Consider the following 72,089-nt stretch of genomic DNA (forward strand, 5'->3'; position numbering starts at 1 on the left):
TGAAAGGTGGAATAAGATGACCACTCCTTTGCATCTTCTTGCCTATTCCTTGACACCAAAGTATTACAACAATCAATTTCGTTATAAATTAGGAAGTATTCCACCATGGAGAGATCTATAAGTATCTGATGGGTACAAGGTAGTATTTCTTAGACTATATCTCAATGATGATTTGCAAGATACTATTACAAATGAGTTCATAGAATTTGCAAATGGGAATGGTCTAAGTGTTGATGCTCTTCGCCATAGATCCAAGAAGGATGCTCATAGTTGGTGGTACTTCCATGGCACATGCTTCCAACACCTACAACCCCTTGCTATCAAATTTTTATCACAAGTAAGTTTAATTAATTAAAATTTATCACTAGTTTATTTATAGTTTACTATCTTCATAGGCTGCTAGTAATTTTTAATTTAAATTTTATAAATGTATAACTTTAATTGTTTACTTTGTCTTCATAGGTTGCTAGTTCATCTGCTTCAGAAAAAAATTAGAGCACATACTCTTTCATCCACTTAGTAAAGCGCAATAGGTTTCTATTAAAAACAATGGAGAATTTAGTGTATGTGCATTCCAACCTATGGATTCTTTCACACAAACAATGTGACTACACCCAAGGGGAAACAAATATGTGGGATATAGAGACAGAGAATACTGATTTGGATGCTCCCGCTTATTAGCTTCTTGTATTAACACTTGATGACTCAAATACCGAGAAAACTTATAGTGCAACTGCAAGTGGCATTGGCTCATCTAATGTCAATGTCAATGACGAGGAGGAGGATGATGATGAATTAGAAATTTAGAGAATCCATTTCATGATTAAACTTTAAATTGTTGAAAATTGAAAAAATGATACTTGAATATTTTGTCATTTTGATATTAAACTTGATGTATATGATGCTATTATGGTATGATCATGATGCTATTATTATAAGTTTATGTGTGTTTTGTTGTTTATATGATGCTATGTGACATCCTAATCTTAATTCATGCTTATAGGCCGCTCAAATATATATATATATATATATATATATATATATATATATATATATATATATATATATATATATATATATATATATATATATATATATATATATATATATATATATATATATATATATATATATATATATATATATATATATATATATATATATATAATTTACATGTTTTTGTAATAATGAACCCAAATCGCTTTTCAAAATTTTGTCGTACCGGTGTACTGGTTCTTCGAACCCGAACCGGTGCCCAAACCCGAAACGGAAACCTAGTAAAAAATAGAATGTTTTCATTGAGGATAGAGACATACTTCTCTTCTTAGTTTGTGGTTGCACCTCTCAAGCAAGGAAAATTTACAACAGTGCAACAAATAGCCTGCAAGGTAGTCATTCAAGACTCCTCCAAGCTATGACATCTAAGGTATGGACCCTTAAGCTTTGTTGGTTTACTTTTATTGTCCAAGAAAGGAATTGTTTCAAATGTGATGTTGATGCTTGTCATTAATGGTTGTCGTTGATATCAATATATTGGAGTTGATCTGGAAGATGTGCTCCCAAATTTTTTGATGCTCCACAAGATTTATCTCAATTGATATTCTATTTGCTCATGTTGATGGTAATCCAAATTTCTTTGTTTACCGAATATGGTATTGGTTGATTGTATTCATGAGTATCTAGGTTTCATTCGTATTTTCGCTATGTTTGGTAGGGCTTTTTGGGTCCAAATTAGGTCCAAAATTCAAGGATGAGTAACAGTATGTGTAGAGTGTGAGTCATGATTTGAGTTCAAAATTTGTGATTGATGTAACGTGTTGATCTGATCGATGATGAGTGATGTGGTATGGTCTACATCTCATTCCTTCCCACCACCAGAATGTTTAGTGTTGACCTATAAAACTCTGTCTTGGCTAAATTAGAAGATTATGTTTCCCAGAGATAGTATAAATAAGAGGATGATCTGAATGTATGATTTATTGAATATTGATAAGGAATGGTTCGATCAAGATGGTATGTGAATTGTGTTGTTGTTGAGAAAGAATTGTAAATAGTTCATGTATTAAAGATTGTGCTACAGTGGTGGATTCTCTTTTTATTTCTTCTTCCTTTGACAATGAGCCTCTATTGGGCAGTGAGCCCACCTGCAGTGAGCATTCTAGTAGTGAGCAACCCTTTGTAAAAATCAGCTTAACCGATGTTACCTTAATTGGTGTTATATTGAGAACTAACATTCTACGTGGTTTTTTTCTTCTTGGGTTTTTCCACGTCATATTTAGTGTTCATTGTGTGATTTGTTTTATATATGTTATTTGATGTTAGTTGCATTAATTAAATTTGATGGCAATTCTGGCTGTGTAAAAAAATTGAGGAAAAAGTTTAAGTTGACAACTGATTCACCCCCCCTCTCAGTTGCCTAGATATTTAACAGGAATGATAGATGGTTTGTCCTAATAGCAAGTGTGAGACTTGCATTTTTGGAAAGAAACATATGCAACCCTTTCAATCAAGCAAATCACGAAGGGAAAGACAACCATTGGAGCTGGTGTACACTAATCTGGTTGACCCTATGCAAACCATATCTATTGGCAAGAGCTAATATTTTATGACCTTCATTGATGATTTCAGCCATAGGTCATGGGTTTACTTTTACCAGCATAACTCTAAAGCTTTTGATAAGTTTTTTTTTTATGGCCCAAACTGAAAAAGGAAAGTGGGCATGTTATCAAGGTCTTAAGCTCAAATCGTGAGGGAGAGTATACCTCCAATCATTTTGTAAATTTTTGCAAGCAAAATGACATAAAGAAGGAGCTTACTCCACAACAAAATAGAGTGGCTGAGAGAAAGAATAGAACCATCATGGAGATGACAAGGATAATGCTAAGGAAAATGGGCCCCCAAATGAGTATTGGGGAGACATTGTAGCAACAACTGTTTATTTGATAAATTGAAGTCCAACCAAGGTGATTCATGAAAATATCCCTCAAGAAGTGTCGTCAAAATATAAGTGGAATGTTGAGCACTTAAGAGTGTTTGGGTGTATGACATATGATCATATGCCAAAGGAGAAGAGGCAAAATTTGTATGACAAGGGTGAGAATTGCATTTTAATGGACTATAATATTGAGTCTAAGGCATATAGTTGTATAACCCCATCACTATGAAGGTCATCATTAATGGAGATGTGGAGTTTATTGAGAATGAGTCATGGGTGGCTTAGTGGATACCTCTTCATCCACCTCACATGGAGTGCCCAATGATGATGAAGATGATGAGTATGATGACCAACAAGATACTGCAACAATAGATATGGAGAGCTCTGAGCGACTCCATGAAGCTCTTGGTGATCACAAATAGATTTAGAGAGCTTATGACACAAAAAGGTAGTTAATTAGGCCATCTCATAATTCAATCAGAGATAACTCCATGCAACTCCAAGTAGCTCCAAGAAAAAATATATAGCTCCGGACAACTCCTGACACAAGCAAACAAAAAGGCAACTAGTAGTAGACAACCATTAAATTGGCTCCAGAGAGCTCTAGAGAGCTCCAAGTGGTTCTGAACAACTCCAATTAGAGTGTGCATAGCACGTTAGTAGTAGTAGTGAGAGTTCAGACCCCACTCTCACCTCCCTAATGCCAAGAAGACCAAGAGTCTAAGGGAGATCTACCAAAATGAAAGGTATAATGATGAGTTTAATGAAAATGTGAATTTTATATTATTTTCTCATATTGATCCAATTTATTTTGAGGACGCTATCAAAGAGGAGAAATGGTGTGTGTCCATGGATGGGAAAATAGATGCAATAGAGAGGGATAAAACATGGGAGCTAACTGATTTGCCTCCCAACAAGCAATTTATTGGGGTGAAATGGGTCTATAAGACCAAGAGTAATACTGAAGGAAGAATTAAGCATCATAAGGCAAAATTGATTGTCAAAGGGTACAAATAATAGTTTGGGAGAGATTATGATGAGATTTATGCCCCCTGTTGTAAGGATGGAAATCATGTGAGAAGTCATAGAAATTGCAGCCCACCACAAATGGAAGGTGTTTCAAATGGATGTGAAGTCTACCTTCTTGAATAGAGTATTGAAAGAAGAAGTTTATGTGGAGCATCCACTTGGTTATGAAGTTTTGAGTTATGAAGACAAGGTATGTGGGTTGAAGAAGACTCTTTATGGGCTAATGAAAGCTCCATGGGCATGGTACAATAGAATTAACTCAAATTTTATGAGCAACAACTTTAGTAAAAGTGATGGTGAGCCCACTCTTTACATAAAAGGAGCTAATGGTAAGATTTTAATTGTTGTCTTGTATGCAAATGATTTAGTTTTCACAGGGGATGATGATTTACTCATTGTTGATTTTAAAGGGGCCATGGAAAGATAGTTTGAGATAACAGATTTAGGTCTCTTGTGGCATTTTCTAGGCATAGAAATAAAACAAATGCATGATGGAATTTTTTTCTCTCAAGAAAAGTATGCAAATGAGATCTTGAATAGATTTAGAATACCAAATAGTAAACCTACACCAACACCAACATCCATAGGTCTTAAGATGAGCAAGGAAGATTGCAACAAAAATGTGGATCTGACCATATACAAGAGTTTGGTTGGAAGTTTGATGTATTTGACAACGTCTAGGCATGATATAATGCATGTAATGAGTCTGATTTCCAGATTTACAAAGACTCCAAAGGACTTCAATTGACAAGTGGATAAAAGAATCCTCAGGTATGTGAATGACACCAAAGGATATGGAATTTTGTCTAATGAAGCAAATGATTTTAGATTGGTTGGTTACACAGATAGTAATTGGGTAGGAAGTGTAGATGATAGGAAGAGCACTTTGGGCTATGTGTTTCATTTGGGTTCAAGTGTAATTTCATGGGCTTCTAAGAACCAACCCATTGTTGCCCTATCTATAGTTGAGGCTAAATATATAGCAGAAAATGCAATAGCATGTCAAGCTATTTAGTTGAGAAGAATCTTGGCTTATTTGAAGGAAGAACAAAAGGATGAAACTAAAATTTATTATGGCAATATTTTATCAATAACTTTGACAAAAAATCTCATGTTTTATGAAAGAAGCAAGCACATTGAAATCAAGTATCATTTTATTAGAGAATTGGTTGAGAAAGGTGAAATTAAAATGGATTTTTGTAGACCTCTGGGTAGCAGCTAGTAGACATTTTTACCAAGTCATTGAGCAGAGATAGTTTTGAGCACCTAAGAATAAATTTGGGCATAGTTGATTTGGATCAACAATGATCTTGTTTGTCGGCGTAGGACAATGGTGAAGTGTTGGAAAATTGAATTCTCCTTAGCCTTCACGCACTTCCCTATGGTCCCATTTCTTGCCTACCTTGTCAGGAGCAACCACGAGCAAATGCAACTTGGAGTTTGCTAGTAGTTCATTGGGATCTCAAATTCCCACTTGCTCTTGATGTTGTTGCAATTAAATTATTTGTTTGCAAAGAGCTTAAGTTGTTAGGTGATTTCAAAATTTGAATGAATGAGGGAAATTTGTGTAGCCTAGACAAATAAAATGTCAATGGGCATTTCCTAGCTAGAGAAGTTGAAGCCAGTTTGGTGCAAGAACAACAAAAGATTTTTTTTCATCTCTGAGTGATTTAGAGAATGTTCTTAGATTTGTAGCAGCAACTATTGTATGTGTTTGTGCAGAGAGCAGCGATTGCTCCAATCACTTTGTAGCTCCAAGTGAGCAGCCTGTGAATTAGAGATCTCAATATAGCTCCATATTTGTTTAGTGTTTAGGAGCAACTCCAAAATGTTGTAAATAGATTTGTAATCAACAATTTGTTTTTAGTTTCCAAGTTTGTATTTTCTTTATTTTGCAAAAGTAGTCTTCAAATTTAATAGAAGAAAATATTGCCAGTCTTCATTTTGTATTTGAGATCTTATTTGAGTTGTACATTTCTAGCTGACTGGGAAAACAATATTGTAATAATCGTGTATTTGCATTTTAAAAATATTGCCAGTCTTCATTTTGTATTTGAGATTTTATTTGAGTTGTACATTTCTAGCTGACTGGGAGAACAATATTGTAATCATTGTGTATTTGCATTTTATATTTTTGAGTACTGCGTGGCAAAGAAAAGAAAGGAGAGGATAGTAGAGTGTGGTGTGAGGATATGTTTGCTCACCTAAGCATCTAATTTGAGTCATAGTGTATCCATGTGTGAGATTGATTCCTTTAGAAAATGACCACAATTTGTTGTGTGTGGCTTTTCCTTATCAACTCTGGTGTTTAAAAGTCACATTACATCTGTCGGAGGAATAACCGGTGTCATTTCAATCATAATTTTCACCTTAAGGGACATGAGTTCCTACCTTTGCTAGACTGTTTATCATTAGCAGAAACAGTCATTCACCAGATGTGCGCTAGGATTGGCAAAACATACTTCAGATTTGGTGCTCCTGTCTGATGCATGTGGCAACACTCTTTATGGTGTATGGGTTTGGAAAGAGGTGTTAGCTGCCAGTACTTAGATGTGGGGAAAAGTGAAAAATTTGTGTTAAAACTAGTAGGGGATATTACAACGAGTGAATGTAGTTTGTATGGAATAAGTTATGTATAATTTTATTTGGGCAATTTAGTTGATTACTTTTTGTTTTCCCGTGTTTTAGCGCGATTGAGTTTACCTTATATTGACATTTTTTAAAGCATTTAATTTGAGAATGCCTATCCAACATATAGAATGCATCAAACATCTATTATAATATATTTATAATGTATAAAGATAATGATGCCTTGATGCATTGTAGGGGTTGGATAGCTATGCTTCGGTATAATTGATTTTATTAATGTTAGTAATCAGTGGTATGTGATGGGATGAAAATGAAAGTTGACCCTAAATCGAAAGTAATAATTGACGATATAAAAGTGTTCAAAATCTAGAAGTCAAAATCTATCTAATATAATTATTGTGGAACCTTGATTTATTTTTTATGATATTGAGATACTAAGTGACCTTAAGCCTTGACATGCATTTACAAGTACAACCTTTCTCTAGATCTAGATAAAATTATATACGAGCATTAATAGTATGATGAACTTACTTTTTTATCAAAATAGCAAATTAGGATGAATGCAAATAGCCTAGAATTGGAATATTTTCAAGCTTCTTTACCAATACTATTATAAGGCTATCAAGAATAACATTGGGAAACTAAACAAGGTACATTTCATTCATTTGAGGAACATGCAAAGTTTAAATGGAAAATAAATTATTTCGATATTGTTTTTCTTCATGGAATCATGGTAAGAGCTCCCATAATTAGTAGAATTATTGAAAAACCATACTATCACATCTATTGATATTTTCTATATATGCTTCCTAGAATGCCAGGTTCTTTTTGATGTCGTATTTCCTTATCTTACTTGTTCCATAGTTACATGATACTAGATTTAGCATACAATCACCTAGCAATATAGGTGATAGGGACTTTATTACTAGAGCTAAAAGTATATTTTATTCATATTTTAACATTATATAGATGACACTTTTTGGTAATTTACTTCCAATTTGGGAGGATAAGCTTTATATAGTTGCATAATGACTGTAGACCTCTTATCTAGAAGAATCCTAAAATTTGAACAAATATGTGGACTAAGGGAAGGTAAAAAACTTGTACCAAATTATTATATAATTATATAAAAAGGAAACCATCATGTAATTCAACGCGATGGAGTTAAGAACCATTTGTAATAATTTTGCATGACATTTCCTACTAACATATTGTTGACCATTAAGGTCATAATTAGTTATAAAAGATGAGTGTGAATATTATATAAACAATGAACTAGACTAATATAAGAGCATTGGATTACACCATATAGGGTAGAAGAGATTAGAGGGTTAAGAATTATGTTATTAATCATATTATTGAGCCTACATCTTCATACAATGATATAAATGATATAGTGTTGCTGTGACTTGAGTATGACTTGGGCACTAATCATGCTTAATTAAAGTAGTAAGGGACCCCGACTCTATAACATTGTTCCTAAAGGGTGTTTCTATTTTTATTGAGTGAGCCAGATACAACTTTAAATGGATTTACTTTAGGATATAACTTTGGATGTGACAATTATGAATAGAATAATGTGATTTTATGTTTGCATCAGCACTCTGGCATAGCATGTCTTTGGATAATAGTAAGTATGGTTTGTATAAACCAAGAGAATAAAGAGATAAACCTAATGTCTATATTGAGGAGATGAATTTATAAGAGCTTTTGGGATCACGTCCAAGTGAAATTATAAAATTTAACCACTGTTAGTTATAATGGGATGTGTTGCCATTCTTAAGTAGAAGTGACATAGTATAGGGTTACTAAAGTGGGAATGTTTGTGCAGGCCCTTTGAGAGACTTTGTAAGGAGAACTATGTGTGACTTTGATCCATTTGGAAACAAGTTCATAGGTGGTCCTTGGTTGAAGGATGCCCTTGTTAACTCAAGTCTATAAGAGGAGGATCTAGGGGAGATAACTCCAAGGTTTGTGGTTGTTCCTAACTTATTGACCCTTCATCTTGAATAGGCTTCAAAGGAGGCCAAAGTGGATAATAGATCGCCATGAAAGAGTTATGAAAAATTGATAATCTATATTTAATACGTAATGTGCTTTTGAATAGCAAGATAAAGGAAGTGAATGGGTTGACTACCTTATAGTTAGTATCTACTTAAGGGCATATGTTAAGTTGAGGACATCTTGTGTTGGTTCTATGTAAATTTTGTCATGTGTTTGTGAAATTTAATCAAAGACCTATAGGCTCCTAAAGTGCTTGATTATGATATATTTATCCATTTGACTAAAAATATGAAACCTATTATGTATGACCCCTAGAAAAATATGAACAACTGGGATATTTATACAACGATAGGTACTCATTGGACCATGCCAATGATCAATGTTTGAGTTGTACTACAAGGGATTAGTCAGTATTCACCTGGTTCATGGAGTTGAAGTTGCCAATGGCTACCCTGGATATGATATGGAAGTAATTTATTATTAGATTGTGCCAATGGTGGATGCCTAGAGCTACTATTGTATATTTTGGATTAGCCAACATTCACCTGGTTCACAAAGGTGAAGGCTTGCTAGAGGCCATCCATAATTTGATATGATAACAATTACATGGTTAGTTGTATTACCACACAAGTAACAATAACTAGAGTCAACCATTGTATCAGGAGGATTCACTGGCAACCACCTATATCATGGAGGTAAATGATGCCAAGTTTTACTTAGGATTGTGAAGAAGGTAAATGCTAATATCACCAAGGTCAATAGGTGGTATATGTCAAAATCTTCTTCTTCCTAGTTGGACAAAATTGTCACGAGTGGCATACTGGAAATTGAAGTTCAAATCCACTAGGATAGGTTGGTTCACTAATTTTGAAAATCCTTGGGATTGAAAAAAGACCCATGAAGTAATATAGGATGCACTGAATCCTCTTCCTGATTGTTTGATGGTTTACTTGACCATGTTGGGTTGAGGATGAAGCCTTGGTGTTGTATTGGATGCACTAAATCCTCTTTCCAATTACCCACTAGTGTAGAAGACCAGGGAAAGGAGTGGGACCCACAATATAGTGTACAATGCATCAACATTCATTTTTAATTTGGGATGAAACATGGACAGGAGATAGTTAGCCATTGTGGATGAGACAATCATTATTGTTTTTGTGATGCCTATTGAGCCAATCGTTATTATTTTTTTGACGCCTGTATGAGCCAAGACCATTATTATATTTGTGATGCCTATATGAGCTAGTTGCTATTGCCTATTGATGTATGTTGGATCTACTCATTATGTATGTGATGTAGGCTGAAGATACTCACTATGTATTTGATATGGATGGAGCTAGTTAGCTTGTGTACCTTGTGTACTAGTGACGTGTATGGGCTATAGGCGACCTATGATCACTTGGCAATCACTATGTGTGTGATATGTGATATGACCCTTGTGCATATGCGCATGTTTTTCCACTAATGATTAGTATTGATGGGTACAAAACAAACACCTGATGGCAAGTGGTTATCTTTTTATTGTAATAGGACCTATATTGATAGATTTACTTAATTAATAATCAAGGTTTGAAGAGAAAAAAAATTGTAGTGTCCAAGGGGTGGATTTTGCAATATTATATTCATGCATCTTGCTCTCTAGTTCCTTTTTGTCTAGTACAAGTATAATTATGTACCGATGTTGGTCATTTGATTGGTACTTAAAATTCTTTCGCTCCTCTTTCTTCTCATTTTCTTATCCCTTCATTCCGTTTTCCATTCTTCTTTTTCCTTCTCTTTTATTTTTGTAGCTCCTTCTTTTGTTGTTTTACTCATTCAAATTATAATAAATTGTTAATATCATAAATAATTATTGAACAAAAAAAATCTCAAAAATTGTGTCACATATGCTCATGTGTCATAAATTTCACAAAATATGTACATGTCGCATCTATTCATTTGTCCTTTATTTATTTACAAATACTTTTTGAATGCAAATTTTTGTGCTCATATTGAAATCAGCTATAATGCCAACTTTGTTTTATTTTTTCTTAAAAATTTAATGATTCCATTTTAGAAGATCCATTTTTTTTCCAAAAAATAGTAGTCCATTAATTGTATATTCAATTTCCCACAAGTTTTGCTACCACACATATTGTAGCCCGTGTAGATAACCAATTAAATTTTTTACTTGTAGTTGCTTAAGTTTATTTTTTTTATCATTTTATTGTTACTTAGGACTATTGTTTTTCCATCATAAAGTAGACCTACCCAAGTATTGGATCAATGCAGAGCTAGTTGATTGGAAAGAATATGTGGATGAAGTATAACCTTAGTGTTGGATGTGTATGGAACCAAATATAATGTATTTCTGCAAGTGTATGATTTTCACATGTGTTGATCTTGCATAGAGTAAAGATGTTTGTGCAAGAGTTGATAATGTCATAGTTGAAAGAAGTACAAACTCCTAAAGTAATACAATGCGACCAAAGAGTGCACATGCATGATTTTACTATGATTTATTTTACAAATGTAAGAATTATGACTACATAGATGTGTTTTAAGCCATTAGAAATCTTAAATCTTTTCTAATGAATCTTGGTAATGTACAAGAATATTTTAGCATCATATGTGTTGATGTTGAACGGATGTGTAAAAATTTAAGTTACAGAAAATTATGTACATACAATTCATCCTTTCTTGTATAGAAATGGCCTTCATTGTACATCTATTTCTTAGATCAAGAACTTGGCTAAATATGATTTGGAAAAATACTAGATGTATTGAACTATCGTGTAATTGTATCAAGATCTTATACCTTTTCTTTTAAAATGGTGTCCTCATTATGTTGTGTTGAATATTGTTGAGAAGTTTACTTGAATGTGTTGTTGTCATTGATGTCAACATATTTCTCTGTGTCCCAGTGTTCTAGTCCGATTAAGTAAGTTGGTTTGGCTAGTGTGTTGCAAATGAGTTGCTTCAGATTAAGGGTTTTGAGATAAGTATCTCTAGTTGATTCAGCTAAAGTTTCAAAGGTTTGCATGGAGATTTGATTGAGTTATGAGATCTGGTATTGCGGTTGGTTTTTTTGTTGATTGATGTTCTGAATTTTTCTCTACATTGATCCGTGTTGCAATATCTTGGTTTGAATATTTGGCAGAGTGTTTGGGGCATTCTAGTGTGTCCTTAATTCAAATGGTTAATGATTTGGAGGTCTGCAAGTGTATCTTTCAATTTTACAGTCAGTTTAGTTAGTGTTCTTGAAGTTCGATATAGTGATGATGAAGATTCTAGTAAGTGGTGATGTTGTGGTTCTTTTTGTGGTAATTCATTTTGTTTGTGTATGTTTCTAGATCATTTCCTATTTGTGTTGATGGTCTGCATCGATCGTTGTGCGCATTATTGATGATTTTCCTTGATTCGGTGGTGTTCTTCATGTTCTTGGCCAACATGATGATTGTAGCGTGTTGTGGATGTTCAAAGTGTAATTCTTGGATGTCTTTCATGTTCAAGATGGTGATTTAAGTCCATACCATGTCATAGCTGACATTGTTTCAATCTGCATATAATATTGTAGCGTGTGTGGTTATATTTTGTAATTTGTGTTGTGGGTTGATCCGACCTTGAAAGATAGGTTGATGATATGTATAAATTAATGTAATATCATGTTATAGATGTATCTACAATATCTGTGAATGTGTGTGATGTTCTAATAATGCTTTGATCTTTTGGTAGCTGAGAAGAAGTGTGAAGAAGTGTGAAAAAGAAGTATATGTGTTGAACCGGAACTAGAACTAGCCATGAGGAGATTCTATTCTATCAATTCATGATCTTCTGGATGTAATCGAATGTTTTTGTAAGACACTCAGTCTTCCCCAAGGTTGTAGCCCTTGTTGTTATTGTGTTTGAGCAGTGAGCTCTAGGTAGTGTGCCTGAATGCATGTGCATTCCCCATTGTAATAATTCATGTACTTCTAACAAGGTATCATCATATTGTGGGTAGGTTCCCACAGTGGGCTTTTCCTTAACCGTGTTTTCCACAACAAAAATATCGGTACAATTTTGTGTGTTATTGATGTGGTGTTGATTTATGCTTTCACTGTTATTTATCAGATCTGAAATTGTGTTTAAGTAAACTTTTTGAGAAAATTGATTCACCCCCACCCCCTCTCAGTTTTCTTCCTTGTTGCCAACATGCTGGTCAAAACCTATAGGAACTAGCTAAAAAATTATGATGGATTATACCCTTTCTTGTATAACAATTTTCTCATTATGCTAGTGAAAACCTAGAGGTGTTAAAATAGAAAGTGGAATTGATGATGTACAATGTGTGGCTTATTTTTGTATATGGTTACTAATTACTTATAGTTGTGAACTCATAAATATTTTACAAATCTAAGAAGTCAATGATGATTCAAATCTATTATACTTCTACCTAGAAACCAAGAAAATTCTAGAGTAGTTAACTAGTGTGATAATGGTCTAAAATAAGGTTTTGATTATGCATGTGTGCCTATGCCAAGGGGATCTTACCCTTTACTCCCACACCTAAATAAGAGGATGTCATTTTTCCTAAGCATCCTTATTTCTTGAGAATTTGATATTTGTATGAAAAAGATAGAATAAAGGGATTGAATAGTGTTAATACCTTTGATAGATCATCATTGCTAGATGAAGTGGATCAGTAGAATAGAATACTAAATTGACATTATAATTAGTTGAACATTATTGAGAAGAACCATGGAATGAGTCTAAAACTTGGCTATTAAGTAAAATTCATAATGCTCCACGTGTTATATTGCCAATGGTAGTTGTAATATTTTGATGTGTGCATGAATGTTTCTTATTTTTGAGTTTAGAGTTGTAGAGGCTCTCCTTCTATAAATATTCATTGAGGGAACAATTGAATATTGATACATAGTTTATTGTGGATGTAATGGTTTAAATGCATTATGAATTGAAGATGCCATTTAGATCTTATTGATCTATGTAGCATAAAAGAGACACTAATGTTTTTTTATGAGAATTATTGTAGTTTAACATAATTATGATACCCACAAGCATTTGATTGTACATAACAAACATTGATTTATACATCTAAAGATATTTTATTTGTACATAATAATTTTTATCATTCTATCTACAAATTAGAGATCATATTTTGTTTGCTATATTCTTTTAGCATCTTATCTGCTTAGTTGGAGATCTACATATTTATATAATCATGTGTCTTATATTACTTTCTATAATAAGTGAAATCTTTTACCCTTCTCTTTACTTTCACTATTCTAAGGATATTTCTTTCTCAAGAGAGTTGAAGTTACTGTATATCTTGAATATGTGATAAATTTTAGGATATGTTCTGTATGGAGCACCCATTGCAAGGAAAATTCAAATTTACTTTTTCTTTACATTGATTGGTAGTTTTTATTTAGTATGCATTTGTTTTCTTAGTAGTTAGTATGCACATCCATGTGGAAGAAAATATAATTGTAAAATGGTATACTGTACCTTTTACATAGATCAGTCCAAGGTGCATGGGATAAGTTCCACATAGAGAAGAATAACTAATCAAGATAGAAATAACACAATTGTAGCCCAGCTATTGAACCCAATACAAAACTTGGAGATCTAACCTAAATAATTCTGAATCCTATCCCAGCTAACCTTAATGTGTGAATAGGAGATAAAGTTGGAAACACTCTTAACCCTAGTTTGTGAATAGGAGATGAACTTGAGAAGACCTTTCTTTCACCTTTGAATAACTTCGTTGGACACCCTTATCTCAAGTGCATGACAAAGAGATAGACATGAGAAGACATATCTTCCACCTTTGAATAATTGTCTAGGAAACATAGCTTTCCAAGTCCTTAAATCAAGAATAAATTGGGGAAGCCCCCACAACTCAACCAACCTAGAGTACCATGAGTAGAGAATTGTTAAAAAGTCTTATGATCATTTAAAGTTGAATATAAGTTATATTTTAAATAATAATATGTTGTTTTTAGAACAACAAATAATATTTTTGTGTTCAACTACTATGCCAATTGTGATATATATAAAGAATGGAGATAACAAAGTTTATTGTTTTGTTTCTTTTCCTTTTTTTGACAAAGAGGTGAACCTCATATATATAATTATATTAAGAACAATAAAAAATTTATAAAACAATCATAAGGTTGAGCCTTATAAGAGCACTCAGAACCAACATCAACGGTGAGATCCAAATATAAAAAATCTGGTCACTCCATGACATATTAAACCCATGAATATGCTCCTAAAGCTTAAACAGTAGCATAAACAAATCCAAATAGATAGGGGAGGAACATTATCCAGATTTGACAAAAATATTGATACATCCTCCAAAGGCCCCAAAGTCACTAGAAACTGTAGGACAATAACACCACCATGATAAATTCCAGACCATAAGAACCCTTCACAGTCACAAGCCTCACAAAATTGAAGCATCTCCAAAAGTCAAGATTATGGAAGAAGCTAAAATTAAGATGTTGTATAGAAGTGGAGAGAACCTTTCCACCAATCTCTCTTTTACATATTCAGAATTAGATGGGTTCAAAGAAAGATATTGAAATTATTTACATTGCATATAAGTTACATTCTAAATAAGAATATCATATGGTTCTAATAACAAATGATCAAGAATCCAAAACTTAGAAGACTTGGTCTTTACGAGGTTCACTGCATCAAGCCGTACACTCAAAATTCATAAGGAAAGTCAGAAAAGTATAAATATAATGAACAGTAGTGCAGGTTTGAGGGATTGCTGGAAAGAGAAGCATCTGAGATAAGAAAAGAAAAAGCATCTGAAATATATCCAAAATGAATCTCCATAGAATTTTATTTTTTAAATTTAAAAAATTGTACTTTAGGCAGATCAAATCCCATAGAATTAAACGTCTGGATTTAAGATAAAGTGTATATATATTCATTCTCTGCTGCAAAATTACAAAATATCCTATATCACATCTTTCAAGATTACTACTTCTATAGTAAAATAAATACTGAGTGAAAGGTAATTCCAAACTTGTCAGGTAAGAAATACTGCATGTGGTTTAAAATTATCATGCATATATGATCCAGATTTTCTGTTAGTGCTCCCCACTGACTATTTAGAAATTTCTATGAATGATGGAAGGAAAGGTAATTTAATGACACTGTAACTGTTGAACCCTGCTTTGTAAAACAGGTCCTCAAATTCTTTCCGTGTTCTTTCTTTCCCACCGATAGAAGCAGCCATCATACACATATCAAGCAACAATCCTGCTTGCCTCTTCATCCCCCCATCATCATCAATAACTGCATCCACAATTAATACTTTCCCGTCCTCTGGTATTGCTTCATAGCAGTTTTTTAAGATTTTTAAACACTGTTCATTATCCCAGTCATGTAAAATCCACTGCAGAAAAACCAACAAAAGTATCATGTAAAATCAGCCTTTTTAAAGTAAAATTTTATTTATGTACAACAAAATTTAAAAGCCCACCTTCATAAAAATTGCATCTGCACAAGGAATTTGCTCAAACATATTGCCCTCCACATGCTCTACTCCTGCATTTACAGGGAATTTAATCGAACTTGTTGCTCTTCACATGCTCTTCTCCATAAAATTTAGAAATAAAAAAATTTACCAGTTATCTAACCATAGAGGAAATTGAAATTAATGCCACCCTCCAAAAATCTAAATACTTATTTTCTATAAAGTTTAGAGATGGAGAAGATTACTGACCTTGTATGGGAGATGCAGTCCTTATGACATGAGGTAGGTCGAGATTGATGCCATGAATGTGGGGATATTCTGCAACTATTACAGATATGGCAGACCCTACCCCTCCTGCAACATCCACCACACTCTTGAAGTTCTTAAACCCATCATAAATCTTCACTACATGAGCCACTAAAGGGCCAGTATTAGTCGCCATGCCCTCGTTTAAAATCCTGTTTGCTTCAGGATTATTGCTCATGTACTCAAATATACCCATGCCATTGGCTTTGGTGAATGCAGGGCAGCCTTCTATGACAGAGTCATGAAGATGCTGATACCCATCTATTATGCACTTTAGATTAATGGCCAACACAGTGGGTGCACAGGATTTTTGGGCATCATTTTTAACCAGCAACTTAGAGAGGCCGGTGAGGCCATATTTGAATAGGGGAGTACCACCATAATCTACTGTAGTCTCTTCTGTGAACACACCGATGGAAGCCAGAAGCCTCATGATTCTAAACAGGTATTCAGTATGGGCAGGTTTATTGGTGGAAGTAAAAATATGAGAAGCAATTTGGTCCACAGAGAGGGGATTCTCAATACCATGCATGGCAATAATGTCAGGAATGTTAAGCAAAACAGCAGCTTGAAGGGCCATGGGCTTGGCTGCTGATAGAATGATTTCATAAAGCTCGAGATGCGCTTCCATGGAAGACTTTGATGAAGCCATGGTTTGTCTAATCTATTACAAACGTTTTCAATTTATAGAAACTTCATGAATAGAGTTGGACATGTTTTTCCCTTGAAACTTGGAGTTAGCATATCTATACCAGACAGTCGTGGAACAACATGACCTGTCGCCCATTGTTTTAAATATTTGATGTTTAAATAGAACGTGTAATATTGTTGTAAACTGCCTTTTAGTGTTGTAATATATTGGAAGTCGTTGCAGGCATCTTATCAATTTTTGTCTCATCGATTACAAACTGTTCATGAACACTGAAACAACGATGCAACAATAATGAAATGTTGTCATTTTTAAATATCAAATCGTTTCCAACTGTTTTTTTTCAGACTGCTTCCAACTGTTTACCACTTTTTGTTGGCATTAATTTCTTCGTCCACCTACCTAGAGGCTCCATATTGTCAAACGGAGCATTTAATATAGAAGTTATCCATGTGCCCTGACTGCATTGCATTTAGACAGTTCCAAGACCTCTATAAATAAGAGGCATTTGTATATGTTCAGTAGTCCCAGTTGAGTCCAGCTCCGTAGAGCTGTAAGGGGTCGTAGAATTCAGCTGTATGTAATGGTCTTTGAAGACGAATGAGCTGAATCTCTGATATCACTTAGAAGGATCAGGGGAGACACAAATTTTTATATTTATCAATAGAACCATTGCAGCTAATAGCACTTGCAATGTGTTATAATAGGAAGAGGTTAATTGTATGTGAAATGTTGTGAGGGGTGCATGATTGGTTGTACCCAACATTCAGTATTGTTACAAGACTTTAAATATTGATGAACCATGTATCTGGAAATGATTTTTGTAGAACTAGCGAGCACAGCGGCTGGTTACCCATGTGTCTCGGTAGATGGACTGTTTTTCATATGAACTCAATTATCAATGGCGGTACAAAAGGAGAAGGCCACAATGAAGATCTAAATGTGTGTGCATTATATGTTAGATCCCCATCATGTGATAGGTTCATGGTAATCCAAAAACCATTTGTGAGGTTGGTGGTCATCTGAAACCACTTGTATTTGAGGTTCGTGGTAAGCCAAAACCACTTGAGTACAAAGTCGTGTGGTCAGTAGAAACCTCTAGTATGTGAAGTTCGTGGTCAGTAAAAACCACTTGAATGCAAAGTTTATGGTCAACTAAAAACCATTTGTGAAAAGAGTTTGTGGTTAGCTAGAAACCACTTGCGAAGTCTATTGGTTAGGGGTAAGCAGTAAAAATCCAAGATGATTATGATGAGGGAAAGTCAGAAGATTGAAGTAGCACACTAAAGCCCACTTAAACAGAACTTGTATAAGCATTGTAAATGGGTACCTAATAAGGCTTTAATGAAAAGTTATGTCGCTTTCAAAGAGCAGAAATAATGAAGGGTTGCACTCTTTCAAAAGGTGCTAATGGTGAAAAGGTGTGTCTCTTGCCAAAGGGCATGCATGACGAAGAGGTGTGACCTCTCCCTCACATTGAGAGATATAAAGGAAAGGAAGCACAGCATCCAATAACATCACCATGGATTGATAAGATCAGAACTGTTATTAAGTTACAGGCAGTAACAACTTTGTTCTTAGTGGTATTCATGGGGATGAGCTCAGAATGTATGCTTAATATATGAAACTTGATAATGTTTTGATGCAGAATTAATAGTAATATTAATATGGACTGCTATATGTATGACGATCATACTTAGTTTCATATATATATTCATAATACATAAGAAATTAGTATATTTATAGTCTAAATCATGTTATTACTGTCAGTATTTAAGAAGATGGGAATGCGATGTTCAAAAGAGGGGCAGTCTAAATCCAAGCAATAGGTTAAGTCCCAACATAGGGTAGGGATCAGCGACCCATAAGCCTTGAGGGTATAGACCCAAAATAGGTAGGGGCTTGGATCTGTAAACTTTGAGGGAACCTACTGTATTTGGTCTCTAAGCGCTTTGGTAACATACATAAACCCTTCTCCCTTAAAACTGAAGTAGTAGCAGGATCTGATATCTATATTAAAAACTATGAATAGTGAAATTAATAATCTAATGAGGAAAATAAATAAGAACTTGTTAATAAATAATTGAAGAATATCAATCAATTTTAGTATATTGAAATAGATCAAGTAGGGGACATTACAGATGTAATGTTCATTTATCCCACATTGGTAAAATTCATAATCAGATTACATGGCAGATCTGATTATGAAAGGTTATGTCGCTTTCAAAGAGCAGAAATAATGAAGGGTTGCACTCTTTCAAAAGGTGCTAATGGTGAAAAGGTGTGTCTCTTGCCAAAGGGCATGCATGATGAAGAGGTGTGACCTCTCCCTCACATTGAGAGATATAAAGGAAAGGAAGCAAAGCATCCAGTAACATCACCATGGATTGATAAGATCAGAACTGTTATTAAGTTACAGGCAGTAACAACTTTGTTCTTGGTGGTATTCATGGGGATGAGCTCAGAATGTATGCTTAATATATGAAACCTGATAATGTTCTGATGCAGAATTAATAGTAATATTAATATGGACTGCTATATGTATGACGATCATACTTAGTTTCATATATATATTCATAATACATAAGAAATTAGTATATTTATAGTCTAAATCATGTTATTACTGTCAGTATTTAAGAAGATGGGAATGCAATGTTCAAAAGAGGGGCAGTCTAAATCCAAGCAATAGGTTAAGTCCCAACATAGGGTAGGGATCAGCGACCCATAAGCCTTGAGGGTATAGACCCAAAATAGGTAGGGGCTTGGATCTGTAAACTTTGAGGGAACCTACTGTATTTGGTCTCTAAGCACTTTGGTAACATACATAAACCCTTCTCCCTTAGAACTGAAGTAGTAGCAGGATTTGATATCTATATTAAAAACTATGAATAGTGAAATTAATCATCTAATGAGGAAAATAAATAAGAACTTGTTAATAAATAATTGAAGAATATCAATCAATTTTAGTATATTGAAATAGATCAAGTAGGGGACATTACAGATGTAATGTTCATCTGTAATCAACATTATTAACACTATCCCTTCATCATGCATGCCCTTTGGCAAGAGACACACCTTTTCACCATTAGCACCTTTTGAAAGAGTGCAACCCTTCATTATTTCTGCTCTTTGAAAGCGACATAACCTTTCATTAAAGCCTTATTAGGTACCCATTTACAATGCTTATACAAGTTCTGTTTAAGTGGGCTTTAGTGTGCTACTTCAATCTTCTGACTTTCCCTCATCATAATCATCTTGGATTTTTACTGCTTACCCCTAACCAATAGACTTCGCAAGTGGTTTCTAGCTAACCACAAACTCTTTTCACAAATGGTTTTTAGTTGACCATAAACTTTGCATTCAAGTGGTTTTTACTGACCACGAACTTCACATACTAGAGGTTTCTACTGACCACACGACTTTGTACTCAAGTGGTTTTGGCTTACCACGAACCTCAAATACAAGTGGTTTCAGATGACCACCAACCTCACAAATGGTTTTTGGATTACCATGAACCTATCACATGATGGGGATCTAACATATAATGCACACACATTTAGATCTTCATTGTGGCCTTCTCCTTTTGTATCGCCATTGATAATTGAGTTCATATGAAAAACAGTCCATCTACCGAGACACATGGGTAACCAGCCGCTATGCTGGCTAGTTCTATAGAAATCATTTCCAGATACATAGTTCATCAATATTTAAAGTCTTGTAACAATACTGAATGTTGGGTACAACCAATCATGCACCCCTCACAACATTTCACATACAATTAGCCTCTTCCCATTATAACACATTGCAAGTGCTATTAGCTGCAATGGTTCTATTGATAAATATAAAAATTTGTGTCTCCGCTGATCCTTCTAAGTGATATCAGAGATTCAGCTCATTCGTCTTCAAAGACCATTACATACAGCTGAATTCTACAACCCCTTACAGCTCTACGGAGCTGGACTCAACTGGGACTACTGAACATATACAAATGCCTCTTATTTATAGAGGTCTTGGAACTGTCTAAATGCAATGCAGTCAAGGCACATGGATAACTTCTATATTAAATGCTCCGTTTGACAATATGGAGCCTCTATGTAGGTGGACGAAGAAATTAATGCCAACAAAAAGTGGTAAACAGTTGGAAGCAGTCTGAAAAAGACCAAGGTACAAAATAACACCAATTGATACTAGTCTGATATTAACTTAAGAAATTAATGTTGTTCTATTGATAAATATAAAAATTTGTGTCTCCCCTGATCCTTCTAAGTGATATCAGAGATTCAGCTCGTTCGTCTTCAAAGACCATTACATACAGCTGAATTCTAAAACCCATTACAGCTCTACGGAGCTGGACTCAACTGGGACTACTGAACATATACAAATGCCTCTTATTTATAGAGGTCTTGGAACTGTCTAAATGCAATGCAGTCAGGGCACATGGATAACTTCTATATTAAATGCTCCGTTTGACAATATGGAGCCTCTAGGTAGGTGGACGAAGAAATTAATGCCAACAAAAAGTGGTAAACAGTTGGAAGCAGTCTGAAAAAAAACAGTTGGAAACGATTTGATATTTAAAAATGACAACATTTCATTATTGTTGCATCGTTGTTTCAGTGTTCATGAACAGTTTGTAATAGATGAGACAAAAATTGATAAGATGCCTGCAACGACTTTCAATATATTACAACACTAAAAGGCAGTTTACAACAATATTACACGTTCTATTTAAACATCAAATATTTAAAACAATGGGCGACAGGTCATGTTGTTCCACGACTGTCTGGTATAGATATGCTAACTCCAAGTTTCAAGGGAAAAACATGTCCAACTCTATTCATATTAATAAAAATTTGAACTAAAATTATACCTAAAGCACTCTAAAGCCCACTTAAACAGAACATGTAACAGTGACCATTAGTTTGTGGTTAGCTAGAAACCACTTGCGAAGTCTATTGGTTAGGGGTAAGCAGTAAAAATCCAAGATGATTATGATGAGGGAAAGTCAGAAGATTGAAGTAGCACACTAAAGCCCACTTAAACAGAACTTGTATAAGCATTGTAAATGGGTACCTAATAAGGCTTTAATGAAAGGTTATGTCGCTTTCAAAGAGCAGAAATAATGAAGTGAGATATGTTTGTTAGATCATGTAACCTAAAGCACACTAAAGCCCACTAAAGCCCACTTAAACAGAACATGTAACAGTGACCATTAGTTTGTGGTTAGCTAGAAACCACTTGCGAAGTCTATTGGTTAGGGGTAAGCAGTAAAAATCCAAGATGATCATGATGAGGGAAAGTCTGAAGATTGAAGTAGCACACTAAAGCCCACTTAAACAGAACTTGTATAAGCATTGTAAATGGGTACCTAATAAGGCTTTGATGAAAAGTTATGTCGCTTTCAAAGAGCAGAAATAATAGATTTATGAAGTTAGAAATGAAGTGAGATATGTTTTAGTTCTGTTTAAGTGGGCTTTAGTGTGCTACTTCAATTTGAACATGTAATAGTGCTTTGATTTCATCTTTTCAGACTTGCATATCTATATGGTATAGATATGCTAACTCCAAGTTTCATTGTGAGGCATTTTGACTAAATATCCAAAGTAGAAACATTATATGACTAGTCTGCCCTTAATAAAAATAAGACCTATTTTTAGTCTTTAGTTAATATCAATGTCCCCTAATTAATAATGTTGATTAACAGATCAACGGTCAGATTAATAATGTTGATTTCACCCAACCTATCCTTCATTGCATAAAACTAATACCCTAGACCATATTTTCCATGTCAAATAATTCCTCAATTGAGTGGCTCTTCTTAGGTTCATGGAGTGTCAAAACATCCAATGACATTGTAAAAACTCACCAAACCTTTGAGAACCTTACCATATCCTTGGGCATTTTGCTTCTATTGTACCACCATAATCTACTGTAGTCTCTTCTGTGAACACATCGATGGAAGCCAGAAGCCTCATGATTCTAAACAAGTATTCAGTATGGGCAGGTTTATTGGTGGAAGTAAAAATATGAGAAGCAATTTGGTCCACAGAGAGGGGATTCTCAATACCATGCATAGCAATAATGTCAGGAATGTTAAGCAAAACAGCAGCTTGAAGGGCCATGGGCTTGGCTGCTGATAGAATGATTTCATAAAGCTCGAGATGCGCTTCCATGGAAGACTTTGATGAAGCCATGGTTTGTCTAATCTATTACAAACGTTGTCAATTTATAGAAACTTCATGAATAGAGTTGGACATGTTTTTCCCTTGAAACTTGGAGTTAGCATATCTATACCAGACAGTCGTGGAACAACATGACCTGTCGCCCATTGTTTTAAATATTTGATGTTTAAATAGAACGTGTAATATTGTTGTAAACTGCCTTTTAGTGTTGTAATATATTGAAAGTCGTTGCAGGCATCTTATCAATTTTTGTCTCATCTATTACAAACTGTTCATGAACACTGAAACAACGATGCAACAATAATGAAATGTTGTCATTTTTAAATATCAAATCGTTTCCAACTATTTTTTTTCAGACTGCTTCCAACTGTTTACCACTTTTTGTTGGCATTAATTTCTTCGTCCATCTACCTAGAGGCTCCATATTGTCAAACGAAGCATTTAATATAGAAGTTATCCATGTGCCCTGACTGCATTGCATTTAGACAGTTCCAAGACCTCTATAAATAAGAGGCATTTGTATATGTTCAGTAGTCCCAGTTGAGTCCAGCTCCGTAGAGCTGTAAGGGGTTGTAGAATTCAGCTGTATGTAATGGTCTTTGAAGATGAATGAGCTGAATCTCTGATATCACTTAGAAGGATCAGGGGAGACACAAATTTTTATATTTATCAATAGAACCATTGCAGCTAATAGCACTTGCAATGTGTTATAATGGGAAGAGGCTAATTGTATGTGAAATGTTGTGAGGGGTGCATGATTGGTTGTACCCAACATTCAGTATTGTTACAAGACTTTAAATATTGATGAACCATGTATCTGGAAATGATTTCTGTAGAACTAGCGAGCACAGCGGCTGGTTACCCATGTGTCTCGGTAGATGGACTGTTTTTCATATGAACTCAATTATCAATGGCGGTACAAAAGGAGAAGGCCACAATGAAGATCTAAATGTGTGTGCATTATATGTTAGATCCCCATCATGTGATAGGTTCATGGTAATCCAAAAACCATTTGTGAGGTTGGTGGTCATCTGAAACCACTTGTATTTGAGGTTCGTGGTAAGCCAAAACCACTTGAGTACAAAGTCGTGTGGTCAGTAGAAACCTCTAGTATGTGAAGTTCGTGGTCAGTAAAAACCACTTGAATGCAAAGTTTATGGTCAACTAATAACCATTTGTGAAAAGAGTTTGTGGTTAGCTAGAAACCACTTGCGAAGTCTATTGGTTAGGGGTAAGCAGTAAAAATCCAAGATGATTATGATGAGGGAAAGTCAAAAGATTGAAGTAGCACACTAAAGCCCACTTAAACAGAACTTGTATAAGCATTGTAAATGGGTACCTAATAAGGCTTTAAGCCAAGACTCATCTTGTCTAGATTATGGGGGGATATTCAATTAATTAGCATATGTGGTCAAAATTAAGGGGGAGTTTGTTGGCATTAATTTCTCTCATCCACCTACATAGAGACTCCATATTGTCAAACGAAACATTTAATATAGAAGTTTCCATATCTACCAGCATTTAAACTAGAAACTTCTAGCATGACTTCCTATTCATTGTCTATCCATGTGCCTTGATTGCATTGCATCTAGACAGTTCTAAGACCTCTTTAAATAAGAGGCATTTGTATATGTTCTATACTCCTAGTTGAGTCTAGCTCCGTAGAGCTGTAAGGGTTTGTAGAATTCAGCTGTATGTATGTAATGGTCTTTGGAGATGAATGAGCTGAAGCTCAAATATTAGCTGTAATGGTTCTATTGATAAATATAAAAATTTGTGTCTCCCTTGATCCTTCTAAGACTTTTACCAATTTTAATGCTCGATGTTTAAATAGTGTGAAATACTGTCATAAAATTTTTTTAACTTTTTAAATAGTGTGAAATACTGTCATAAGGACTTTACTTTTTAAATAGTGTGAAATTATGTCGTAGAGACTTCTTTACTTTTTAAATAGTGTGAAATATTGTTGTAAAGACTTCTTTACTTTTTAAAATATTAAAAGTCATTGAAAACAAAAGAAAAACATTGTTTAACATATCTAAAATTAAAAAAATGCTAATAACACTAAAATTAATAATATTACTAGAAACAATTAATAATATTAATGAACTTGGTGTTTGATAATATTACCCTAAAGATGAAGTTAATAAAAATATATAAATATTCGTAATACAACCATTGAGTTACCCATTACATCTTAAGTTGTGATGGCTAGCATAAAGTTACTCAAAACCCTCAGAATGGCAACATTTGATGGCTGTATGCATGTTTTTAAGGAATTTTTCGCGTTACAATATGATCAAGTTTCCATATCTACCAGCATTTAAACTAGAAACTTCTAGCATGATTTCCTATTCATAGTCTATCCATGTGCCTTGACTGCATTGCATCTAGAGAGTTCTAAGACCTCTATAAATAAGAGGCATTTGTATATGTTCTATACTCATAGTTGAGTCTAGCTTCGTAGAGCTGTAAGGGGTTGTAGAATTCAGCTGTATGTAATGGTCTTTGGAGATGAATGAGCTGAAGCTCAGATATTAGCTGTAATGGTTCTGTTGATTAAATATAAGAAATTGTGTCTCCCTTGATCCTTCTAAGATTTTTACGACTTTTAATGCTCGATGTTTAAATAGTGTGAAATACTGTTGTAAAGATTTTACTTTTTAAACAGTGTGAATACTGTCCTAGAGACTTCTTTACTTTTTAAACAGTGTGAAATACTGTTATAAAGACTTCTTTATTTTTCAAAATATTAAAAGTCATTGGAGACATAAGAAAAACATTGTTTAACATATCTAGAATTAAAAAAATGCTAATAATACTAAAATTAATAATATTACTCGGAACAATTAATAATATTAATGAACTTGGTGTTTGATAATATTACCATACTTGATGTACTCATTTTTTATAGCCCTAAAAATGAAGTTAATAAGAATATATAAATATTCATAATACACCCATTGAGGTATCCATTACATCTTAAGTTGTGATGGCTAGCATAAAGTTACTCAAAACCCTCGGAATGGCAACATTTGATGGCTGTATGCATGTTTTTAAGGATTTTTTTGCCTTACAATATGGTCAATTTTATTCTTATTTTTATTGGTTGTTCCATGAATCCCGCCAAATCAAAAAAGAAAAAAAATTGGAGTAACTGGCATTTTAGAAGAAGTGTCGAATTACTTATGCATAGTTGAATCAAGGCACTAGAGTTTGGAAAAGAGGGGTCCCCCTGATCATGAGGAACTGTTCCGCACTGCACAAGTTGGCGATGGGTTTCAAATTCAGAGTATGTAATAGATGACACTACTTCAATCTGTTAAACCAAAGTTTTCCCCCATGTACCCCATGTATATTTTTCAAGACACTCGAATCACTTTCAGTATACTAAAGAAATAAAAAGCAGTTTACAGCATAGTTTCCACTTTATTTAAACATAAAAATTTTAAAGGGTTCAACTCACGTTTTAGAACTGATAAAGATTTTACTGTTATAATCAATTTTATTTTTGACAATACGTTTGTGGGGCCATTACTTTTCCATAAATTATTTGGGAAAAGAGCATTTGAATAGAAATAATAAGTTTGAGTAAATTCTTCTAAATATGCAGGAGTAGAGCATGTAGCAGCTGAGGGAGGAGGATCAGGGTCATCTTTTTTGTTCCATACATCAGCGGAGCCAGGGGTCGGGTTGGGTCTGGCACAGACCACCCATCTTTAGGATCTCTTTCAATTTCTCTTTCCTCCTGCCTGAGACGCGAGATCAAGATCGCCAAAGCTAGATGAGGAAACTTGAAGGTGATGGCAAAGGACCACCAAAAATCAGCAGCAGGAAAAACAAAGGCCACAGGAACATCAAAGAGCTACCCCTAGCCGGAGCCATGAAATGAACTCCAACTTTTGAAATGCTGTTTTTACAAGATAATTTATCTTTTGAAATGCTGGTTTTACAAGATATCTTAGTTGGCTTTTCTACAGTGGATTTTGCATGACTGGTTTTTCTACTACTGATCATCAGGGTTATACTTTTTTGACTTTCATTTAAAATCAAGTAAATTTAAAATGAATTGATGCAGTGAATCCCGTGAACCAAACTATAGGAATTTAGAATATATGACATTTCATTATTCGCCAGATATTTTAAAAAGTATCTCAAGACTCACACCGATTAGAAATAACAGTTAGGGGAGAGGGGTGAATCTTGCAAGGTTAAGAGAAAAATGCAGTGATTGATTTGCTTGCAATTGTTGGAAGAATATGATAATTTCTACCAGCTTCTAACTCCACCAACCATATTAAATACACTATCTGGAAACATCCGTGAAATGATAACAAATAATGGACAGCGGTAAATGAGTCTAAAGGGAAAGAATGATCCAGAAACTACTATACCCTTCCAACTCCCTCTATAAAAGAGGACGAATGTAAACAACATTATGAAGTTAATAAAGATTATCTGTGCAGTAGCACAGTTGCGTATAAATGTTTTACTCTGCGTCTGTGTTTTTATGCACTGTTAAGTATACTCCAACCACCCCTAACAGCAATCATGGTCTTCTGTTGGTTCCGCTATTGATTGTTGGTCTCTATCTCACTCATTGTGAGACTTGTGAGCTAAGTCGCCATTTCAAAGTTTCAAATATATTTTAAAAGATCCATCTTGCTACCAAAATTAAAACACCTAACAATAAGATAAAATAATCAACAGTTACACAAAGGTTAAAAAGCTAGAAGATTGGAGTATTCGATAAAAACTTTGAAGAACCACAATGGACCATTGTGAAGCAGTCACCGGTGAGGAGGGACCTCAAAGAGATCAATCTGGACTAGTCAGCAAGAGTAAATACAACGGAAACACAAAGATATGATGGAAGCAATGCAGAAAAGATTGTTTTATTTCATGAAACTTGATTACAACCAATCGGTAACAACCGGGTTACAGCATAACCGACTCATAGGCCTGGTAGAACATATTGAATAGGTCACAATCGAGACCTTGAATCATAGGATCTATCTTCTACGCACAATCTAGCTACTTGATTCTCTGATTGATTACATTCTAATGCACAATTACAATTATATATATCGATCCAAAGGATTCAGCCGACCCAAAAGGGATCAAAACTCGAAGAACAAGACTTAACATGTAAAATAAACAAGGTCGGCCTCCGCCAAGAGATTCCTTCGAAAAATCCAAAGGATGAAACATAGATCGCAAGAAAAGGTTGGCCACACGCCAAGGAACATCAGAATCAACGCCCAAGGCTCTGCAAGCTTCGAAAGGGGTTCTGGTAAATCACCAAAATAGGTCCAGGCAACCGGTAACAAGAAACTGTCAAGAAAACTGATAGCGATATCTTGTCGAAAAATGATCCAAATGCGATGCGGTCTGGAAGCAAGAAAGATGATCAAGTTTTCAATCAGAATCCAACTCACAGGATCCGGTGAGCCAAAACCGAGACACAGAGAAAGAAAAGCTGAAACTGCAAACATAACGCAAAAAAAAAAAAAAAAATTGTTTTTGGTTGATGCAAGATTGCTATGAACCAGGGATGCTCCTGCATCAGACATCCGGAGTTATTGAAAAAGTGAGCCTCTCACTTTGTTGGAGTCAGAGGAAAACCAAGAGGAACTACCCTTTCTTGAGAAATCCAAGATGAATCTTCAACTAGTCTGTCCTTCCACTTCACAAGATATTCCTTATACTGACTGCTCCAGGTACTCCGCCCAATCCTACTGTCCAAAATATCTTCAATCTAATCCGGTCCTTCCGGGGCAACTGTTTCTCCAAGTCTGCAATACTATCCTCACTGAATTCTGGTTCATGATACTTGAATGAAGATCTGCAATGTTAAACATAGGTGAAATACTTAGACTACTCTACTTCATATGCATTTCTAGAATTGTACTTCCTCAAAATCCTGCAAGGTCCAAACTTCTTCATTTGCAACTTGTTATAAGGTCCAACCAGGAATCACTCTTTTCTCAAGTATACCATCACTTCATCACCAACTTCAAATTCCTTATGTCTCCTCTTTTCATCCACCTTCCCCTTATACTTGTTGTTCATGTCTTCCAAATGTTGCTTAACCTGAATATGCAATGCTACCATGTTATCTGCAAAATCTTCTGCTTCTGACCTTCTCTGGTCTTCACTACTAACGTCTCTCAATTCTAATATACCTCTAGGATGCAGTCCGATAACAATCTCAAAAGGTGTTCTTCCGGTACGTCTATTCACTGAATTGTTGTAGGTAAACTCTTCTTGTGCAAGGATCAAATCCCAACTTCTGGTTTTATCTCCAACTAAACATCTCAACAAGTTTCCCAAACTCCGATTAACTACTTCTGTCTGTCCATCAGTCTATGGATGAAAAGTAGAATTGAACTTCAAATCTATCTTCATCTTCTTCGAAGGTGTTCTCCAAAAATAGCCAACAAACTTAGTGTCTCTATCTGAAACTATGCTCTTAGGTAATCCATGCAATCTCATCACTTCCTTGAAAAATTGGTCTGCTACATGTAATGCATCTGATGTCTTCTTACAAGGTATGAAATGAGCTATCTTCGAGAATCTATCCACTACCATAAATATAGAATCATTCCCTCTCGATGTTTTAGGCAGTCCAAGTACAAAATCCATGTTTATATCCTCCCAAGGTCTTACCAGTACTATCGAAGGTTTATACAATCCCACATTTTGACTACTACCCTTTTCAACTTGACAAACTATACAACTCTGCACATATCTCTTAACATCCTTATGAATTTGGGGTCAAAAGTACTACTCACTCACCAATGCTACTGTTTTGTCAATGCCAAAATGTTCAGCTTGTCCTCCACTGTGTTTCTCCTTTATTAGACTCTCCCTCATAGAACTCTTAGGTATGCACAACTGAACTCCTTTGAATAACATCCCATCTTGAATGAAGTAATCCAACCACTTGCTTCTATTTACCATAACCGATTCTCTACATGTTTTCCAATGTTTTACAAAATCCAAGTCATCATCATACAAGGTCTTCAAATCTTAATACTGTCACTCTCATCTTTGTTAGCAAATTCCTTCTCCTACTCAATGCATCAGCAACTTTGTTAGATTTCCCACTTCCATGCTTCAAAACAAAGGTGTAACTCTACAAGAATTCTACCCATCTCATATCTCTGATTCAACTTACTATGACTGTTCAAATACGGCAAAACTTGATGATCTATATACAACACAAACTCCTTAGGCAATAAGTAATGTCTCCACTTTTTCAAGGCTTGAACTATGGCATAAAACTCCTAATCATACACTGAATATCTCCTCCAAGAATCATTCAATTTCTCATTGAAATAGGCTACTGCTCTCCCTTCCTGACTCATTAAGACTGATCCTATTACTGTTCCACTTGCATCACAATCCACTTGAAATACTTTATTGAAATCTGATAAAGCCAACACAGACTGCTCAGTCACTTTCTGCTTCAACAGTTCAAAACTTTTGTTTGCTCCGGTGGTCCACTTGAATTCCTTCCGATCTCCTCTCATGGTCTCAGTCATAGGACTACAAACTGAACTGAAATTTCTAATAAACTTTTGATAAAAACTAGCCAAACCATAAAATGATCTTACCTCTCCAATGCTTTCTGGTGTATGCCATTCAACAATTGCTTTCACTTTCTCAGGGTCCATCTTCAAACCATCCCCAGATATCACAAATCCCAAATAGACTAACTCATCCTTCATCAAAGTACACTTCTTAATATTTATCAACAACTTCTCTTCTCTCAATCTCTGCAAAACTTGTCTTAACTGCAACAAATGCTCCTCTTTTGTCTTACCAAAAATCATAATGTCATCCAAATACATAATAATAAACTTACCCAAGAATTTCTTCAATACCTCATTCATCAGCCTCATGAAAGTATTAAGTGCATTTGTCAATCCAAAAGGCATCACCGACCATTCATAAAGTCCTTCATTTGTCTTAAATGTTGTCTTCCACTCATCACCTTCTCTGATCCTGATGTGATGATATCCACTCTTCAAATCTATGTTCGTAAAGTATTTTGCTCCACTCAAACAATCCATTATGTCATCCATCCTAGGCAAATGAAATTGGTATTTCACTATGATCTTATTTATTGCTCTGAAATGAGTACACATTCTTCACTCTCCATTCTTCTTAGGTGCTAATACTGGTAGCACTGCACAAGGGCTCAGACTCTCCCTAATCAAACCTTTCTTCAATAGCTCCTGCACTTGTCTATTCAGTTCTTCATTCTCTGTCGATGTCAACCAATGTGCAACTTTGTTAGGCAAACTAGCTCTGGGAACCAAGTCCATGCAATGACGAATACTTCTTACAGGTGGCAATCCATCAGGTACATTAAATCTGAAATGATGTCTTCATATTCTGTCAGCAAATCTTTTATGTCTTCTGGTTGTTCTCCTCCTGGTTTCGGTTTCTCAGTCTTCTTAGGAATTAAGGCAAAACACACATTCTCATGTCTCAGTCCATCCAAGAATTTCCTTCCATCTACCAAACAGATTATAGCATTCGTACAGACTTCATTCTTCAAAGGTTCCTCCAAAGGCAACAAGGTTTCTTTCACCCCATTGACCACAATAGTGTATGTATTCTTCCTCCCACCATGTACTACCTGTCTATCAAACTGCCAAGGTCTACCCAACAAAAGATGAAAAACATCCATAGGCATAATATCACACAAGACTTCATCATGATAATTCCCAATTTTCAATTTCACCAAACATTGTTCACTTACTAACAACTTATGTTCATCCTGAATCCATGCTATTTGATAAGGCTTAGGGTGTTTCAATCTCTCCAATTTCAACTTATTCACCATCTCTTCTGAAACAAGATTATCTGAACTACCACTATCAATAACAACTTTACAACACTTACCAAATACCTTACATCTAGTCTTGAACAAATTCTTCCTCTGCAAGGGCTCTTCATCTCCTCCGGTATGACACAAAGCTCTCCTCATCACCAACAGTTCTCCATCTTCCGGTTTATTGTCTGATTCGATGGGTTTTTCTTCCACCACTTCTACTCTTCTGGTATTCTTTGTCTTCTTACACTCGAATGCACGATGTCCTTCTCCTCCATACTTAAAGTAGGTTCCTCTAAATGTTCTCCTATCTTGTCTTACAAAATTCTCATTCTGCTAACCATCTGGTTCTCTCCTCCGGTAGAAATTTCTATCATTCTTGCGGTATGAATTACCTTCTTTGTTCACTTTCTTGTCCTTGTTTTGATCGGTAGTGGTTCCTCTACCTCCGGTATATCCTCTTCCTCCATGAAATCTTCCTTCGGTAAACCTTGCACCTTTGCCTCTCTACCTCTGCTCACGTCTTCTATTTAACTTCTCTTTTGCCTTTAGGGCATACTGATAAGCCTCTTCTACACTCTCCAATTTGATCAAACCGAGTTCATCTTGTATGGACATCCACAATCCATTCAAATATCTTGCAACTTGTTCAACTTCATCATCAACATGTTCGGATCTGATATTCAACTTGTAAAATGCTTCAGTGTACTCTTTCACACTAGATTCCTTCTGTCTCAAATTTTGCAACTTCTGAAACAAATTCACTTGATAATCGACTGGCATAAACTTCAATTTCAACTTAGCAATCATGTGATCCCATGTCTTAATCTTCTCTTTACCTCTTCTCTATCTATCAACTTGCAAATTCTCCCACCAAAGAGATGCATGACCTTTCAGTCGGGTACATGCATATTCCACCTCCCTCTCTTCTACAGTGTTTTCAAAATTGAAATACTTCTCCATCTCTAAGATCCAATCCATCAATTCATCTGAATCAAACTTCTCATCATATTCCAGTGGGGTAAAATGAGGTTTAGTATTCGCCCTACTCAAAACCCTCAAAAACCTTTCCTCATCCGGATCAACTACCAGTGGGTTTGCTTGTTCTGTTGGGGCTTCTTCTCCTTCATCTTCACTCACATCTTCAATATTTCAGCCTCTTCTTTGGGCTGTCTCCACGGCTTCCAACCAGGGTGCTATACCTTGCAACATCTCCATCATGACAGGGCCTACATTCCCATGTGCTCCACCATTCCTATCTCCTCTTCATGCCATCGTTCATGCCAGTCCTTTGCAGCTGCAAGTGAGATCCACAATCTGCCACCCTACAAAAAACTTTTAGGACAAGCAACCCTTGGAATGAAACTTCGCTCTGATACGACTTGAAGCAGTCACCGGAGAGGAGAGACCTCAAAGAGATCAATCCGGACCAGTCAGCAAGAGTAAGCACAATGGGAACACAAAGATATGATGGAGGCAAAGCAGAACAGATTGTTTTATTTCATGAAACTTGATTACAACCAACTGGTAACAATCGGGTTACAACATAACCGGCTCACATGCCTGGTAGAACATATTGAATAGGTCACAAGCAAGACCTTGAATCTTAGGATCTATTTTCTATGCATAGTCTAGCAACTTGATTCTCTAATTGATTACATTCTAATGCACAATTACAATTATATATATTGATCCAAAGGATCCAGTCGGCCCAAAAGGGATCAAAACCCGAAGAACAAGACCTAATGTGTAAAATAAACAAGGTCAACCTCTGCCAAGAGATTCCTCTAGAAAATCCAAACGATGAAACGTAAATCGTGGGAAAAGGTCGGCCACACACCAAGGAACATCTGAATCAACGCCTAAGGCTCCGCAAGCTTCGGAAGGGGTTCCGATAGATCACCAAAATAGATCGAGGCAACCGATAATAAGAACTGTCAACCGACAACAAGAAATTGTCAAGGAAACCGATAGCGATATCTTGCCAGAAAATGATCCAAATGTGATGCGGTCTGGAAGCAAGAAAGATAATCAAGTCTTCAAGTAGAAGCCAACTCCACAGGATCCGGTGGGCCAAAACCAAGATACATAGAAAGAAAAGTTGAAACTACAAACAAAAAGAAAAACAGAAAGAAAATGTTTTTGGTTGATGCAATATTGCTATGAACTAGGGATGTTCCTGCATCATATTGAGAGGGGGGTGAATCAGTGGTAATAAAAAACTTTAACTTGTCAAAATGATTTAAACTCTAATCACATTAATTAATAAGCTATGAAAAGAGATATTAAACTAATCAACACACACACATAAGAGGCAAACCCATAACACAAGATATACAAGGAAAATCCAATGTGGGAAAAACCTCAGTGAGAAATGTTGCTGGAGTCTAGTACTACTCCAATCCAACCTCACAAGTAAATCTTATTACAAAGTTTAGGGCACCAACCCAAGGAGCACCAACCCCTGAAGTTTATGGGCACCAACCCAAAGGAGCACCAACCCCTAGCTTTATGGGCACCAACCCAAAGGAGAACCTATCCCTTCTCTGAACACCCACTCAGAGATTTACAATGAACAAATATTAAATACCGTTTGAGTACCTTGTTGCAAATGAGGTTTTGCAACTCACAAATATCATGCTCTTGAGATTGACCTAACTCTTTTTTATTCTCTCATCTTAGGCTTCAATCTCAGCTCTCTGTTCTCTATCTTCTACCTTTTATCCTATTCTCTTCTCTGCAACCAACTCTATGTTTTCCGCTTGACTCAATCCTCTTTCTCTGCCTCTCACAGTGTGTATAACCCACTGTGTTATCTACGTCAGCTCTTCACATTTCTAGTCACTAGTCTTTGCTGCTCTCCTCCTCTATTCATCAAGCTCTTCATTGTCCACTCTCTGCTCTGACTCTCAGTTTCTTTCTGTCGCCTCCACACAGCTAAATATTCTACATGCAGTCTCTTTTGCAGTGTTATTAATGCACTATCATTGTGTTATTGACGCCTGCATGAGCTGCTTCTCTGCGATCCTCTACTCGTCATTTTCTGTAATCTCTATTTTTGTAGAGATTCTCCTTATTGCACACTTTCAAGAACATTTTTATTACTAAATGTACTACACTCTTTTGATCGACATCCACCAGCTTGAATATACCAACTCAGTAATCACCTTTGCAGCTATCAAATCTCATAACCTATACACTTTTCTCGGTCATCTCTGTACCTACAGAATTTTATTCCAAGGATAGATTCACAATCTGATCTCCTCGGCCTCTAATGCATACCAATCATATTCTCTGTACACATCACTCAGACAGATAACTACCTACAATAAATGTAATCTTGGAAACAACTATGTTCAGATCATGCTATCAATATAGGATTGCCATACTTAGCAAACTTCAGCCTGACAGATTTCCTCGAGCCTAAAAAAGATCAACAACTCCCTCTTCAACAAGATGGTCATCAAATGTTGCTACATTCTTCCCAGTCTACTCTGTACTTTGATTACTAACTTTACTAATCTTCATTTGTTCGATGACATCTGATCATCTCTCTGCAGATCACCTCAAACCACACAAACAATCTACAATGCGGTCTCCATTATTGCATTCTTCATCCTCTGTCGACCTACCCTAAGGAGATTAACAACAACCTCATTAAAATATTTGCAAGCATCGACTTTTGCATATCGGATTTCATTCTTGACCACTTGGGAGCCACATGTCTTCATTTTTGGCATCCAAAATATTTGGTCAAGCTCGGTCAATCACCATGTAGATCATTTTGCCTATCGACATGCAGTTGTGTGGCTAAAATCATCTCCTTTAGCATCCAAGTTAATTGGTCAAGCTTGGTCAACGCCTAGTCATCATCCATGTGGACCATCGAGTCTATCAGTAGACATGCAAGACATCAAAAGTCTTCTTAGTTGTCATCTAGGTCATTTGGTCAACCTTGGTTGACTACCACGTGGATCTCTATATCTATCAGGCTGCTGACATGTCGACTGAAACATCTCTAGTGGTCACAATGACCTTAAACTCTATCGCTGCAGGATGGCGGGATACGCGCCATATTACCTTTTGACTTGCCCCGCATCATCGTTTATACATCCATTTTAACCATGCGGGCTGGCGGGATGCACCATCTTTTTGTCTTTACTTACCCTGCGGGATCCACCTCCCATCCTTCAGCAGAGTGCAGGATAGCGGGATCCTTATGTCGCTTTACTATCTTTTCTCGCATGACCATTCCTCATCCATCTTGAATGGTGCGGGATAGCGGGAACCATTCACCGCTCTCTTCGTGTTACCCCGCGCAACCATCGTATTGTCTTCCTTAGCACTGCAAGATAGCAGGATACATATCTCGCTCCTCCTTGAGTTGCCCCGCATGACTATCGCTCCTCATGTTTTGATGATGCGGTATAGCAGGAAGCCCAATTCCTTCCTTTGTCCTTTTAACCCCGCATGGTCACCTTTCACTCGTCCATCATGTCACGAGATAGAATGAAGCATTCCTTGCTTCTTCTTGTGTTACCCCACAAGACCTTTAGTCTTATCGCAAACAAGCCGCGGGATAGCGGGATGCCACCACTACCAAGACACCGAACCCACACTAGGAATATGGATGAAACATCATCCCTGCAGACAAAAGACGAATGCCACTTTGTTGCCACACCACATAGATGATTCCACTCGACACTCACATCATCAACCACGCCATCTTTGTTGCCACACACAACGCGGGGCCCCACACGAACACATGTGAACCAAACATTGCTCCCATGTGGAAATCACTTCTTACCTCACCCAACTCGTGACTTGGACAAATAATGAAGACTTCCCTGTCGAGTGTCGAGTGCAACAACCAACACACAAAAGAGGCCCCATATGCATACATCATCATCTTGATGGACCAATGTACAACTGCCAGTTGGATGTCAAAGTGTATGATAAGGAAAGGCCCACTCAACACAAACTGCTTGTCACCAAGACATGGCGACCATTACACTGAAGACGAATTCTATCAATATGACAATGGAGCCCGATGAAGCAAAAAAATGGTTTTGTGAAATCGCCATCTTACACCGAAAAGCATCATTGTTGAGACAGAAGCCTTGTCTCAAGGAAAAACTACCATTGAAGGGATTTTTCACCTCTGCAACCTACATCATTTATGTATCGTAACACAACATTTTATGCATGATTGCATGACCTGCAAGTTATGCACATCTCTTGTCTTCGTGTTATCCACACATGCTACCTTCTTCTCTGCAACCTCTTGACATCCCTGCTACTCTTGTCGACATCAATCAACTCAGCATATTCCTATTGCATCTTCATCCATTGGATGTCTTGTATGTCTCTCTGTATCTCCATCAACTCAGCTCTACATACACACATATTGACATCAATGACAACCTCAATGCCAACAAATTTTCCCAAATTGAAGGGAGATTTCAAGGTATAAGTTTTGGAGCCTATTGATATTTCAAAGGAATTATGGACAATTAGTAACAAAAACTACAAACATTTATAGTAGAAAAATATCCCTGTATGCTCATCATAGAAACCCGTAGAGTGGTGAGGAGTTGCATCTTGTTCTTTTAATTGCAATTGGAAATATTCATAATTATTTAACATTTCCTTAAAAATATCTATTAAATTTAATTACGTTCCACTGAACACACTTTCCATCGAGTTGTAAATTGATTTTAACATAGAAAAATTCACAAGATTGCCATTCTTCAAGCAGAAGCTCATTGAGTGCTCATATATATATAAGTTTTTATGCTTCATTATGGCAATTCTAATTTTCCTTACGTAATTTAAATTTAAATATCTTAATGCTTTATTTATATATTTATTTTTCTTGATGAATAGAGCATTATCATTAATAATTAAAAAGTATACTATTCACAAAAAAAGGGGTTAGAGAACCAAAAAAACAAGACTCGCGCGGGTAGAGCCCGGAAAACCAGCTACAAAGCAAAAAACAAATCAACCACTAAGCAATTAATGTACAGTGGTTGCAGAAGATAGCGGATCACATCATCCTTCAAACCCCATACATCAATGGGGTCAAAAGCAAGGTCAGGAGCAACCCAACCTTCTTTAGCTACAACTTTGTCTTCATTCTCTATCAGCTTCTATAAAAAAAAAGCCACGCGAGAAGAGCTCAAAAAACCAGCTACAAAGAAAAAAACAAATTAGCCACTAAGCGATTAATATAGTGGCTGCAGAAAGCGGCGGATCACATCATCCTTCGGACCCCACACATCAGTGGGGTCAAGAGAAAGGTAGGAGAAACCCTACCATCTTCAACTGCAGCTTTGTCTTCATTCTCTATCTCCTTCCTGGCTAGGGAGATGGCTAGGGAGATGGCTAGGGAAAGTCGTGGGAAACCTTTAGAGGAGCTGGGCCACCCAGAATAAGCACCGAAAGCTAGCCAGCTAGAAAGGCTAGGAGGTGCAAAAGTAGCTCCACCCATAGGCAACCCAGAAGAGGGAGCACCCTATGGAGGAGAAGTCAAGTGGTGACGCAAGAAATCTCTTCCCCCACAAAATTGGTGGCAGGGAGCCTGGGAACGCGACATGCACGAGCAGTGAGCGGAAGAACTGCGGTCACACTACCTGCCACGAGACAAAGAACGATCACCAAAAATATAAGGGTCTGGTGGGACTCTGACAATTGTACAAGGGGCATTACCCTAGTGGTCAAGAAGCACCTGCATATGGGCAACTTCAAGTGCCACTTTATTCGCTTGTACTTGAATCTATAACATCACATTATTACATATACAAGCTTTAGCATAAATAGAAACATTAAGATCCAGAGAGCTATGAGAAAATAAAATGGCATTTCTATCTTTCCAAAGATTGAAGAGGATTTCCAACCCGAAAGCATAGGCCATATCTATGTGAATTTGAAAGGAAACTTGGGAGAGTCTCCCAACAAAACCATATGCTAGGAGAAGGGTTTAGACCAAAAAGACCGAAAGAAGTCATGAATCCAAACCCACAATTGTTGGGCTCTTATGCAATACCAAAATAGATACATGAAAGTTTCGGGTTGCCCACAAAAAGGACATCAAGGATCTAGCACCTCCAAATGCTTGAGCTGAGAACCCAAGGGCAAGCCTTGTAAAAGAATACACCAGGCGAAATGAGCCACTTGGGATTCAAAATTGGTGATCCAAATAGTGTGAAATCTACACTGCCATGTGGCCAAAGAAGAGTGCAAATGCCACCGAAGATTCAAAGAAGGAACCATTGGCAAATGAGGAACGATCCAATGGTAACCAAGTTTGGCTTATACTTGTAGAAAGGAGTGTTGAGGAACCCATGCCGATCTTTCTACCAAGGCTTGACAAAATGAATGCCATGCTTGTGTACCATATTTAGAGGTAGAACCAACACCACTAGATCAAATATCCATCAATCTGGTTGGCTGAAATGGAATTGGGCCTATAAGTCCTCCCAAGTGCGAAGACTCATAGTAGCATGAAAAAAAGATCCCACGGAGTGCAAAAGACACACTTTTGAAAGCGTAGAGCACAGACTCCAGGAACACGCGCTAGGGGAATCCCCTGAACCTGAATGAATGATGACCACCAAATATTGTGTTGATTAAAAGAGAGGCCATCTCGAAAACTAGCTCGTTCCCAGCAAAGCCACGACTTGACAGTCTCGCAGGCCTGTCAGATTCTTTTAGCAACAAAAGTCTCTTGGATTTGCATGACATCTTTCATCACTAGAAGGGTTTGAAAACCAATCCCCTTCCAGGTTGGCTTGTTGATAGGATGCCTTAAATAAATTCAATGTTTGAGAAGAATTTTTCAAGCCTCATTACCAGAGAGGACTCTAATAACCCATTTGGCAGATAAGGCAAGGCCTTGCTTCTAAGCTGAAAGAAGGCCTAGCCCTCCAAAGTCCCTAGGGAGGCAACAATATTCCCAGGCAAGGCAACTCATCTATTTATATAAATTCAATTTTATTGTGTGAGCATAAATTAGTTAAAGTTTACAAAATTTCCTTATTGGTTTAAACAACACACCTTCCATAATATAGTTCAATTATCATTATATTTAAGATAATAAAATTTAATTATATCACAGTTTCATTTATATCCAATTTTCTAAAATAACATTTTTCTGAATATTATACTAGTTTTCTTAAATTAATGTAAAATTAAGTAAGATATATTCAAAAAATAAAAATTTAAAAAATAATTTTTATTATTTAAATCAATGATATATGTGATAATAGTTTTTTAATTAATCCAAATAATATATTATAAAAAATTTTGCCCTATAATCCATATTATGTATACTAAATGATCAAATCATTGAAATATAGTAACAATATTCCAAGTCGAGCACTATATAAGTAATGGCAATTTATGTGAGCAAAAATTATGAGAGGAACGTTATTAGTTAAATACAACTTTTTTCTAATAAGAACATAGTAATTTTATTTTGTGGAATTATGTTATTTCTTATGAATACAACTTTTCTAATTGGAACATAATTTTTTTTATTTTGTTACTCAAAACATAAAATATCTTAATATGGCATGTGAATTTGAAGATCTGTCAAGTTCCTATTTAAAAGGGGGGGCTAACATGCCACATTTTGATACCTTTATACTCCATATATTAGCATCAAATAGCCTCATAGATGGTGAAAGCTCATTCCAAATGGAAATGCCAAAAAAATATAGTTAATACTTTGTAAAGGTACAACTAGAAGGGTTGTATTAGTGGGTGAATTTCTAGAGTAATAGAAGTACAAAAGGGAACATACATTTGTAGAAAGCAGGATAGAACAAGTTGATTCTATTGTTTGCATTGGTGCCATATTTACTCATTTGAATGGACTTTTAGGTAACTTGCAACTAAAAGCAAAAAAAAAACTTTTATATAGAAACATGATCAAAACATATGATTCATTTGAAAAATGCATGTAATATGTAATATGTAATGCATATAACAAGCAAGTGAATTTTTTGATAAAATTATCTAAAAGAATGTTCACCTACAACCAATGCACATATAATGTCTTAAATAATTTCACCTCTAGTTTTGCACATGAATTATTTGACACAACGTGCAATAATAACCGCATGTCTATAAATTCATGTGAAGATTTAGTATTTGTTATTAGGTCATTTTATAACATTTAACATATAATTATTTTAATGGGCTATGAAATGTATAGTTGCTTTATGTTTTTTTAATTTTAATATTTTGTATAGTTCAAAGGATAAAGTTGAAGACTTATTGGGATGGTGTACTATTGGTTTAACCTATTTATTGTTAAAACAATATTGTAATAATATTTGTTGTCAAAGGGACACATCATTGTACAAGTCCAATACCCACATGGAATTTTGATCTCATCTCTAAATTAAGAAGAATATTTGTATAGAACTTTGTGTTTTTGGATGTTTCTTGGCATCTCATATCGTTATTAGATATGATCTTAAATTTTTTAATTTGTTCTCTATATTTTATGTATTTAACTTTGTGTCCCTTTCTATTCCTCATGGGTTTTTATTTAATATTATTAAGTTTGGTATTACAATTCATTTCTCTTAGCGTAAATAGGTTTTCCCTATTTTTGGTGCTTAAGTCCAACTTAGGCACATAGTATTATTACATGTTTCTAGGTGAGTAGGTTGAGTTTATTATTATTTTTACCTATGCATTGGTATTTGTATTAGGGTAGTTGTACCTACTCCTACCTACCCTCACACCCAATTGGTTCTCTCTTTCTTGTTCTTGCCTATTTAAGAAAGAATTCAAGTACACATTGTATCTCATCTCAATACATTATCATTTTTGGTGATTTATATTTTCTCTTGATTTTGGAAGCTATATTTGTCGTTGATCTTGACTTGGGAGCATTGCTCCAATAATTCCTTTGTCCTTTTCTTTGTGTATTTTCTAAAAAGAAACAAATAATTAAATCTTTACTTTCCTATTAGTGGTGAATCTAAGGTTGAACTCAACAGATCTCCATTTAATTATACATGTATGCACTACTTTTTTTGTTTCTATTTTTCTATCTATATTCAAGGAATCCATGATGGCCTCTTATGTTTGTCTCATCTAAGTTTCCCCTCTTTCGTTATTTTTCTTTGTGTGTCATTTTATACTTTTTAATTAAAAAAAGAGAAAAAATTACAAATATCTCTATCATACAAGGGAGCTATCCCTCCCAAATGTAGAAAAAACTTATTCATTCAATGATAATTTCTTTGTGTGCAAGTGGAGACTCAATAATCATATGCCAACACAAAAATATATTTAAATTTAGTTTAATGTTTAATGTTGTATCAATTTTTTAATAAAGTCTTATAAATTTAACTATAAATCTCTTGTCAAATTTATAAGACATCTTGTATAACTTACAATCAGTGTATCCATTGCACCTCCTTTTGGTGCAAGTGCTAATTTTAGAAATGTAAAATGGTCTCTTTTCAATGTACACCTAAAGTTTATAGTTGTGACTCATAATGCAACTTGTCACATTAGCACATCTAGTCATAAGTACCCTAAAAATGACTTTTTAAATATTTAACCAAAAATTAATAATGGAATCCCTAGTAGTTGAATAAAAAAATATCATTTCTTGTAAGAGTTCAATCAAATATTTTTATTTAAAATATAATTTATATACAATCTAAATCTTCTCAATACTTTTTGGTAACCATAAATCTTGTTAAAACTAACTTTAAATCCAGTAGAAAAGATCCAATAGTTGAACACAAATTAAAATATCCCTTTTTTTCCAAATTCACTTTTAAAATATTAAAAAAATAGTAGTCCATAAATTGTATTCAATTTTCCACGACTTTTTTGACTACACATATTGTAACCTATGTAGATAATGAATTCAATTTTTCACATACAGTTACTTAAGTTTGTTTTTTTGTCATTCTATTGCCATCATAAATTATACCTACCCAAGTATTGGATCAATATAGAGCTAGTTGGTTGGAAAGAATATGTGGATGAAGCATAACCTTGGTGTTCGATGTGTATGGAACCAAATATAATGTGTTTATGCAAATGCATGATTTTCACATGTTTTGATCCTCCTTATAATAAAGATGTCTGTGCAAGAGTTGATAATGTCATAGTTGAAAGAATTAAAAACTCCTAAAGTCATGCAATGTGACAAAAGAGTGCATATGTATGATTTTACTATTCTTTATTACAAGCAAATGTATAGGAATTATGACTGCATAGATGTTTTTGAAGCTATTAGAAATGTAGGAAAATATTTTAGCATCATGTGTGTTAATGTTTAACTAATGTGTGAAAGTGAATGTTACACAAAAATATGCACATATAATTCATCCTTTCTTGTATAGAAATGATCTTCATTACATCTATGTCTTAGATGAAGAACTTGGCTAAATATGTTTTAGAAAAATATTAGTTGTGTGTATCAAGATCTTCTTCCTTTTCTTGTAAAGTGGTGTCCTCATTATGTTGGTGAATACTTATAGGAACTAGTGCAAAAATTACAATGGATTATGCCGTTTCTTGTATAACAATTTTCTCATTATGCTAGTGAAAAGCTAGAGGTGTTAACATAGAAAGTGGAATTGATGATGCACAAGGCATGGCTTATTTTTGTATATTCTTACTAATTACTTATAGTTGTAAAGTCATAAATATTTAACAAATCTAAAAAATCAATGATGATTCAAATGTATCACACTTCTACCTAGAAACCATAGAAATTCTAGAGTACCCTAGAGTGATAATGGTCTAAAACATGGTTTTGACTATGCATGTGTGCATGTACCAAGGAGAGCTTACCCTTTACTCCCACACTTAAATAAGAGGATGGCATTCTACCTAAACATCCTTATTTCTTGAAAAGATATTTATATGAAAAATATGGAATAAAAAAAACTAAATAGTGTTAATACCTTTGATAGATCATCATTGCTAGATGAAGTGGCTCATTAGAATTTAGAATGCTAAATTGACATTATAATTAGTTGAAAATTATTGAGAAGAAATTTAATGCAATTACAAATACCAGCTCCTTTCGAGCAAACTTATTACAAATACTAGATCCTTTCGAGCACCAAACTAGAAACCACAATTGGAAGACCAAGGGTCACAACTTAGAAATCAACTTTAAACAATGAGACAAATACAACCAATGGAAGAGCAATAGTCACAACTTAGAATTCTACACAAAGGTGTCCCTCATGGGAGTTGGACTTGGGTCTCCACATTGAGAACTCAATGCTTTAACTAGCTAAGCTCAACCCCTTGGACATTGAGGGAATACTTGAATATTGATAGATAGTTTATTGTGGATGTTATGGTTTAATACATTATGAATTAAAGATGGCATTTCTCTTATCCATCTATGCAACATAAATGAGACACTAATATTTTTTCATGAGAATTATTTTAACTACATACTTATGATACCTATAAGCATTTGATTATACCTAACAAATATTGATTTCTACATATATTAATATTTCATTTTTACCTAATAATTGTTATCATTCTATCTACAAAGTTAGAGATCATATTTTGTATTGTTATATTCCTTTAGCATCTCATCCACTTAGTTGGATATCTACATATTTATATAGTCGAATCTTATATTACTTTCTATTATAAGTGAAATATCTTACCCTTCTCCTCTTTACTTTCACTATTATTAAGGATAATTCTTTCTCATGATATTTGAAGTTACTGTTTATCTTAAATATGTGATAAATTTTAGGCTCATTGAATTAATTTTTGGTATGTTTTGTATGGAGCACCCACTGCAAGAAAACTTCAAATTCACTTTTTCTTTAGACTGATTGGTAATTTTTATTTAGTATGCAATTTTTTTCCTAGTAGTTAGTATGCACATCCATGTGGAAGAAAATATAATGGTAAAGTTGTATTACCATACCTTTTTCCCTTGATTTTTTGTCCCACTTTATTTATGAGATTGTTGTAATGCAATAACTAGCTAACAAGCAGTTTATTCTTATGTTAATTTGTCTCGTGACATCACAATATACTTACCTTATATTTATCACTAAATATTCATGCTCAATCTCCAAGTCATCTATTCTTTATACATATGGGCTACGAGCTATTGGATCATCATATTCATTTCTTACTCTCATAACCAAATTTTGACCTAAGTATCACATTCAAGTTATTTAAATGTTATATTTAATTTGAATAATATTACGTCAACTCTTTATCTAGGTTAATTATTTTTTGTTAAGGTAAAAAGATATTTGAAAGGGTTCAAAATATTTTACATAGATTGGCCAAAGGTGTATGAGATAAGTTCCACATAGACAAGAATAACTTTAGAATCAAGATAGAAAGAACACAATTGTAGCCAAGCTATTAAACATAATACAATACTTGAGGATCTAACCTAAATAATTTCAAATCCTACCCTAGCTAACCCTAGTGTGTGACTAGGAGATAAAGTTGGAAACACTCTTAGCCCTTGTGTGTGAATAGGAGATAGAATTGGGAGGACCTTTCTTTCACCTTTGAATAGTTTTCTAGGACACCCTTAACCCAAGTGCATGACTAAGAGATAGATATGAGAAGACATATCTTCCACCTTTCAATAATTATTTAGGAAACATAGTTTTCCAAGTCCTTAAATGGAGAATAAATTAGGGAAGCTCCCCAACTCAACCAACCTAGAGTGCCATGAGTAGAGAATTGTCAAGAAGTCTTATCATCATTTAAAGTTGAATATAAGTTGTGTTTTAAATAATAATATATTTTTTATTAAGGAAAAAATAGGTTTTGAGGGGACTCAAAACCCTTAGATTTTACGAGGATCTAGAACCCACAATACCATGCTACCAAGAAGAGTAATCATAAAAAAAACTAGCAGCCCAACCTTAGCTATACAGAGAAAGCCAGTGCCTAACACATGCACAAGGGTTTTAATAAAACTCCTTTAACCTTCAACAAATACCATGTGTGATTCCAAGCACCCATAACCTTTGAAACACCACAGATAATCATACATTCACAATCTAGACACATGGGGTTTTGAAAGGCTTCCCTAACCTTCAACCTAGGTTTTAAACTAGCATCCAAAACCAGTAGAGAAGGGTTTTCCCAAGATCCCTTAACCTATAACATAGATCTTAGGCCACCAAAAGAAAAATCTATCCTTAACAAAAAACAACAGTTGGCCAAACTAGGCCCTTGAAAATTGCTAGCATCTAGCCTGCCTATGGGTTTTACAAGGCTCCCACAACCTGAAACAAGCACCAAAATGATAAGAAAAAAACAAAAAATGGGGGATTTTGAAAGGCAATAATAATATGTTATTTTTAGAACAACAAATAATATTGTTGTGTTCAACTACTATGTCATTATATATAAAGAATAGAGATAACAAAGTTTCTTGTTTTGTTTTGTTTTTTGCAAAGAGGGGAACCTCATATATATAATTATATTTAGAATAATAAAAAAATATAAAACAATCATAAGTTTGAACCATAAGAACACTCAAACAAAGATCAGAGATGAGATCCAAATATACAAAATCTCGTCACTCCATGACATAATAGACCCATAACATAAAAAAAATATCAATTTACACCAACTGCACAAAGAACATGCTCCAAAGCCTAAACAATAGCATAAATAAATCCAAATAGATAGGGGAAGAGCATTGTCCAGATTTTAAAAAAAATTGATACATCCTCCAAAGGCCCCAAAGTCAATAGAAACTGCAGGACAACAACATCACCATGATAAATTGCAGACCTTAAGAACCCTTCACATGTCACAACCCCATGATAAATTGCAGACCTTAAGAACCCTTCACAGGTCACAACCCCATGATAAATTGCAGACCTTCAGAACCCTTCATAGGTCACAACCCTCACAAAATTGAAGCATCTCCAAAATCCCTAAAGATTATGGAAGAAGCTGAAATTAAGATGTTGCATAACCTTTTTAGAAGTGGAGAGAACCTTTCCACTATCCTTTTTTTGCATAGTGTGGATTAGATGGGTCCCAAGAAAAATATTGAGATTATTTACATTGCATATAAGTTACATTCTAAATAAAATATTATATGATTCTAACAATAAATGATATTTTTTTCAATTACCAAAAATTTTATGATTAAGTTTTGACCAAATCCTTAAAAAGTAACTTTTAAGACACTTCTCACTAAACATATTAATGTGACAAATTACATGACGAATTAAACCTTTAAAACTTAATTGTAAATAGACAAAACCATTTCATACCTCTTAAAAAATTAAAAACCATGAAATTTTAAAATATTTCTGACAGAACGAGGTTCACTGCATAAAGTCGTATACTCTAAATTCTTAAGTGAAAGTCAGAAAAGTATAACAGTAGTGCTGGAAAGACGAGCATATGAAATATCTTCAACAAACAAGAAAAGCATTCAATATCAAACTCCATAAAATTTCATTTTCTAAATTAAAAAAATTGTCCTTCAGAAATATGAGGAGGAGGAGGTTAGTGACCATGTATGGGAGCAGCAGTCCTTATGACATGAGGAAGGTCGAAATTGAAGCCATGAATGTGAGGATATTCTGCAACTATTGCAGATATTGCAGACCCTACCCCTCCTGCAACATCCACCACACTCTTCAGGCTGTTAAACCCATAATAAATCTTCACCACATGAGCCATTAAAGGGCCAGTATTAGTAGCCATGCCCTCATTGAAAATCCTGTTTGCTTCAGGATTATTGCTATTGTACTCAAATATGCCCATGCCATTGGCTTTGGTGAATGCGGGGCAGCCTTCTATGACAGAGTCATGAAGATGCTGATACCCATCTATTATGCACTTTAGATTAATGGCCAACACAGTGGGTGCACAGGATTGTTGGGCACCATTTTTCACAAGCAACTTAGAGAGGCTGGTGAGGCCATATTTGAATTGGGGAGTACCACCATAATCTACTGTGGTCTCTTCGGTGCAGACACCAATGGAAGCCAGAAGCCTCACGGTTCTGAACAGATAGTCAGTATGGGCAGGTTTGTTGGTGGAAGAAGAAATATGTGAAGCAATTTGGTCCACAGAGAGGGGATTCTGACTACCATGGATGGCAATAATGTCAGGAATGTTAAGCAAAACAGCAGCTCGAAGGGCCATGGGCTTGGCTGCTGAAAGAATGATTTCATATAGTTCGAGATGTGCTTCCATTGAAGACTTTGATGAAGCCATAGTTGTCTCATCTATTACAAGCTTTGTCAATTTAAAGAAAAATCATGAATAGAGTTGGAGATGTTTATCAATTGAAACTCTGAGTTAGCATACTTATCTCATACGTGGAACATGACATGTCGCCCATTATCAAATATACAATTGTTTATAATAGCTCGAATTAATTTGCTTATCAGATTTGAAACGTTTTAAATATTTGATGTTTAAATAGAACGTGAAATATTGTTCTAAACTGCTTTTTAGTTTTTTAACATATCGAAAGTCGGCTCATCTATTACAAACTTTCATGAACACTGAATCAACAATGAAATGTTGCCCATTATTAAATATCAAATTGCTTCCAGCAGTTTACCACTTTAAAATTCAATGTCTAGATAGAGTGTGAAATATTGCTGTAAAGGATTATTTTAATTTTTCAATGTATTGAAAGTCATTACAGACGTCTTAAAAACTTGAAGTGGAGGAAAACATTGTTTAACACCTGTAATATAAAAAGAAGCTATTAATAATAAAACCTGTAATAAGCAAATGTCGAATGACTTATTATAAAAAAATATTAATGTGAATTATAAAATATTCTTTAAAATGTTTTGATAATGTTTTTTAATATGAAGGACAATATTAATATTGTAGGTATTTATATAGTTTAATATCTTTAAACATCACATATTTTTTAGAGGAGGATTTTGAAATATTTTAGTTTCTCATTTTTATATTTAACTTTTGGTAGATATTTTGTAAGTCGTTTAATTTTATTAATAAGTTATAAAAAAATTTTAAAATTTACTTTTGTTTTATATAATTGTAATAAAAAATAAATTAAATAATAAGTAAGAAATAAAAAGTATTATTATATGAATATATCGTAATTGTTAAAACAATAATAAATAGATAAATATATTTATTAGTTAATATTTTTATTAGTATATATTACAATCTTTAAGATTGTTCCTTATTAGCATATAACAAGAAAAATATATTTCAACTTTAGTGAATTCATTTGTGAAAACCATACGTACCTCATTATTGACAATCTATAAACTTTAGCCCAAAAAAGGATCATTGGCCTTCACATTGGCACTTCACTCATAGGTAATAAGAAATTCATAACTTGGAATGTTCAATTATTTTTGACAGTTGACATGCACAACATGGCATCCCACTCAAAATAACATGCAACAACATGCATTGGCATGCAAGGTTGAGTGGTCTCATCTCCAAAATGGATGCCTAGGTAAAATACTCTACCATTTCATGTCTTGTAACTACCATTGATGAATAGACCCCCCTTTATGAATGTAATTATAATGTGTCATATGTAAATAAGTATTGAATACTTTTGTCCTACATGCCCTTAGCATCCAAGAACACCTTCCAATGATCATGGAGACACATGAAAATAACTTAAGATTTAATGTCACCTTATTCTAGTGCATACACCATAAAGAACTAAATGCATATCTAGTAGGTGGCAAATGTTTTTATCGTTGGGTATAATACAACTTTGTGAGTGAAGCATCTCTCGATTACAAATTTTTTTTTTCATATTAAAGAGATTTGATATCCATCTTCAAAGAATTAATTTCTTCCAACAATGATGATTGTTAATCTTCTTCTTGGGAAACTTGGATCTACATTTTATTTGTTATGTCATGGTCTAAAGAAGGAAGAGAAAAACACGATATTTAGAGTCTAGATAGGTGAAGCTAGTGTTTTGATTGATTAAAGAAAGATAGGCCCAAACGATAACAAAATTGTCATGCAAGCACATAAAAGGGAGGAACTCATGAGCAGTGAGACCACCAAACTGCTAAGAACAAAAAAGGATAGAGCTTTTTAAAAAAAGAGGTTTTTGGAGCAACAAACCGATAGGAACAAGGGTCCAACCCAAAATCACATAATCGGAACAAAGGGGTTTAGGAAAGAACCCTAAACCATCTTTTTGGAAAAAACCCTTATGTTGAAACTACAATAGCCAAGGGAATGATTGACAAAAGGTGGATTTTGAAAGGCTTCCTCCAACCTTTGAATCAAGACTATCTCATACAAGGAAGGGGAACACAACGATCTGGAGGCAATCGAGGATCTTCTGCCAATATAACTATCTAGCCATTCCAATAGAACATTCAATTGTATACCTAAAGAATGGAATAACACAAAAAATAGAGGATTTTGAAACAAATCCCTAAACCTTATACTAGTAGAAATCCTTGCAGACAAGGCATCATGGACTACCTTAATATGTTTGTTTTTTGTAGTAGCACTGAGAACCAAAATCCCAACAACATAAGCAGGGAAAACAACAAATTCCTCATCAACCATGAGAGGAAGAGGGGAAAGAAAGGAAAGCACAAAGACCCAAGAAAAAATCAGCACCACCCAATAGAAGCCAAAGCCACAACAGTAGAGAGCATATGAGGGGCAGATCCCTCTCTGGTAATGACCACATAGAGAAATAGCCCTCAACAAACAACCCAAGACCAACAACTATGACAAATCCAACTTTGTTAAGTACACTATAATCCTCAAAAAAATTCACAGCCAAAGGAACCCATGAACTCCCTCCATCAAAGTCGAGAAGCATAGAGAAGGAAAGATCCAAAAATAGAATACCGCTCCAAACCAAGACCACCTCTCCAACACCAACCGTGCCAACACAAAATACCTTGCCCTCCAAAATAAACAACCTAGAAGCCAAAGAGGGGAAAGAAATAGGAACCTTAAAGGGCCCTAAACACATAAAAATAAAACCCTCTTCCAAAGAAGCAAACTCCACTTCCATAGAAGTTTGAAGAACGAAAACATGGGGTGAACAACAAAACCCTTAAAGCACTAAAAAGACACAAAGATCTAGGTAACTAAATAGCCTAATGAGAAGAATGATCCATCACACCACCAACCCTCCATCAGATCTATGAAAACACACTCCTTAAGAACCACAAAGATCCAACACATACTTAGGGCACCAAGCAAGGATATAGGTCCTAATGAACCCAAGGAAACCCTTCACATTCCATAGAGGATAGCCCAAAGAAAGCCTGATTTCCAACACACAAAATCCCCTGCAAACAAAAAATGTCGATGACCACCAAAGACCCGACAAAGGGGACCAAGAAGGCCCGGAATGGGAATAGAGCCAATAGCTAGAAACAAACTAAGTTTGTCATTAACAACAACACAAGGAAGGGGCTTCCACCCACCCCAAGTAGGGCACCAAACAGCTGTGAGAAAACATAGCAAGGCCAAAAGTAAGACAACCCACAACCGTGCCACACTGCATGACAAGCAACTAGGCCATCCATCGCTATCCTCATTGTTGGTGTAAATTATGTCTCATAATTACACTTTACATAAGTTGACTTAGGGTAATGCATTTCATAGTAGTTTGGATATGAGACACTTAGGGAAGTGTGCACATAGGGATGATGTATGTAGGATAAATTATACCTTTTGTGATCTTATCTTCTTATTACATTCCACCTTCGATGAGTGATCCACCTCTAGTGGAATACTTTATTATTTCTCCTACCTTTTTTTGTTTCTCATTGAGAAACATGTCATGATCGTGTGATCTCATATCCATATGGCCTTGCCTTTATAAGCAAGCTCATCTACATTGTATGTAATGATCTAGTTAATAGTATTTGCATCTTGAGTTGAATACAGATTATTCTTATCAAATATTTTGTCTCTCTCTTGTGCTATTCATTGTGCTCTAGATCTTGGCTATATTTGACAAATTATTACATGGTATTAGAGCCATTGGGGCTTCATTGAGTAGTCTTTTTGAAGAGCTTTTAGAGCATTCAATTTTTGGATCGAGGAAGATGCACATTGTGGGGCAGCTTATGGTGATTTCAACCTCACCGTTGAGTCCGAGAGGCCATTTTCATGGATTTTGAGTATAAATTCACTTATATTTAGTGAAAATCAATTTTTGGGCCTTGGAGGAAAAATTCAGCCTATTACGCTGTACAATATAATTTTGAAAAAAAAAATGTATTATATTTTTTCTGCGAAATATTTTACTTTCACTTGTTTTCACATTTTTTTTATTATTTATTTTTACGAGGGGGGTTCCCTGCCCGCCCTCCCCCAACACCGTACTCTGCACTTTTATTATTTGCCAGGGCATGTTCGTTATGGGCTTTGCCGTCGTTACTTCTTCGGTCGCAGCTTTTATGGTGCCTCTATTTCTCGACCATCACCGCCAACTGTTCCTGGCAGCCCCAACGGCGTTCCCGCCGACCTTCTTCCTCTTGGTTCGCCGCCCCACCAGGCTTTCACCTCCGTGTGCTCCTCCAACTGCCTAGCGCGTCCTCCGCTCCACCACCACCATACCTTGTCGTGGCTCACTGCTAAACCGCTTTCCCAACTACTGAGACTCTCATGCCACGTGGTGCCTCTGGGTTGATTTGTCAGAACGACTCAGCAGCCACTTGGTGGCTTTTCATTCCCTATGACAGTGTCACGCAGTTTACACATGGCATCAAACTATTGGTTCATGCGTGCACACATAATCGCCCACTCATCCCCACACGGGCACCACATAGACAAACTGTTGTAATGCCATGCAGCTCACACATTAGTGTACAAAGGCCACCTCAGTAGCCACACCAGCATATGATAAATCCCATTCATCTTGCCATGTCAGCATCATACTAATATGTGGCACCCTCCAACTATTCTATACTGGCCACGTTAGTCCATACTGTATGGACAATCTACGCAGGCATGGAGAGGTGAAGTTCTAGCGATGGCCAGATGGTCGTAAAATTTAACCCAATGAACTCATGACATCATCATTGCATCAGTCCATTTTTGAAAAAATTTCAGCCCCTCTCCAATGAACTTTTTGGTTTTGTATGCCAACTTTGGAAGCCCATAACTTGCTCATTTTAGCTCCCTTTTTAGTGCAAATTTTTTTGGGGGGGGGCTAACTTTTCATGATCCTCACAGTGGTGGTGGTATTTTCTGATTTTGATAGACATTTTGTTTATAATTTTCAGTTTTTCACAACTGTACATGTCTTATCCTTGATTTTGCAACTTTAGAGGCTTCGTTTGGGCTCATAGGACCTCTTTTTTAGGTGCTGTCTTTTTTTAAAAGTGCATAATTTTTTGTCTACTTTCATATGGTGCTATCATATTTTCACCATTTTGAATAGAAAGTGTACTTTTAGTATTTGGTCTTTTTTGGCCTATTTGGTACTTGTATTTTGCTTGGATCTCAACTTGGATCTCTTCCAGTATTTGTTGGAGTCTCTTATAGACTATTTGAGGCAGTTGTGAAGTTGCAATCAAAGGTCCACCTTACCTTGTTTTTCAAGTGGCCATTGTACATACATGTGCCAAATCATCATTTTTTTTTAATTTTTTTTTTGGGGGGAGTGTTCTTTGATTTAATGAATTTGGGGGGGGTGTCTTGTGTGATTGTGTCTCTCTCTATATTATGTTTTTTCATTTTGTTGCTATGGGTTCTCCTAAATTTCCACTTCTAACTTCACATAATTATGCATCATGGAAAATTAAAGCATGGAGTAAGTTAATGGAAAAAAGACTCATTCATTATGTAAACAATAAAAACACGACCTAATACCAAGGCCGATCTTAATGCTCAATTTGAATGGCTCACTAAAAATTCTATTGCATTTGGAACATTGAGAAAGTATGTATCAGATGACCTCATTTTTCACATTGAAAAATGTACAACAATTAAAGAGGCTTGGGATATTTATGAGAAATTTTATGGTCAAGTTGATGAGAATAAGGGATATAAGCTTGATGGTTAACTCACAACGTTGGATCCGAAGGATTTTGATACAATCCAAGATTATGTCACGAAAGCAAATGAGCTAAGAGAAAAGCTTAAGGATTGTGGAATTGACATAAAGGATGCTCAATTGGTTTACAACTTGTTGGACAAGCTTCCATCATAGTATCCAGCCTTTGTTGAACTAGCTTTCACACCCATCAGTTGGATCACGATGCCTCATACACTCCACCATCATTTGATGCATTCATAGAGAAGTTGATACTTGAGCAATCTATGTTGACCAAGATGGGGATTCTCAAATCTTCAAAGTCACAAGCTTTGGTGGCTAATAAAGGAAATCAAAGCAATCGAGGAAAGGTAAGAAGCAAAAGTAGTCTAAACCAAATCCACAACAAGATGGAGCAAAATCATCCTGGCCACAACAAGATGGAGCATAATCATCCTCTCCACAACAAGGTGATTTTACATCCTCACCTAAGAGGAAATCATAAAAGGACAATCTTTTTTGTGCATATTGCAAGAACTTAGGACATAATGAAAATCATTGTTACAAGAAGTATATTGATCAATTGAAACATCTTCTTGTGAAGAATAAAAATAGTTTGCCTTCTATAATGTCTACTTTGGCTTCTTCCAAAGAAAAGGATAAAGGGAAGGATCACTCTTTTGGGAAAAGTAAGGGATAAGATCTTTGTGATACTTCAAGTCATGATTTAGGGAGATGGCTTCTAGATTCATGAGCTTCTCATGATATGGCATCTTCACAATCTGTGTTCTCTTCATTTGAGCCTTGCAACATGCCACCGATTTTGATCGGCAATCATACATACATGAATGTGATTGGGAAATGATCTATTTCTATTGGGGACAATTCCTTCAATGATGTGTTGTATGTACCTCATTTGACAAACAATCTTCTTTCTATCTATTAGATCACTCATGGGGCAAAAAGAAAAAATGTGGAGTTCACACCTGATTCAATTATCATTAGAGACTTGGAGAGTAGAGCTATCATTAAAACTGGGGTGGTTGATCATGTATTTAGGTTGTACTCCTTTTCACATTTTGGTCCTTTTGATGAAGTTAATTCTTCATATGTTGATCACACTTGTGATAATTCAGATATCGAGGAGACTTTTGGTTACTTGAACTTGGGTATTCTCACATGTGAACCCATTCTTGATCCTTGTGTTTCATATCCTCCCATTGATATCACATCACCTATTTCACTTGATGATTCAGATATTGCAATAGTTTTTCCTTCTTGTGATTCAGTGCAACGAGATATACGTTGTCTTCCAGCTTCAGTTCCTTGGGATGACTACTTGACAAATATTGCAAGTTTGTTTATGGAGCCCTAAATTGTAGATTTGGGAGACATCATTGATGACATTCATCTTCTCTTTGATGAAGATGATCCTTCTTCGATTGTTGCAAGGGAACACTCTAACGCTCTTGTTCATTCTCAACATGATCGTTCTTTTGAGGTTGACATGATTGTGGATTCTTATGTACAACATTTGGAAGAGGTCTCTTTATCCTTAAAGGGGACATGTGAGTCTTTGGATCTTGTTCTACATTCATCTCCACTAGATCTTGGAGTGCCTTTTTTTGCAATGTGGATCAGTACACTTTATTTGGAGGGGGCAACTTTCAACATCAACATGGGGACACTTGAGAAGGTTTTAGAGACTCCATACATCATGAGTTTTTTTCCTATATCTTCCCTTCATGATTGGGGAGACTTCATGGATACACCTTTGGTTTTGTTTCTTCCTAAGGGGAGGAACATTGTTCGATGATCGTGAAACAGTTTCTTCATTCAGTTTTGAGCTTCTACCATTGGTGTAGATTTTATATTGAGATGGGGATACTTGGTCTCTCTTCTTGTCTCTTATGGGGGGACTTTTTCCTCACATGGGATTTTGTCCTTCTCATTCTTCTTTGAGATTTCTTTTGTATAGTCTTCATCTCTATTTTGGGGGGGAGTTTTTTCCCATTGGTTTTTTCTCTCTTTTTCCATTTGTGAGAGATTGTATTGGTTTGCATGCATTTGCATTTGTATATGGGTACCTAACATGGCCTCATAGATAGGACCCATCTTGCATTGTTAACTTGAGTCTACATTCCCCAAAGTTGCACTTAAGGGGGGATGTTGGTGTAAATCATGTCTCATAATTACAGTTTACTTAAGTTGACTTAGGGTAGTGAATTTCATAGTAGTTTGGATATGAGACACTTGGGAAAGTGTGCACGTAGTGATGATGTATGTAGGAGAAATTCCACCTTATGTGGTCTTATCTTGTTACATTCCACCTTCGGTGGGCGATCCACCTCTAGTGGAATATTTTATCTCCTACCTACCCTTGTTTCTCCTTGAGCCACATGTCATGATTGTGTGCTCTCATATCCATATGGCCTTGCCATTATAAGCAAGCTCATCTACATTGTATGTAATGATCCAGTTGATAGTATTTGCATCTTGATTTGAATATGTAGTTTATTCTTATCAAATATTTGACAAATTCTTACACTCATCCTTCTCACCATCATCATCATCATCATTTGCTTCTCTTGCAACATCCACTCCTCCCAAAACCTAACACTTGACCCACTCGCACCCCATTTAAAAGTTATTTTATTGATATGTTATTTTTAATGATTCTTATATTAATATTTATTGATATCTTAAAAAACTATCTAATCAATTTGATAGGTGAAGCTAGTGTTATATAGTATGACATTAAGCATTTACAATTTGATACCAACTATCCAGTTTTTGTCTATGAATTAAATAAAAATATTGGGTGGAACATTGTTATCAAGTCCCTAAAATGAAGATAGTTTTATTTCTATTTGGTATTTGTTATGTGAAATATTTTTAGCGTAAGATATTAGAAAATAAGGCACCTGATTGCTATGGAAAATATTTTCTCCTCCACTAATATTGTGTGAATGTATAAATTATTACAAAGGTAATGATTAGAAATTTGTTCATGTGATCAAGTACAAAAAACATCCATGTAATTTTTGAAATAGATATAGAGAGGTATAAACCATGTCAATGGTAGTTCTATAAGGCTAGAAAAATAGGCCTATAACATAATGTACTCTACACTTGTGTAGATGTGTGCAAAGATATTATTATAGAAGATTTATGTCCTTTTTATGCATCTTATCATAAAGTATGTGGAAAAGGGAATATAGCAGTTCATAGAAGGTGTTGATGTTGAACTAGTGTATTAATTTTTTCAATACTAGTTTTTGAACCATCTCCGTGGACACTAAATTTGGATTTATTAAAGCAAGATAGGCCAAAACCATTTACATACTTGCTAAAAAGAAACTACTTGGGGCACATAAGGGGTACACCCAGCCAAAAAACTAAAGCCAAAACACATAAAAAAATAGAATATAACCACTACATAGAGAGATAGTAAACAAACCAAATAACCAACAACCCACCACAAACACAAAGGAATGGTCTACTTAGTGGGGGCATTATCATCTTGCCATTCATGAAGTAACACTTTAACTTTATCAGAAAAGGATGATTTTTTTTTTTGAATCTTTCTCTAAGGACATATCCACAAAATCTAGAGTGGCCTTAACAAAGGATATGAGGGGGTCTGATGCCATAGAAGGAGACTCCAAATGTCTCTTCCTCTTTTCCTTCATTCAATCTCCTCCTAAATGGCATTGGAGAAGAAAAAATATTCATCACCATTTCCTTGCTCAAGGTAGTCATCTCCTCAACTTTCCTTTTCAGGGCCTCATGGTTTTGCTTCAACTCAATCATGTCTTTCTTCTTATCCCTCATATTCATATTTAAATTGATTTCTTTAAGTTTCTCCTTCATAGTCTCCCAAATTTTTAGCTTCCCTACCATGTTGTTGGAAGTTTTCCAAACCCTCTCATCATTTTTATTTCATAGCTCAATTGTCACCACAAGCCTCCACCTTCGCTACCACTTCCAACCCGTTGATCTTCTTCTTGGATACATTCAATTGGGAAAGGAGTCAATGAATGACTACATCCTGTCTATTGGCAGCCTTAGCTAGCCCATTAACTTTATCCATGGACACTAAGTTATTTGTGATGCCTCCATCAATTATTAGCTTACATCATTTTCATCTTGACTTACATACTGTGGAATATGCTCTTCCTCAAGTATGGTTATTTATCGTCAAGCACATTTTTGAATTTTTTTTTTTAAATTGTTGTACATGTATTTGAGATTTTTTTAATCTATGAAATAAAATTTTAAATTGATTTATATATTAAATAATTATAATAATATTATTAGAAATATTACTAGATTTTGAAATGAGATAATTATTTAATTAGACAATAAAATTAGTTGCAATATATAAAATAAAAAGGCAAAATGTGCATTCTAAGGTTTTTGTGGTTAGTATGAACATTTCTTTGTTAGATGCTAAGTAAATACAAATAGCTTAGGATTTTTAGAGTTTTTTTTGTTGCAAGGAGTGAAATAGTTAAACATATCTAACCAAAAAAATAAAGGGGAGACATTATAAGAATTAATAATAAAGTGGATTGGAAGCACTATAAAGATGATCCATATTTCAATATGCTATTATCAATTGAAATAAAATAGCACTATAATAGTTTGATATTATAAATCTAGTTCATTGTTAGAGAGATTATCAGTCACAATTCACTACACCATCGCAACATAATTTACTTCATTGAATTTAGAATACACATTCACAAAAATCTATACAAATTTTATAAATTATTATTGCAATATTTACACTCCATTTTTTGACATTGGCATCTAGGTGGGGACATAGAAATGCTTGCACATAGTTATTTTTGTATGAACAATGGTTGATGTGAAATATTTTCGTTAGCTATAGGTTGAAGCCTCATCTATGGAGTGATTTATGTGCCTACATGATTCATCTAACCATACTTAGATCGGTTGTATATTTTCTTATTTGTGACTACCAATTGTGTCATCTTCAATAAAATGTGTGGTTTTTTATTGCAATATTAAGGCGATGTTGGTCATCTCAATGCATATGTGGGATACTTAGATTATTCTCATTTCTCCTAGATTGATACTATGGACTACTCACCGAGGTCTAAAATATGTGAAATAATAGTGATGTGACATTTGGCTATGTGGTAGCCATGGTGGATTTTTGTAATTTTTTCCTATTAATTATGTTTATATGAATTGTATAGTGGGCAATGGGAGACGATTACCTAGGTAGCAAGCACATCAATGCTTTTATTTGTCCTATGAAAATAATAAGTTATTTTTAAAAAGGGTCTACAAGATCACAAATAAATAAGGGGAGGCTAGGTAGGATGGTTGTGGTAGAATTCCTACGTATTTGGAAAAATTTGAAAGTATATTTACAAGGATAAATTGTAATCGGTTGGAAAATATATATCCTTTTAATTAGATATGGTTATTTTGTGGTTTGTGTGTAGTGTGACACTAGTGGAAGCAAGAATAAAGCTATGAGGTTGAAGAATTATAGTAGTATTGAGGTGGGGGTGCAGTAGGCCAAAATGAAGGTTACATAAAATGGGGGTGCAGTAGACCAAAATATGTAAAAATAAAATATTAATGAATGAGGACATAAACCATTGAAAGATATAAAAAAATGATATAATAATATAAAATACATCTAAATCCCCAAAACCAATGAAGCTATAAACCCTAGAGTAAAACTCCAAAGAGTTACAAAATTTAAAATGGATCCCAAAAAAATGTATAATTTCCTAGGAATTTATCTAAATTAATTAAATAATTTCTACATAAACACATGAATAACCTAGATGGTAGAGTTAAGTATTTATATCAAAATAATCTAGTATTAAGAGGAAAGGTTGCAGAGATGATGTCAATGGTTCCTAAATTGAGAAAGGTGAAATCAATGATAAGAGGTGGATTGATGCTTGTTTCATTATTGGCTCCCTAGTGTATGGATTGGGTTTTTATTTTTCCTCTCTAGTGTTTGCACATACAAAAATGTATAAATACTAAGGTGTAGACATGGGAGTGGAAACAAGGTGAGGAAGAACGAATCTGAAGGAAGTTTCCATCAAGTAAAGAGAGAGAGATATTTTAATGGATATTAGTGTATTGGGGAACACTTTAATTCTAAATTGTTATCCAATAATAATAAGTGGAGTTCCTTCCCTAGAATTTATCTCGGTCATTTTCTTATCCTTTTCTTATTTGTGAGTTTTCTCTTATTGATGTAGCATTTTTTTTTTAATGGTGGAATCTTTTTTCACCCATATTTTCTTTATGAATATTGTATGTTTTAAATTCATTATTATATTTTTTTATCTTTTGTAAAGAGGGCTTTTTCAAAAACAAACATTTACATGCGATAAGAAAATTTAAAAAATCAAGGAAATTAATTACAAAGTAAGTTGTACTTCTCTTGGAATCATAATTAAGAATAAATATAATATAAGGCATGACCTAATAATTTAGGTGTACTAAAAAAATAGGTGTCATTAATATGGTAACTATTTGGAAATCTATGTAGATTGGGTTGGTTTTGTAATTTTTAGTCAATCTTGTGCTATGGGGATATAATCCCAAGGCATGGTCTTGATCCAGTAGAAAAAAATTTCCTATTATTTGATTTTGTGATTCCTTATATTTACTAAAGTGTAAGAAGTGACAATATTTAAAAATATCTTGTATAAATTGTCAAATTATAAGAATATTTTAATGATTATCAAATAATTATAAGATGTGAGTTAATTGCCAAATTAGTGTTTTGAACTACCAAGAGATAATGAATCATCACACAAAAATGTACAAAGTTGGCCCCCAATGGTTAAGAGGAAGTGATGGAATTAACATTTTAAAGTTAAGAATTTTTTTATTTGGGTTAAAGATTTGTACATTACAAATTTGCTCCCACATTTCACCAGAATGACTTACCAAATGGAATACCAAAACTGAGGACCAAAAATTAATACATGAAATTTTAGTTGAAATGATACAAATGTTTAGCAATTGGTATAGATAAGTTTGGGTTAAGGTCAAATGTATGTAAATTTGACAAATACCAAGGACATGATAATATCTAATTATTCAAACAATGAATAATATTTAGCAAAGAATTGATATATACGGTGGAGCAATACCACGAAAAAAATTGCAATACCCATTAACCTTTGTTAGAACATATTGTATTTCCCCATGGTTGGGGTCTTTAGCTGGGTAGATTTGCAAAATAAAATTCTAACAAGATATGGATTTTATAAACATGGTGGTAGTTGTATTTCAAGATGTGTGTTATGTAAACAAAATGAAGGAAATGTTGATCACCTATTACTGGATTGTTAACTTTTTTGAAAATTCTAACAATGGCTTTGTGTTAGACTCAAATGGAATATTTCTTCACCAATTGATATCCTAAGTCTCTTTCAATTGTGGTAAATCCAAAAAATAATAATGAATTTTTAATAATACATAGTTTATTTTCCTATTGATAATAATATGGAAATTTAGAAATAAATAAATATAGTGTTTTAAGACAAATAATTATCAAATTCATATTTTCTTAATAAATTGGAATCTACAATGGTAGAGGTTACTAATAGAAAAAAATAAATGACAATCTTGGAAACAAAAAGACTTTGCATTTTTGGATAAAAAAATGCTTAGAAAATGGTAGTCTTAAAATCCCATCTTATTGGGGATGGAAGGGTTTGCCCCTCAAAATTATAAGAAAAAGCTACAATAGAAACTCCATTCAAAGATTGGTATAAGATGAAATTTGATGAAGCGTGCAACATGGTAATCCGTGACCTTCTTGAGTTGGATGTATCAAAAGAAACAAAGAAAGAAAAATGATTTGAGAAGCTTCAAAAAGGCTATAAGAGGGAGCCAATAATGATTCTACTTAGAGGTTCAAGTGTTACATTTGGGATTATAAAATTTCATGGGTAATGATTGAAAAAAATTAGAAATTAAAGGTAGCTCCTTGAGAAAATTTGGTTACTCCTAGATTCATTGAATAGCTACACTATTGAGTAACTTTTAAGATAAATTAATGAAGAAGAAAATATACATGCCAATTCTACAGTTAGCAGGATTGAAGAAACTTTGATCAATTCTAAAGATAATTTATGGTCAAAATCTAATCCTAAGCTCAAATGATAATCATTAAATAACATGAATTTAGATTATTCTTAACTTGCCACAACATTTTAGTGAAATTTATAAGAGTACAATATCCAATACACTAATCTTTATTTTAGAAATTTTATTCATGCCAACCATGAATATCCCCTAAGCAAGGATTGTGAAAGAGGCCAAATGACAGTGAGATTAATGTTGAGATTAAATGCATATACTCTTTTAAGGAAGGATACATTTCAAAATGAAATCAATAGAAAATTGATGGATATGCCTAAATGCTTTGTGTGTGGACAAGGTGATAAAATTTCAAAAGTTGAAAAGGTCAAGTTAAAACCTTAACTAGTTTGATCCTATAAGCAATACAATGCGTCCAAGGGGAATGATTTATGGAAAATAGTCACCATTGTAGAATAACTATAGGCATTTTGTTGATGTTCATGGTAGCATTTCTAGATCTTGTTAAAGCTAAAGAATTAGTGGTAAAGGAAATGGCTAAAGTGTTGATTAGGAGCATGTTCCTACGAGGTCCAAATGGAGTCATTGTAAATATGATGTATGGTGTTAAATTATATCATATGAATGAGGTTTTACTAATTAAAAATGGTGTTGTCAATGGTTCATAAAGACCTCTTGTGAAAATAGGATTTCCATAGAAAAAGGCAAGAAGGTAGAAAAGGGTGTCCAAAACAACATATTTGTTGAAGTATTGGAACTCTAACAACTGATAATATTGCTTGGTTTGGTGTACTCATTTTTTATATTTCTAGAGATGAAGTTAAAATGAATATATAAATATTATTAATACAACCATTGTGATACCTATTACATCTTAAAATATGATGGCTAGCATCAAGTTAATTCAATGTAACTCAAAAACCTCATAGTGGCAAAATTTAATGGTTGTATAATTGTCTTTAAGGCAAAACAATACATCCAATTTTATTCTTATTTCTTAAAAAAATACATAGACTTTGAAAAATGGATGTATGGTAAATCCTACTCATATTCAAAAAATAAATAAATAAAATCAATTCATACACGATAGTTCAAATTGATAGTAAAATGATTAAACATGATATTAATTGAAGTTCGTGCAACACGATATTTATTGACAAGAAATATGAGTCACTTTAAGTAATTCATTTAAAAAATTTCAAGCCTTGGGAAGAAAATTGAAGTAACTGGAGTAACTACATATATATATGATTCTTACAAAAATAATGTACACAAGGAGTGAAGTTTGTGGAGATTTGTGAAGGTTAGGTTTTTGGGGGCCATGCATACGAATAGGCTTTGGGGGGATGAAGCGGTGGCAGATCCACTTACCCCTAGGGATCCTTTTGGCAAACATGCAGATCATGTCCCTCAATGGGTTTTTCGAGGTGGTAAATGGGTGGATGTTTTGGTTTCTGCTGATCTTCCTCGCCCGAGTGTGACTAATGGTCCTCGGGATTTTTCAGGGGGTAAAGAATCGAGTTGAATTTTTCCTTCCTTTGCTTATTTTCAGGGGTTTTTTTGTCAGCAGGGGAATCAGGGCTGCAATTCAAGGGCAAGGAATAAGGGTGTTCGGAAAATGGGCAATAAAAACTTTAGGGGTTCTGGCAATAAGGCTCGACTCGATTTGAATAAAGGAGATTTTGCTATGCCCCAGCCAAATTTAGGAGTTTCTACTTGTCATTTGCCAAAATTTTATCTCTCCTCGTAGTCGCGGCCTGCTCCGCTCCCGTTTCCTTTGATCGACACCTCAGATTCTGTCATAGGGAAAAAGGCTCATGATCTCTAGGCTTTGGCAGTCATTATCCAGGTGTGGGGTGATTCTATTCTTCTTTCAAAGATCCAATGTAAAATTCATGCACACTGGTATGGCACTTTGTACTTCCAAGTTTTATCTACAAATTCGTTCATTATTGTTTTTTATTTTGGAGATGCTAGGGATAAGGCGCTAAGTGTTCCATTTTTTTGGCTTGGGAAAAATCTGATTTTTGTGGAAACTTGGAAGCCCTTTTTTGCGCCCTCTAGGGTTGGGCCAAAACAAGTCCCTTCCTGGTTTAAAATCCCTTTGTTACCCTCCGAATTTGTAGAATCTGATATTTTAACAAAGATTAGGGACTCATTTGCTAAATTTTTGTTGTCCCATTCGGTGTTCGAAGATGGGTTGTTTGTAGTGAAAATTTGTGTTTTACTTTCTGCTAATGTTTCTCCTCCGAAGACTTGTAACATTCGGTCACCCTTTGGTATTTGGCATCAAAACCTTATTAGGGATTCTGTGGAGTTTGGTCGTTCTTTGGTGATTATGGAATCTCCTTTGTTTTTCCACATGAAAACAATTAAATTTGGTTCAGGAGTCATTGATTCCTCTTTTGATAAGAATGTGGAAATGTTTGTTTGGAATAAAGATCATGTAGGAGTTCATGTTGTTAATCTGGCCTCTACTCCTTCCCCTCTGGATATAAATATCTCAACTAGGGTTTCGTCAGACTTACCTTACTACTTTGTTCCTTCTCCTAGGGTTGGCTTGGATAAAGTCTCTAATTTGGATAATACTAATGACATTTTGAATACGGGAAAACCTTCTTTGCATTCTGCTGATTTGGAAAAAGACTTGAGGGCTGAGTTAGAAACCCCTCGGTCAGGTATGAAAAATTTTGGGCATCCCTTGGAGATTGATATAGTTCAGGATGAGCATCTTATTGCCCAGGTGCAAGATATTGTTAATACTAATAATGTGAATCTTAATTTTATTTTAGCCAATAGAGTAATTTCTTCGCTTTTGGTCGACTTAGGCAATCTGGAGAATGATTTGTCTACTTTTCTTACAAATAATTATTTTGATCTACTTAATCCAGAAAAGGCTCTAATGTCATCAATTCTTGGGACATCTTCGGGTCGTATTGAATTAGGCAGGGAGAGGGTTCTGGTGTCACTGGCTCTTGGGGTATGTCCCATTGAAGATAAGGCACCCATGGATTCTACTCCTTTGGGTTTCAATGGGTTTCCTTTGGTTCAATCCCCCCTTTCCCCTACCTCACCTTTGTCCACTCCTACTAAAAGAGGCCGGAAGCCTCAACATGTCAAGACTAAATTAGAAATTGATGCAGGCATTCAATCAACTCTTCTTTCTTCTTTGGAGTCTTCAAAAAAAGAAACGATCAAAAAAATCCTTTAGCCCATCGATTACAACAACTTTGGCTTCTAAGAGAAGTCTTCACAAGGTCTTCTTGGTAGGAAAGGATTCTCTGGTTTCTTTGGGTGTTTCGAGGGGAGTTGATGCTTCCCCTTAGGGCCAATGAGGATTATATCTTGGAATATTAGGGGCTTAAATGCCCCTAACAAACGATGCTTGATTAAGTCTTAGTTGGACTTAATGAAGTGTGATGTGCTAATGTTACAAGAAACTAAGTTAAGTTTATCATTTGCTGATAGGTTATTCTCTTCTTGGAAACTTTGGAAATTTAGTGGTTCTTCCTCTTCAGGTGCTTCAGTTGGTCTTGCGGTCCTTTGGAAAGATCCCTGTGTAGACTTCTCCTTGATTGCTTCCTCATCTAACTAGATGCTTGGTCTAGTTAAGGGTAGCTTATCAAGCTCAAAATTTTGGCTTTTTAATGTTTATGGCCCGACTGGGGTGCTAGAAAAAAGGAATCTTTGGGAATTTTTGGCTTTAGTTGCATCTCCTTTGCATAATATTTTTTTGATGTTTGGGGGGGATTTTAATGCTATTGCTAGTTTAGATGAGAAGGCTAGGGGAATCATCCCTAATAAGCATTCTATCTCAGTTTGTCACCTTATTCATTCATTGAATTTGGTTGATTGTAAACCTCTTAATGGGCCATTTACATGGACCAACATGCAGAGAGATTTTTGCCAAATCTCTGAAAGACTAGATCAATTTTTGGTTTCTGAAAATTGGTTTAATTAGGGTCAGGATTTTGTTTCCTCAGTTCTCCCCTTCACTAGTTCTGATCATTTCCCTATTCTATTTTCTATTTTTGAGGATAGGCCCCCCAGGAAATTACCTTTCAAGTTTGAGCCAATGTGGTTTACGGATTAATCTTTCTTGCCTTCATTAAAACAATGGTGGCTTTCTGCCCTATTTATTCCTAGGTCTAGGATGTTTCAGATTGTTAAAAAACTTGATTTCTTAAAGCATAAGATTAGGGATTGGATTGTGACACACTTCAAGAATATATTTGGAGAAAAGGCTAGGATTCAGGAAGAAATTGAGCAGCTTAATAAAAGTATCATTACTTTGGGTATGTCCTCTCTTTCTTATGATAAGCTAAATTTTTTAAATATTCAATTGAGTGAGATTTTGGCTAGGGAGGAATCTTATTGGAGGCAGAAGTCTAGGGACCTTTGGCTATCCGAAGGGGATAGAAATACTAAGTGTAGTCACATAAATCTGTCCACTTAATTAAATGAATACTTAGTATTTATTTGATTATTTAACCATCAATTAATGAATTAATTAAATTAATATTTAATTAATTCATCTTAACCCTCTTCTCCTATTAATTAAATAAATTATTCAATTTATTTGATTTAATTCACTTAACCAAATTCAGACCATTAATTAAATAAATAAATCGTATTTGTTTAATTAAATCTTCTCTCACATTTAAATAAATTAATATTTATTTAAATCCCCCAAAATCCCACCTCTCACATTTAAATAAATAAATCATTTATTTAAATCACCTTTATCCTCCACCCACTTGTATTTTCCTACAAAAGCAAGTTGCACAATTATTTTAAATAAATAATTTATTTAAATCACCTTTATCCTCCACCCACTTGTATTTTCCTACAAAAGCAAGTTGCACAACTATTTTAAATAAATTATTTATTTAAAATCCTATTTATCCTCACCCACTTGAAACCTTTAATGGTTTCCCTTAAAGTATTCAAACTTGATGGCTTTAAAGTCTTCAAACTTGATGGCTTCCTTCTATAGTCTTCTTAAGACTTTAATGGTTTTCCTTAAAGTCTTCAAGCCTTTAATGGTTCCCCTCAAAGTCTTCAAGCATTTTAATGCTTTATCTTCCTTTTTTTCATTTAAATAAATTAATATTTATTTGAATATTTATCCAAATACAACTTGCACACATTTATTGAAATAAATGAATTTTTATTTTAATAAAATCCTATTTTCCCTCACCCACCAAATCCACTTGCAAAATCTAATCCCCTTCTAGATTCTTCTAAACCTTTCCTAATTAACCTAATCCATCCCCTAATTATTGTCACATTCCTAAGCAAAATGGAGTCACTTCTCAAAGCCTAAAAGTCTTGGATAACCTTTGAAAGCTTTCAACCTTCAACCACTAAATGTCTCAAAGTCTTGGATAACCTTTGAAAGCTTCCAACCTTCAACCACTAAATGGCTCAAAGTCTTTGATAACCATTGAAGGCTTTCAACCTTAAACCACTTAATCCCCAAAGTCTCCAATAACCATTAATGGTTACCTCAAACCCTCCCACATGGTTAAAACATTTGTTTTGACTCAACCTCTACCCAACCCAAGGGTCTCATCAAGCCTTTAATGCTTTGACCATGATTATCTCTTAATCATTTGCACAAAGGTTTATCCTTGCATTAACTCCTAATCCAGTGGGTAATCCTAATTTAGGCTTGACCCTTACCTTCTAGATAACCATGAGGTCTCCTCAGGCATTTAATGCCTCCAACCTCTTCTCTCAACCCAATCTTATGTTGACACTTGTCACCATTTCATTGGTGCAAATTGTGCACATGGATCCCCAACTTTCAAGCTTGACCCTTGATTAAACCTTTCAATCCTGGCCATCCATTGCTCCATTTTTCCTATAAATAGAGCCCATTCCTTCATAATCCAGATCCTGAAAACTTGTATGCATTTAGGCTATAGACATTTTTAGAGAGCATTTAGCATAGCATAACTAAAATCTTGTCTTTTTGGTAAAATCAATCATTTTAGCATCAATAGCATAGTATTTAGCTTTTCATTTCATATTTGAAGCTTAATATTAAATCTCAATCCTCCATAAGCATCCATAGTGCAAAAAGCTGCTGAGAGCTACACTCATTTGGGACTTGGAGAGGAGAGGAACAAGGGAGGAGCAACTATGAGCATCTTGATTAGCTATTTCATTCTATGTTTATATGCTTTCTATTTCATGCTTAATATCTCTCTTGATATGCCTGTTTAGGATAATCTTTTGTTGCTAACACTAACGTTTGTTTCTTGTGCTCTTGTGTGTGTTGCCATCAAACAGATTTTCTAATCCTTTTTGCAGAGCATCATTTGGTGAACGCGACGTGAATCCAAACACCAAAAAGATCAACTTTTTTTTTTTTTTTAACCAATAACATGTTTGAATGTTGAAAATGTCACACAGGTTGCGCTTTTGACACTGTTTTGGTGCATTTGACATTATTTTGGCGCTATCCACCCTGTTTCAGTGCTTTTTCCTTCTCTGTCTTTCCCTTTCTTTTAGTGCGTTTGTGTTAAATAGTGCCTCTGTTCAAACGCAGACTAGCGCTATTGTAACAAAACGTTGTACAAATCACCTTGTAACCAAAAATTTAAAAAAAAAAAATTAGGCTTGTAGAAGCCCACCAAATAGGCGGATTTTACTAACTATTTTTCTCTTTTGTGCAGATTTAAATTAGATTAAAAAGTAGATTTATATTCTTTTACTAACTTGTTTTTTGAAGTTGGTTTTAAAAATGAATTCACTTTTTATTTTGGTTTAAAATTAACTTCACATTTCAACTTTGGGCTTTTAAAAAAAAGAATCACACATTTGTTTGGGGCTCTTAAAAAGAATTTCATTGTTCCAAGGTAAAAAGAACCACAAACTTATACAAAAACAACTTTATTTTTTTTTTGCAAGTTAGGAAACAAACTTCATTTTGGTGCTTAAAATAAACAAGGCAAATTTTATTTCTTGCATCAAGATAAAACTCACAATCCACACTTCCATTTTTGGTGCAAATAAAATTCACAATCAACTTGTCTCATTTTTAAAGCAATTTTACTTCATGCAAACGTGTTTTTCATTAAGTTGACGAGGATTTTTAAATTCTAGTTTACTCAAACAATTGCCTTTGAAAATTAAAAAGAACACCATGATTGTTGGAGCAACATCTCCAAATAGTTAGATCACATTGCAATGATAGATTAAAAAGAACAAGTGTTTTTCGTGCTTGGCACACTTGTGCAAAGAGTTGGTCGAGTGGTCCTACTTCTAAAACACACTAGATCCTCTCCCTTGGCTTTTGTGGTCCTAGGTGCAAGAGAAAAGTGTTAGTAACACTCACATTTTATCTTTTTAAGAGAGGCCTGCCAAGATCGATACTCTTGGGAATGACCTCGAGCGGTAAATCCTTCGAGCCGCTATAGAAATCAGGTGAGAGCGAAAGCTGTAGCCTTGGGTATAGCTGTTCCTACAGTGTAACTGGCCGAAAGGACAAATGGGCCCCACCACCAGTTACAAGGCTCTTAAGTGAGTCACTGCAAAATGAACTTATGTCCAAAAACATCGAACATGACTAAACACCTTTAAGTAGTAGCCCACCCGTTCTATTGATTGAGGATATTTGAGATATAATTTAGTGCAAGAGCATAGATGGTTTTGCTCCCAAGATACTCACCATACATATTTCCTTGAGTAGAAACATAGCTTTTTGAAAAGTCACTTGTGGCTTGATAAAAGTGGTGACTCCCCCATCATAGGGATCATCTATTTGTTATGCTCATGCAAGACTTAGTATATCACATCCTTACCTGCCACGGCGGGATTCATAAGGTATGTAGTACCAAAGTCGAAGAAATATCAAGATGTGGGCTAAATTTATCACAACTGGCCATTTGACCTTAGGGATAAAAAGTGTTTGAACTGTGTTCGTTTTAAAGACCAAGTGCAAATTGAGTCGACTTCAGGCTTTGGAAATACACCTTAAAATACATCTAAAGGAAGGGTCAAAAACAAGTCCAAGGATTGGGTTGATCTAGACCCATACTCATTTGTGCCTTTGAGGCAACATTCTTGTGTTTGTGTGCTTGCTTTGTTTTCTTGTCAAAGAAAAATCAGAAAATCAATCCCAAAAACATAGTATTCATCCAACATTTCTCAAAAACAAACAAAAATACCAAAAACAAAGTGCAAACAACAAAGAGACAAATTTTATGACCATTCTTCACATCTTGCGAAAGAAGAAGTCTCATCAGAATATCAACTTGAAAAGGAGACCATTAAGCTCAAAGGCTTTGATCAAAAGGAGGAACTTCTTCTATCTCAATAGACAAATCTTTGTCTCACATAGAGTCTTTCTACATCGCATGCGTCTATACCTTCAAGGTAAAACAAACGAGTTTGATACAGAATCATTGAATCGTAGAGCTTTTATGCAATATAGAGCTCTGAGTTATCACAAAAATCAAGGAGGAAAGATTAATCCCCACTTTTTCCCCAACATCTGCATCACATACAACATAGCTCGAGAAATACCACCAACACCCGAAAGGGAAGAGATAGAGTTTGTCCCATTTATAACCCAAAGTTTTTATTGAAGTTGAAAAACAAAACATCCAGCTTCTTATTCATACATCATCACTTCATCATCAATCCGTCCCAACTCTCAAAACATTAAGAGGTTCTTGTCCCAAATTCTCTTTTAGATATTGCTTGAAATCAAACACATCACATCACTTTTTAGATTGTTTCTACATCTAGGATAAGCTCATCCTAAGAGACACATCTACGCAGGTTAAAACTAGTTCATGAGTGAATCCTCTCATTACTAGGTAGTTAAATCTGTAACACATCTCAGATTTCTCTACACCTTATCACATCAAAACTTATCAAACAAGCAAGCAATTCAAAGAAGGAATTTCGGTTACATCTACCTTAAAGTGCTAGAGATCCCCATACAACACAAATCACCAACCATCAATCTTTCATTTCATCGACAACTCATCATCATCTTCAATCAACTTCAAACACAAACTTGCAAACAAAAATGGCTCAAACCCGATCACAGTCGAGACAACGAGAAATAGAAAGAGAAGAAGAAGAAGAGGAAAATCTCAATGAATTTCAAGAAGCACTTGGAGGAAATGCAGATGACGAAAACCCAAGTACTCCCACTCCTGCAACAATAGAAAGGGCTCAGCATAACCCTCTCTTTAACAGACTTTTTGACGAAATACTCAGGAGCAATGCGGATGCTCACTTCTTAAGACTTTCTCAAGAAGGAGCCAAACTCCCCTCAGACTTTGATCTTGCCCAATTAAGACAAGCATCAGAAAGACAAAGTCGCCATGAGGAAGAAGGGCATAGAGATCCCATCAGATATAACATCCCTCGAGGTAACCCACCACCTCCTCCTCCAAATGAAATGGAGATGTTGCGGCAACAAGTCGAGAATCTCGCCCAACAACTTCATAGTGGTGTCAAGATTAACCAATTCTCACTCAATGACATCTGTCCCTATCCTTTTGATAGGAATCTTTATATGCCACCCTTTCCACGCGGGTTCGAAACACCCAAATTTGAAAAATATAGAGGAAAGGGGGATCCCCGTGATCATGTCCGAGAATTTCATTCCGCTTGTCTTGAAGTGGCATATGAAGACACATACCTAATGTGCCTTTTTCCCCAAAGTTTGGGAGGAACAACCACGTCATGGTTTTCCCGACTACCAGGTGGCATTAGAACATTTGAGGAACTCATCCAGAAGTTCCTATCTCATTACTCTTATAATATTGAACGTGACATCACCATGGCTGATCTGTGCAACACCAAACAAAAACCAGGTGAACTATTCTCAGTATTCCTGCAACGATGGCGCCAAATGTCTAGTAGACGTTCTCTTCAGTTACCTGAACGAGAACTAGTGGAAATATTCATTTCCAACTTAAACGAAGAA

The 72,089-nt window shown here is 35.0% G+C and overlaps 2 protein-coding genes across 2 annotated transcripts; both read right to left on the minus strand.

Annotated features, from left to right (window-relative positions):
- Nucleotides 1–15,459: 15,459 nt before the first annotated feature.
- Nucleotides 15,460–17,098, minus strand: LOC131054629 (caffeic acid 3-O-methyltransferase 1-like). Its single transcript, XM_059221349.1, has 3 exons — nucleotides 16,284–17,098; nucleotides 16,041–16,105; nucleotides 15,460–15,953 (listed from the first exon to the last, which is right to left on the minus strand). Exons 1-3 carry the CDS (start codon nucleotides 16,990–16,992, stop codon nucleotides 15,663–15,665), a joined length of 1,065 nt encoding a protein of 354 aa, XP_059077332.1. The 5' UTR covers nucleotides 16,993–17,098; the 3' UTR covers nucleotides 15,460–15,662.
- A 30,440-nt stretch (nucleotides 17,099–47,538) lies between these two features.
- On the minus strand, nucleotides 47,539–48,255 carry LOC131875812 (caffeic acid 3-O-methyltransferase-like). The gene has a single exon (XM_059220491.1). It carries the CDS (start codon nucleotides 48,253–48,255, stop codon nucleotides 47,539–47,541), a length of 717 nt encoding a protein of 238 aa, XP_059076474.1.
- Between the last annotated feature and the right edge of the window lie 23,834 nt (nucleotides 48,256–72,089).

The sequence above is a fragment of the Cryptomeria japonica genome, chromosome 5 (genome assembly GCF_030272615.1).
Source record: "Cryptomeria japonica chromosome 5, Sugi_1.0, whole genome shotgun sequence".
NCBI lineage: Eukaryota > Viridiplantae > Streptophyta > Pinopsida > Cupressales > Cupressaceae > Cryptomeria > Cryptomeria japonica.

Excerpts from the sequence above, each read along its gene's own strand:
- LOC131054629 (XM_059221349.1), bottom strand. The coding sequence starts at position 16,992 with ATGGCTTCATCAAAGTCTTCCATGGAAGCGCATCTCGAGCTTTATGAA. Across the intron at positions 16,106-16,283 it reads GACTGCATCTCCCATACAAG|GAGTAGAGCATGTGGAGGGC; the intron begins GTCAGTAATCTT and ends CTGTAAATGCAG. Across the intron at positions 15,954-16,040 it reads CAGATGCAATTTTTATGAAG|TGGATTTTACATGACTGGGA; the intron begins GTGGGCTTTTAA and ends GTTTTTCTGCAG.
- LOC131875812 (XM_059220491.1), bottom strand. The coding sequence starts at position 48,255 with ATGGCTTCATCAAAGTCTTCAATGGAAGCACATCTCGAACTATATGAA.